This window comes from Alnus glutinosa, chromosome 3, assembly GCF_958979055.1.
Source record: "Alnus glutinosa chromosome 3, dhAlnGlut1.1, whole genome shotgun sequence".
NCBI lineage: Eukaryota > Viridiplantae > Streptophyta > Magnoliopsida > Fagales > Betulaceae > Alnus > Alnus glutinosa.
This window is the reverse complement of record NC_084888.1, coordinates 23,301,630-23,362,577: the sequence shown is the minus strand read 5'-3', so window position 1 is coordinate 23,362,577 and position 60,948 is coordinate 23,301,630. Positions and strand designations below refer to the sequence as shown.

Here is a 60,948-nt window from a genome sequence, read left to right as displayed (position 1 = left end):
ATCTCCGAGCTTAATATTGTAATCTTGTAAATAATTGTATTTATTTACTCTTCTTAGGCCTTTGGATAAGTGCCTAGATATTGGATTATTAGCAAAGAGTGAATACATATTCTTTTATAAGATTTAACAAGTTTAGATGTCTGTTAACGAAATGGCATAACACAAAAAGATGCCACCTCAGCAACGTCGTAAGAATCAAGAACCGCCTCACTATGAAAGTAGTGATAATGAACTACCACCTCCACCGTTCAACGATGGAGTGCACCTAGCCCTAGCTCAATTCATGGCCGAAACTACCACGCAATTTGCCGAAGCGATAACACGAATCCCACAACCTAATGAGCAAGCCGAATATCTAGGTTGCTCAATTTGTGGCTCCTCTAGCCACAACTTCCGAATGTTTGAAGGTATAGAAGGGCCCAATGTAGTGGAGGCGGGGCTCACAGACATCAAGGTACTATTCGACACTTTCGGCTGCACCGACAAAAAAAAGGTTCATTATATTGTACTGAAGCTAATTGGAGAAGACAGAAGATGGTGGACCTTAAGGAAGGTGTTGCTGTCAGAACCTGGAAACGAAACTGCCATTACTTAGGATCTTTTCAAAGTAGAGTACATTAGGAGATTCGTTCCTAGAGCTCAAAGGCAACTGAGAGCTATCGAATTTCAGAACCTAGTCCAAGGTAGCATGACGGTGGAACAATACTCTGCCAGATTCAGGGAGTTAGCTAGGTTTGCCGCTAACTTAATCCCGAACGAGGAGTCAAAAGCGGAACGCTTCAAGAACTGTCTTAGCCCCCGAATCAAGGAAAGGGTCATATGCCACAAGATCAATGATTACGTCAGGTTAGTGGAGGTAGCATCTCTTGGGGAGAAGAGAATCTGCAAATCAGCAGCAGCCTACAACCTGAAAAGGCAGTTAAAGCAACAGACATCGTACCCAGAAAAGAGGCTAGCAATAGAGTATGATTTTAAGCCAACCGTAAGCAAAAGTTTTCCGCTAGCACTAGGAAATCAAAAAACCCCCTATAACAAGTGTGGAAAACTGCACATGGGAGATTGTAGAATGGGAAGCCCAAACTGCTTCAAGTGTGGTAAGTTTGGTCATTTCCTGAGAAATTGCCCTATGAATCTAGTTGGAGAATCAAGGCCGCAAGGAATCAGATTTCAACAACAATACCCTACCCAAGCACGAGTATATTCACTTACCCCCGGTGGTGCTGAAGAAGATGATGGATATACAGATGTGGTGACATGTACCATATAAGGTTAGTACCCATGCGTACCTTAATCAATGAGTCAAACTAAAAAAAAAAAAAAAAAAAAAAAAAAAGATCATGGTACTATATAAAATTTTGTACCTAGATAAAACATTATTTTCTTACACCATTTTTACTCACCAACTTGGTAAGTCCACTCCCCTTAAAGGGTGAATGGTCTCATTCTTCCTTACCCATACCTTCTTGACCCTAGAAGCAGGTTTGTGGACCTTGTCCATCTAGTCCAATTTGCTCATGACACTCCGCATTATGCTTAATAACCCCTCATAAAGATGGTTATTTTTGGGCTCACGGGGCTTTGACTTGAAGCACCTGGATTTGTTGTGACCAGTCTTGCCACATTGATGGCAGGTCGAAACAAATCTCTAGGGAAATTGCTACTGATGCCACATTGTGGCCTTAGTAGCTTTAAAGTCTGATTTTGCTTTCTTTGTCTCTTGCTTCTTGACCTTGGGCTTCTGAGCATGGTTTGTGGACAATGAGGTTGGATGTGACCGCTGGTGCCACAATGATGGTAGGTAGGCAGTCTTCTTTTGTTGGAATGCTTCTTGACAAGCTCTGCAGAAATTTTGTTAGCATTTTCACAAAGAGTTTGTGATGTGAACCCGTGGGAATGAACTCCCTTGAACCCACAATCAAATTGAAACCTACCCAAGAAAGCCAATAATCAAGTCAAGAAGGTCTAGACCCGTTGAAATCTTGTTTTAAGAACCTAGACTTGGTTAGAACGCCACAAAGGGTTTGCCTTTGATAAGTTCTTAGTTCAATCAAGAACAAGTAAGGAAAACTGAAAAGTTTTCTATGAAGAACAAAAACTTCATTGACATTCAACTTGTCTAGCATATGCGGCTACAAGTCTTTTTAAAACCTCTCCATGAAACCCTAACCCTACTAAGGCCTACATCAATTAAAAGACATGGGCTGAACATCTTCAAGCCCAAAACATTCTAAACTACACTTCTATAGCTAATAAAAGAAGTCCACTTAATGAAACAAATAGGCCCAAAGGCCTACAACCATAGAAACATAAAAATAGGCTCACATGCCTATACTTAGTTAAATAAAGAATTTGCACGAAACCACTAAGCTATGCCGCCCCCATCTGTCGCTTGTATCACATGGATTAAAGTTGGTTCTTCTTCTTTCAAGCTCATCTTGAATGTTAGGGTCTTGCTCGATAAATTTGCAAACTCAGCCCAAGTGGATTGCACCAATCCTTGCATTGCTTCATTGATCTTCTTCGCTCCTGACCTTGTGATTGGCCCATCTGAAACTTATAAGAGATCTTTAAGATTCGGCTTACCATGGGGCCCATCAGTTTGTCTATATGGCCTCCTCTCATCCGACTCTTTGTGCCACGTGGCACTTTTTTAAAAAAAAAAAAAAAAATAAAGTCGGATTCTAAAACACGTAGCTCAAACTCCCCTCCATTTTTCTCACTTTTTTCCCCAAAATTTTCAAAATCTCCCTCCCAACAAATCCCTTCGCCCACTGCCGGCCCCCACCCCCCAACTTCTATTGCCAACGCCTCCCGGAGACTAGCCGACCACCACCGTCTCGATCTCTCCCTCTCTCTCTCCGCTTTTTTTTTATTATTATTTATCTGCCCACCACCGACTATTCGCGCCACCGCCTACCCTCTCTCTCTCTCCCTCTCTCTCAAACTCTTTTTTTATTTCTTTGCCCACTGTCGCCCAAAGCCGCCCACTGGCTACCGCCCGTAGCAACCGCTCACCGCCAACCAAGAGCGCCACCGCCATTCCCAAATCTCTCTACGGTCAGTATCAGTATCTCTCTCTTTCTCTTTCTCTCTCTCTCTCTCTCTCTCTCTCTCTCTCTCTCTCTCTCTGACTTATTCATCGGTTTTTATTTTATTTTATTTCTCCGTATAGACGAAAAATGAGACAAGGGTCTTTCCATGTTTGATGTGCAGGTTATCTTTTATGATAGCTTATGTTTTGCATTTTATTGCTTGTTTTGCAATTGTTCGTAGCTTCAGTGGGTTTGTTTTGATTTCCATTTTCTTGTTTGTTTTGGAAAACTTTTAGTAGACCATGGGTATCGTGAATTTATGTGAAAATCTTGGGTTTGTTTGAAGATAAAACCCAAATGAGTAGAAAAAGGTTTTCGTTTTTCTTTGTGTTACACTTACATAGTTTAAGTGTATGTTGTTTTGTCTGAGTGAATGAGTTCTTTAAGTTTTTTTTTCAGGCAATGAAAGACTCCTTGCAAATTTAGTATAATTTTAGAAGCAAATATATTATAGATTATTTAAGCACCTTTCATGTTGATGGTGAACATCGGAATGCATGTATTAGCACCCTTAGCACAAATGAATTGATGCAAGTGGAATAGAGTTCTTTTCTTTTGTGCCTTTTGTTTTTATGGAGAAATATGTGCATTTTATCTTATTGTAAGGTTCATTATCATGTCTTGGTTTCTAAGTAAATTTATTTTTATAGGAATTGTGATTGATTGACTTTGATTTATTTAACAGTCGCTTATAGTCTTATAACTTTTGCTTTTTATCTATATACAATACCTAAATTTCAATTAAGGAAACAGTTATGATCATTTTTTGATGAGAATTTATGATCTTGATTGCTCCTTTTTGTGCTTTTATGCTGCAATGTAGTGCATCATTAGATTTAATGAAAATGTTGCCATCGCAAATGATTAAACATAGAGGCATTCTTCTAGCTGGTTTTAGTTTTTTGGGTTCATTTGTATATATAGAAGTTATTGCATTTTGTTTCTACCATATGATCTATATTCACACAAGTGATTAAATATAATTGACTAATTAAACTCTCTCCTTTTTTTTTTCTTTGTTTTTGTGGAATAACTCTTAGATGGACTTGTCACAACCACGTTTGATTTCACAATGTGAAGATGATTGTTCATTGACACATGAACAGTTTAATGATGTTGTGCCCCTAGAAATGGACCCAAAAAATGGTATGTTGGGCCTTTCTTTCTTACTTCCAATTTTCGTAACATATCTTAGAGTGAATGTTATTATTCATAGTTGGGTTCTCTACATGATTTTTATTTGTCTTGATATAGATGGAAATGAAACTATAGCTGAACAATTGAAAGATAGTGTGGACAATTGTAGTTCCAAGCTCAAGCTCCTAGAGGATTTTGAAATTGTTGAGGAACCTAAGAACGGGATGGCATTTAGCTTTATAGAGGAACTTCATGCATATTATAGGATTTATGCAAAGAAAGTGGGTTTTGGTGTGGTACAGAAGAAGAAAAAAACCGATGAAAATGGATATACACATTGCATCACTCTTGGATGTGCTCGTCATGGCAACAGACAACCCAGCTCTAAGTAATAGCTTTTGCAAGCTTGGTCAAACATAAGAATGGGGTGTAAGGCTACTTTGAATGCAAAATTAGTTGATACATAGTGGTTTGTGACTATGGTAACTATTGGTCATAATCATGAATTAAGCCCAGGCAAAGCGAGATATTTTAGATGTCAGAAGAATTTGGATCCGCGTACGAAGATAAAGCTTGAGATAGATGATAGAGCTAGAATAAGGATGAATAAGATCTACAACTCCCTAGCTGTTGAAGCGGGGGGGTATGACAATCTTGCATTTGGAGAGAAAGATTGTCGCAATTATATTGCAAAGTCAAAACATCTTCGCCTTGGCACATGAGGTGCTGGAGCACTTCGCGACTATTTCAATAGAATGTGGACAGTGAATGATGATTTCTACTTTGAGATGGACACGGATGATGAATGTAGGTTGAAAAATGTGTTTTGGGCCGATGCACGAAGTATGACATCATATGTAGATTTTGGGGATGTGGTTACATTTGACACAACGTATTTGACTAATAAGTATGAAATGTTATTTGCTCCTTTTATGGGAGTAAATCATCATAGTCAATCAATCCTTTTTGGGGTGGCATTAATTTCTAGTGAGGATACAACATCTTTTGTATGGTTGTTTGAGACATGGTTGAAATGCATGAAGGGCCAAGCACCAAAGACAATTATTATAAATCAAGATAGGGCGATGAAGAGTGTAATTAGTAAGGTTTTCTCGAATATCTGACATAAATTTTGTTTATGGCACATACTGAAAAACTTCCTGAAAAATTTGGATCATATTCACAATACACTGCCATCAAGAGTGCCATACGAAGTTGTGCATATGATTCTCAGACATGTGAGGAGTTTGATGCAAGTTGGTAGAGTCTACTTGAATGTTATAATCTAGAGGATAATGCACGGCTGTGTGGTTTATACAATGAACAGACTTTCTGGGTGCCAGCATATTTGAAGGGTGTATTTTGGGCCGGCATGACTACCACACAACAGAGTTAGAGTATGAATGCATTTTTTGATGGTTATGTGCACTCGTCGACCTCATTGAAGGAATTTGTGGATCAATACGATAACGCTTTACATGCGAGGGTTGAGAAAGAAAATCTTGCTGATTTCAGTTCTTTTAATGTCACAATTTCATGTGTGAGTGAGTTTCCCTTTGAGATGCAATTTTAAAAGCTTTACGCTAATGAAAAGTATAAAGAAGTCCAGAAGGAGATTAGACATGTTATGTATTGTACTAATTCTCTTTTAAAAAGTGAAGGTGAAATTGGTATATATCAAGTAATTGAACGGGTACACATTAATGGTGCCTACATAAAAAAACTACGCTTTACTGTTTACTATAATGAACCTTCATGTGAACTGAACTACAATTGTTGCTGGTTTGAATCAATAGGAATTTTATGCAAACATGCCATATCTATACTAACCACACTTGATGATGTTACATTGTTGCCGGAAAAATATTTTTTAAACTAAAGGAGGAAGGATTTGAAGCGGCCATATAAGTTAATCAAAAGTAGTTATGATCCCCTGAGTGGTAACCCTAGTGCAGATTGATATGCTGAATTGTCCAAAGATATGCTTGCGTTAGCCGCAATCATTGCACCAAACTTGGACCATTACATGGAAGCAAAAACAAATATTGTTATGCTAACTAAGAAATTTAGTAGTCAAAGTTGTGAACAAAATCCACCTTCCCAATCACTCCCAAGTGCATCTACTACTGGTAATTTGGCCATTGATTGTATAGCAATGGAGGTGCGTAGTCTTCACGTGGCTCGAACTAAAAGGAAACAAGCAACAAAAAGAAAGGTGTCTGAAGTTGAAAAAGCGGTGGTGAAAAAATAAAAAAGAAACAACAGACAGAGTGACACAAATCCCAAACAACAGAGTAAAACAAAACAAGTGAGTATTAAATTATGTGTATTAGTTATGTGCACGAAGTTGAGTAGTATTTAATATTTTTTCTAACATGCGTGAATAATCTTCTATTTATTGAAGACTTCCCAAAGATTGTTAGTAGATGAACTGGACACAAGTGAATATATGTTGCCTTTTGTAACTAATGTTTAGCATGACCAAGTAATTGGAACTCAAAATAGTGTAATTACACAAGTATTCCATAGGTGTCTATTTGATTCGTATATATTTGTGAATAAGTTTATTTCCTATATGTCAATCCTGCGAAATTTTTGTTTCAGCCCTTCAACAATCCACAATCATCAAGTCCTGTTGAAGGAGATCTCATTTACTACTTGTAAGTGTTAGGTTATTAAGCATTACTTGTAAAGTTGATATTCCATTGTTTTTTATTGCCTAATGTAATCTTATATGTTTCAGGTGATATTATTGCTGACACTGGGTGCCTGAGTTGAATCTCCAAAATTGTCCAAGTGAGAATATGGATTCTAGGCAGCTCGCAGACTATGAAGAAGCAGAAGAAAAATGTTGTTTTGAGTTGCTATAAAATGGTTGTTTTGCTGCAAAATGCAGTTGGATTTGTGCTCTGAAGGACATTGGCCCTAAGTAGTTTATTTATATAAATTATTGAAGGACTGTTGTCAGTTTCTTTTTTTCATCTTATCCTTGTTTTAATTTAAAGTGTTCTTAATTTTGTCAATCTTTTGATCTTTTTTCAATTGTATATATATGTACCTCTACTTTTCTGTCAGCAAACATGACGTGCAAAGATAGATATATAGCTATTTAGATACATCCATGGGCACGTTGGATGTGTGCAGTTCTCTGAGAAATCTATATAATTGTTCTTTGTTGATGTCGTTCGTACTTCCTACTTATTTCAGTTTTGTTCCTCGTCACAATTTAGGATATGTTTGTTAACATGTTTTGGGGGTATTTTTATTTTTTGTTTGAAAAAGTACTATGATGTGAGATAAATGTGAAACAATTTTGAATATTTTATGGGTATTTTGTGTTTTAAGTTATTTGTTAATGTTTCTTTTTTAGAGAATATACAGCAAAAGGCAGAAAAAGAGAATTTTAACAAATGAAGCCGAAGATTTTCTCTTGTTAGACCTATGCCTACTATCAATGAGATTAACAATATGCAACCATTTTTAATGTTTTCTTTTTCTCTATATGTCTCTAGATCAGCCATTATGAGCAATCTTTACGTCTTGAATGCCTTCTCCACAAGGTTATGGTGTTGTATTTGAAATACCCTTCAAGGTTATGGTGTTGTATTTGTGCACTATTTCTTTTACAAATTAGTACACAAAGGTAAGAGACATTAGACTGCATATTTTCTTCACATTTTTACACAAAGATATGACACTAAAAATCCAACTCCGTTACATATCAACTCCCACTACACAACAAATTAACTCCATTACTTGAGTATCCACTTTCAAGTATTACATAACTTACCAAACACAATACATTAACACAAAAAATATTAAAACAGAAAACCAACTTCAAAGAAGGTATATATTTTGTTCTTTAGTCATCATCCTCAAAGAGGTACAAACAACCAAAAAAGTTACAATCTAAGATAACGCCACAACAAACTTCAAATGTTTCTCCAGTTCTACCACTGGATGGGTGTATCCATCGACCAGTAATTGTCCCCTACAAGATTGCATCATCAATTGCAAAGTTGAGCACCTTATCAACTTTGACTCCCTTTTTCTCCAGCATCTTATCAAGCAAAATAAATAAAGAAACAAGAGCATTGTTAAAGTGCAAGTATACACAAACACATTTGAACAAAAAAATATCAAGGAGTGGTAAAATTAATCAATATCTAGGTGACAATGTAATATGACACCTTCTGTGCTTGGACAAGGATGAAACCTTTATGACATGGAGGTTTCTTAAAAGCTTCATCTATGATGCTAACAACCAAGTCATCATAAACAAGATCTCCCTGCAAAATAGTTGCATAACACCATCTCAACAATAATCTACAATACAAACTAAAAAAAAAAACAAATTTGACTCTTTAAAAAGTTGTTGGATAGTTTTCAAGCCTAAACCAGCCTATCAATTTTCATGTAATATATATATTATGACTAGAATTTATTAAGGAAATCTCGTTAAAACTTAAGGAAAAAAAATTGATATTTGCAAAACCAAGAAACTAATTGGAGATCAGATCAGGCCTAGAATAAGATTGTTAGAGGACAAAACCATCTGTATAATGTAATCATGATTAGGAGTCAACATGGCAGAAACCAAAACAGAAACAATAAAAGTCCCACAACCCTACCTGCTTATCTTCTCTCAAGCCTCCCAAATATGCCAATTTTGCATTGTCCAACAGAACATGAACCTGCAAAGAGAGAACAAAAGACCAAACATCTAAACTCTTTTGCAAGGAATTATAATTTTCATTGGCCTAACTGAAACTTTCATTGTTAACTAAATAAATACAGTTCCACTCCCAAACAATCAGGAAACAAATACATCTAAAAGCAATTGCAAGCCAAAACAACAAAGCATAGAAAGAATGAATTTTTTTCCCGGTATGACTACGCATTTAATAAGCCATATTTCATACCCATTCGGCCATAGCAGAGGGAAGAAAACTCAAAACAAAAATCATCTACTCATTCGAGTTTTATCTTCAAACAAACCCAAAATTTTCACCTTAATTCACGATACCCATGGTTTTTCTATTGAAAATCTTCCCAAACAAACAAGAAAATGGAAATCAAAACAAACCCACAGAACCTACGAACAAGTGCAAAACAAACAATAAGTCGGAGAGAGAGAGAGAGAGAGAGAGAGAGAGAGAAGCAGTTTTATCACAACCTAAACCAATCTTATTAAAATAACACTTTTGCCCCATTAGCATATGAGTTAGCTTATTATCAGTGAACTTCTCTAACTGCAATTGTGCTTCAACCAGTTCATCTTTTAAGCCCTTGATCTTCTGTAGTAATGTGCTTCTCTCTATCTGCAACATTTTTAGCTCCAGCACATTCTTTTGGTTTACCTCCCTTAGTTTCATAAACTTGATGAACAAGGTTTTGTAAGCCTCCTTAAGATCTTCCTCACCACTACTCTCAGAGTAATGAGACTTGGACTTTGCAGGATCATTATATGAATTAGTCAAAGCTAGAAATTTAGGATCCTTACCTGAAGTCTGTTCGTCCTCTAAATTATCGCTAAGAGTGATGTTGAGAGCTTTTCCTTTAGGTTGCTTCAAATTCCCGCAATCTGCTCGCATGTGACCGTATCATGAACATTCATAGCATCTGGGACCTCTAGAATCGTTCTTGTCAGCATCATCTTGTTCATCATCTTTGGGGTTACCTTTCCAATTGCCAGAAAATTTGTTATTGAATTTCTTGGTCTTCATTAATTTTCTAAAATTTCTGGCAAGCATGGCTATCCCTTCCTCATCATCAATGTCTTCATCTGAAAAAAATTCTATTTTTAGCTTTTGCAGCCTCGAGTACAATGGATTTAACCTTCTTGACAGGGGGCAGAGAAAACTCATAGGTAAGAGAATCTAACAGCTTTTCAATCTTCATTGTATCCAAATATTTGCTTTCTTCAATTGTGGTCACTTTTATTCTAAACCTCTCAGGCAAAGATCTCAGAATATTTTTAATGAGTTTTGCATCCAAAATTTTCTTACCAAGACTTACCAAAGAATTTCTCAAATCATTAATCTTGGTGTAAAACTCATTAAACGATTCATCTTTTAACATCTTAATTCCTTCAAACTGGGAAATCAACATTTGAAGTTTGATAGATTTGACAATTTTTGTTCATTCATATGTGGTTTCCAGTATTTCCCATGCTTCTCGAGCAATTTTACGATATGAGATTTGTGAGAACTCAGATGGTGAAAGATGTCACGTTCCCGTTTTGGGATATAAGGGAAACGCGAACTAAAAGATAAATAAATAAGTAAATAAGACGGAGAGTTACAAGACACGAGTAGTATTACTATTTATACCAACTATGATAGCAGTATCAAAATTTTTACACTGGGGTTTGAGGTTATTTACAACTCAAAAGTGAAGTGGTAATACAAAAGCTAGCAATCAACATTGCTAGAAAACCACCACATAAGTTAAAGGACTGAAATGTGTACAGTTTCCATCACAAAATAAAACTGTACTATTATGATCTATCAGCTCTACAGTCTTTGTCCATGAAGGAGTCCCCAGGTACCAAAATTGCTACTATTTACAAAAAATCTACATCTTCAGCTAGTCCATAGAATAGTAAGTCCAGGTTGCCCATGGATGGGGCCAGATCTGTGGATCACTGACAACCAGGAGTCCTACTGGTACTCCTCCCCTCATGACTATTATATAAACCTTCATCTGAAAAAGGTTATAAGGAAAAGAGGTGAGTTTGACAACTCAATAAAGAAATATCAACACCAGAAAAATAAAACATGCTATAAAATCATTAATTATGCATAATGACAATCTATACAAAAATATCAAAATGAATAATTAAAACAGAATTTATAAGTATAATTAACAGAACTTAAAATAGATGAATAAGAAACATGAATAATAGCATGAGAAATCAAATCAATTCTTTAAATCTATTTTCTCTTTAATCCTTTAACTGTGGTTTAACCCTTCATAGACTCTAAACTGCTGTTACCCGTGAGCGGAGCACGTTGGCTTTTGTCCCAAGGACCAATGGACTCAGTCTGTCGTCACAGAGGAGAGTCGCTGGGTTGGGGATCTTCCCTAGGTGAAGGCCAACCCCGGCCGGTAGCACACACCGACTTACGGTATGCTTGCCTTGCTACCCTATGGGTACCAATTCTAACTGTAATAGTGCCTCAGGGTTAAACAATTACTGCACATGAACGTTTTCTGTAATACCGTAGGCTCTGCTATAACTGTATGCTTTATTTCAAAACTGTAAGAGCCGCTTTCATAACTGTAGTCATGTGCAGAATTTAACTTTAGATTCTCTTTTCTTTCAAAACTGTATTCATGAATAGAATCATATACCTTGGAATTCTCTGTAATCATATCTTTGAAATGCTCTTTATCATAACTTTTGAATACTCTTATGCATAATCCATAACTTTAAAATGCTCTTAATCATAATTGTAAATATGCATAAAATTGCATGAATAATAACACATGATTAAATAAAGCCTGACATTGATATAATTAAATTCACATGAGTAAATGCCTCGTAAAATTTTCCAACACTTTTCTCAAAAGATTTGTAATAAAATCTTGTTGGGGTTTTTCGGTGTTGTATCCCCTTACCTTTCTAAACCAAAGTTTGAGATGCCCTTATACCTAAACAAAACACAAGGGTAAATTTATTTAGAGGATATTCTGAGTTTTAGGAAACTGCTTATAACGAAGAGCTATAAATCCTAAAATTTAATAAATTTTTTGGCTTGCATAAAAATTCTATCTAAATTAGAGCTTATACTTACACTATCGATATATTTATACTAATTTAAAAGCCCAACTGATCCAGTACCAAATTAGCTAGTAAAACATCCATTTAAAACATATTAGTCCTCAATTAATAATATTTCCAACTACCAATCCAAAATCCATAATAATACCCAAATCATCATATGGCCCAAAACAGGAAAAATGACTAAAACAGGGGAAATCTTGTTTCTAAATTACATGAATTCGGTCAAACAGCATCACATCCAAGCATATACTCAAAATCAGTACACTAGCAAGGCCATTCACTCTACTGAGAGTCACAAAAACCCACTGTCAACCTCCATCCAACTGACCGAACCCACAAAGCCAACCAAAAACCCAAACATCAAAAGCCACCACAAAATCATCAATATATCCCACTTCACGGCACACAGCCCAGCTCAAACCAAACCAAACCAAAATTTTCTCTTAACAACTTAGAAATTTCCTACCACCCAAACGGTTTAACCCAAAGAATTCACTCCCAAAATCAATCCAAAAATCAACCCAAAAGATAAAAAGAGCTAGGATTTCACTTACTCATGGAGAAAAATGAGTGTTCTATACTATGGGTATGAAGAAAAATCGCCGGAAAAGACGACTTACAGCGTCGCCGGCATTGGTCGTGACCCACCGGCATCGGCAGCCCTCCCATCGGCGGCAAATCCGCCAGAACTCTCCCCTCCCTTCCCCCTCTCTCTTCCTTCTCCTATTTTCCTCTCTATTACGTTCTCTCATCTCCCTCTTCTCTAACTCTTTCGTATAACTCTATGAAAAAAAAAAAAAAAAAAAAAAAAGAAGGAGAAAGAAAGGTCTGGAAGGAAAGAAAATAAAGAAGGAAGCAAAGAAGGAAACCAACAATGGGTCCGGGACCCTATGCGTGATATCGAGAAAAGAGAGGATAATAAAATTCTTTTTATACATATATCATTAAAGCTAAAGAACAAAAGAAGAAAATAATAAAAAAAAACATTGTACTAAACTCAGAAATACCTGTAGGTTTTGCTCTGGATTTTGTAAGCTTTCTCAGTTCAGTGAAGAGGTGATGAAGTAGAAGAAGTAAGACTCAAGGGAATTTAATTTAGATAAAGTTGCGTACGTGTCTTGAAAGATAAGGCTTAAAAAAAAACTTGCAGATCACGGCATTTACGGACAACCATAATTAATCAAAAAAATCTCATGCTAAGAAATCTCATGTTAAATAAAAAAAAATCCCATATGTCAATCTGTACTGCCTAATTTTTTTTTTTTTTTTTTTAATCTACCAGTATCTTATTATTATTATTATTATTATTATTATTATTATTATGGGGTGTTATAAAAGAGCTTGGCAAAGGACATTAAGGCTTTATTATTCGAAAGACGAGAAGTTGTTTGAATGATAGTTTGTTCAACAGTTGTTGCATCTGGTTGGGTCCATCCAGATTCAACAATATGTCAAAAGTCTATGGATTTTAAAAAGAATCTCATTCTCGTGTTCCAATAGCCATAATTTGTGCCATCAAAGGCATGAACAAAATTAAGATTTAGAAACATGAGAAAATATAAAGGAGTCTAGGAAAACACTTAGGAAATTAATCCAAAATGAGTGAACTCACTCTGATACCAATTGAAAAATAAGGACTCCTAAATAATCAACCATAAAACATGCAACTAAAATATAAAAGCATAAAAGTAAAGAACATGGATATTTTAGTTACAAAGTGGAAACTCTTTGTACCAAAGAGAAAAACAAATCCGGGGCAGCCAAACTCAGGCAATCCACTATTCAGAAGAAAAAGCTTGTTACAAGACAGTCGTACTCACATAACTTAATGCAGTAGTCGCACCTTTAACTTTGACACATATCTATACGTGAACGCCTTTCAACTAGACCTCTTGTTTGAAGAGTTCTTCAATAGATTCCTTTAACTTAGAGCTCATCTCTAAGTTAGAATTTAAACGGTTGAACAATACAATCAAATAAAACTCTAAGAGAGTTAGCACATTTAACAAATTTTGTCTAAGCACCATCTTTTAGCACAATGAGAATTCAGCTAAGGAATTCTTAAAAATACACAGCTTATGAGCCTCTTTATATAGGCATCAGAAATCCTAATTCTACTCAAACTCGGATTTCATAGGCGACGTTCGGACTTGCAACTAAAACTTCAGGCAAAAACTGAAGCGTGTTCAAACCTGCAACCCTAGCGTCCGGATGGTTGCATAAAGTACTTCTACTGTCCGTAGTCATCACATCAGCGTCCGAACCATCTTGCAGACGGGTGCTCTTTCTGGTTCACATTTGCTGGGCCGTCCAGACTTCTTGCAGACGGATGCTCTCTGTGCCTCGTGTCTATTGCGCCGTTCAGACCTTCATAGGACTTTGAGATTCTAAGCTAGGCGTTCGGACTCTGGCATCTGAGCGTCCGGATGGGCTGTAGGGAAAACCGACTTTCTAAGCTGTAAAGTCTCTAAAATGTTTCATTTCAACAGGATCTTGCCTTGTTAAGAGATATTTTGTGCAGATACTTGTCATGATCAGTCATTTCCATAAAAGAAGATATATTCTGCAATATTTTTTTGAAAATACGGTGTCCCTGTTATGGAAGTCCCTTATATGAGTGTTTTTGTCAACCAGAATGTAGCCAATTAAAATAAACCAACAAAATCCAACCTTAACATTCTTGAGTTTTAGTTAGGACACTCTTAATCCTAGTTAGTATTTTTGGGGGGTGTTACAACTTCTGTCTCAAAAATTTTCAAATCTGCCTCTCTCTAGTACTCTTTATGACAAAGCCTTCAAGTGAATCTGAAAAGTTGTGAATTAGAAGAGCTACGAGTCTGCAACAGTGAAAGCTGCTTTTTGAAGAAATGAGAAATGAAGCATTGAAAATTTGAAACCCTAAGGAAAGGAGGTTCTAGCCTTCTACTACACTAAAACAATATCGTTTTGTTATTAAACACCGAAACGATGTCATTTTGGTATGCAAATTTATATATATTAAAGATAGGTAGAGGTGGCCAAGCCCAGCCTATCCTACCTCCACTAGCTGCCCGTTATGGGCGATGAGTGGGGAGGGCCAATTGGTGGGAGGTCCTGGTCTTATTATAAGGACCTCTAAAACAAATTTTTTTAGCATTTTTAAAACCTGGATATTTATTTAAAAGGCTTGCAAACTCCTTGTACCACAATCGTATTTAACATTTTTTGTTTTTGGTTTTTTTTTTTTTTTGGTTTCATCGTAGAGAATTGCTACTCCTCCCTCTCCTATCTATTTTCTATTTTTTTTTAAATCATCATTAAATCTAGATGAAAAAAATAGCATTTCTTTTCCTCTTGAACACCATAAGGAAAAATTACAATCAAAATATTTAAATTTCACGGAGCCGTCAGATCGACCCGCGTCCCCATCTACCGAACCACTCTCTCTTCCACCCAAGATCTCTCTCTCTCTCTCTCTCTCTCTCTCTCTCATTTTGGAACCAAAACGCCAATCTCATACCAAAATCGTTTCCAGCAGCTCGACGAAGCAGAATAGCCATGATTTGATTCTTGAATCCCGAGAGCACTCGCTGCATTCCGCCGCCCACAATCGGACCCTCCCAAAGGTTCATTCACGATTCAAGTCCCCACCGTTGATCTCCTTCTTAGATTTACCCATTTCATTACGAATCTGATCTCGCATCTTTGTCAATAAATGTTTGTGTGTATGTATGTCATCGATGTTAAGCTTTGATGACCTTTTGGATGATTTCAAAACTAAATTCCATTAATTACGAACTCTTTGGGTTTAATTTTCTATTCTTATTTATATTTTGATGTTGTTGTTGTCGTGGAATTGGATTGGGATGGGAATGCAGGGTTCTTGATGCGTTCGAATTGTCTGGTTAGAGAGGTTTGGATCGAGTTTCATTTTCTCGGTTCGTAATCAGAAGATGGCATGGTTTAGTGGGAGAGTTTCATTGGGGAACTTTCCGGATCTCGCCGGAGCGGTGAATAAGCTCCAGGAGAGCGTAAAGAACATCGAGAAGAATTTTGACTCCGCTCTCGGTTTGGAAGAGAAGTCGGAGAAGTCCGAATCCAGCAATGAAGGTACCTTTATCATTCTGTAATCTTTATAGTTGGACTAGAATTTTGATTTGCTAATCACCCAGTATAAGCTTCAGGTTATGTTGAATTGGGCATAGGAAGTGGTTGAGTGTTTTGCCATGTAGTGAGGAGTCGTTGATTGCTGCAGCTAGAGCACACATCTTTAGTTCTTTTTTCTTTTTGGAATGAAAGTACCGTGACTAATCAAGAAAGATGTGGAATCGCGAAGTGGAGTCGGTAGGCTTGTGAGTTATGTGGTTTATTAAATGCCGAAAATTGCACGAGGATGAGTCTACTTAAAAGCGGAAGTATACAAGAGAAGAAGAAAAAGATCAAGAAAATTATGAAAACTAAAAAAAATGAAAGCAATCCAGGGCAACCGTGCAGTGGTAAAGGGAAGGATGAGTCTCACTATATGATTATAGATTGAATATTATGTTGAAAATATACCTTTCCATTTCTGAATAAGTACCTTTATTCTTTCCCGCTCGTTTGGAGCCTCTTGTGTATATTGCTTGTGTACTTAGGGGCACCTTACGCTTTTTAATAAATTATTACTTACAAAAAAAAATAAGTACCTTTATTCTTGCCCTCTAGAATCCCCATACTAATAGAGGACTATTGTTCCCGCCCTCAGTTTTCTTCAATCTCTTCATTCCTTTTCTTTATTCTAAAGATTCTTTTGTCTTCACTAGATTGCCTACTTTCTTTTTTGATAAGTAAAGTATTTGGATATGTAATAAGAATTTAATTAAAAAGGAGAGTTCTCCAGTACATTGATTATGCACAAGCAAACTTCGACTGCACAAAAAGAAATCTAAAAGAGAAGGAATGTGGACACAAAGCAATCACTTTTACAATGATTCGAGGAACAATAGTTGCAAATCAAGTATAGCAAGATCCACATAATTAAAATTGCAATATTCCTCTTCCTCCAAATAGTCCACATAAGGCGAGGAGTACCATTCCCGACCATACTCTACTTTTTGTTAATAGACATCACCATTGAACCTCGAATAAGAAAAGGCTAAAGACCGTAACTCTCTTGCAATTTAGCGATGAAGCAATAAGTGGTCATTGGAGACTCCATTAAACTCGCACATACAATACTATTGCAAAGGAGTCATTTTTCTTTTAAGAAACCCCCTTCCATAGCTCTCTACTCAATAGTTAACCTAGAATCTCCATGATTAAGATGAATAGTAAAGGCGACAATGGTTTCGTAAAGACTCAAGAAAAGTACGAGCCACATCTACGCTATCACTCTAAAAGGAATAGTCAAGTTGCAATTGGAACTCCTTATAATCACACTTATAAATTCCAGTCTTACCTAGTAAGGAACTAATGTGAGACTTAGCACCCATGGGCTTCTTTTATAATCTATTCACTCTATATGGGCAATTCATCTTCTCAATGTGGGATTAACTTTCTGGGGTGTCATAATCTATCCCATTCAAATCCCTAACATCCTCGTCAAGGCCCACGACATGCAGTGCCTCAATGTTACATGGTGTTACTTAGTTGCTTTGATACCATTTGTAACAACTCAGGACAAGTGCTAGCCACATCTGTACTGTCACTCCAAAATGACCATTCAAGTTGCAATTGAAGCTTTCTAGAATCATTTAAAGCTTAGCCTCACCTAGTAAGGAACTAACATGAGACTTTACACCCATGGTCTCCTTTTATAATTCATCAATTCCATGTGAGCGATTCATCTTCCCAATATGGAACTAACTTTTTGGGGTGTCATAGGTTTGCCTTGTCTTAAACCTCTGGAATTATTAAAGAAGCCGGAAAGATAGCCATTAACCAAAACTGAAAATCATATAGTAGGACTATAAGAGAAACTTCAACTTTTTTCCACCTATTGCCAAAGGTGTACTCGTAGCACATAAATCAAACAATCCCAATTTACACGATCTTAAGCCTTCTCAATATCCAACTTACAAACGATAATAGGAGTTTGACTTCTAATTTTGATATGGGAACATTCATTAGCAATAAGGGCTGAATTCAATATATGTCTCCTGTCAATGAAAGCATTGTTGACTTTGAAACTTTTAACTTTCCCAACCTTTTACGCATACTAGCCAGTACCTTAGTTAGTAACCCATCGTAAAGGAAGTTAATACTGTCCACATACTTGCGAGAGAATCAATGGTGGTGGTATGACCCAAGCCGATATAGAACAATTGAGCTGGTGAAAGAAAAAAGGATAAACGTTCTTATCCCAACCCCACAGAAGTAAATTAAAAAAACCTTGAGATGCCTTACTGTAGACCCTCGCTGAAGTGGCGCCAAAAATTTAAATTCCAACATTTTGGGCTGCTCATACTGCCGAACTCAATATTAGTAGTGTATATTTTGGCTAAAATGGTGCCAAAAGTTTAAATTCGAACATTTTGGGATGCTCATACTGCAAAACTCAGTATTTGAATGTCAGTTGTGCCAGGTGATGGCTCAATTAGTTTTGTCACTTTTTGGGGCCATCTACTGCAGTTAACATTTGTGAATGGTAGCTCTAGTATTTTTTCTTAAGCGGAAGTGCTTTTTTTTGTGCTGTTACATGAACCCTTCAGGCATGAGTAGTTTGTCACTTGTATTGATAAAGAGAGCTGAAAATTAAGCTGGAATGGTATTTGGTTCATACGTGAACAGCATTTATGCTACTAGTTCTTATGAAAAATGTATCAAATATGGAAATAATTGGAAGATAAATGTGCTTTATCGTCAGTTTATCTAGGTGGACATGTTGAAGTTATGCTATTGTTTTAGTATATTTTTCTATGGCTGGTTCAGTACAAAGTTCTCAGAATTTGTAAGTGTGTCCATTATTTTGTATGAAAGTTCATAATTCAGGTTTTAGACATTATAGCGATGATGTTCTCTCTTTATTCTTGCCAGCATCAGGTTTATGGGCTTCTGCCACTGACAGGAAAGCCCTATTTGATCCTGTCATGGCCCTTATGGGCCAGAAAAGTGAGGAAAGTGCTTGCGAATCATCGGCAATGCAGGAATCTTCCAAGCATCTACCTACAGTTGAGAAATCATCTGGAGACCCTGGATCTCCACAGCATAAATCTAAAGTAGAGGAAAAAGAAGGAACTGAACCAGAAACTGACAGATCTCTCCATTCTGCAGCTGAAAAAGCCACTGCAGAAAATGAAAATGAAGTCCGCAAGGCAGACAAAGATGCTGAGCATCCAGAGACAGCAGGGGAAACAAATAATGTGATTTTGTACCCTGACAAAGCTGAATCTGAATTAACACTTATGCCTGTTATACAACCTGAACCCATTGGTCAGGATGTTGAGACTTTGGAATCTGTTGGCAAACTACAAGAGAAAGAGATTTCAGAAGTGGGACACACTGAAAATTCGGAGTTGGTGCAAGCAAAGTCAGGTGTCATTGAAGTAGATGAAGTTGAGAGTAGTATGATTGTGCCACACAAGCTGCATAATGTCGTTGATATGAGCGAGAGCATGGATGAACAGAAGACACAAGTAGAGAACACTGATAAACAGAAGTCACAAGCAGAAGAGCTATCAGAGACAATTGGTCTAGTTCAAACCGAGGCATCAAGTAATAGTCATGCTGGAGGTGGGACTAAGCCCTCTGGCTTACATTCTGCTAGTACTGAGGAGACCGATAGCACTGATGAATCTTCTAACTATCCCTTGCCCACTGCACTTCCTTCAGACGAAGCTTCAGCAATGGTTTCTGACTTGGTTTCTCCTGAAAATCATGCAATTGATAAAGCAGTGGAAGTGGATCAACAAGTGAATGATAATGAAACTGACATTAAAGAGCAACAGTTGAGCCCAGGATTAAACGTCTCTGATTCTTCAGATTCTATGCTTGAATTGGAAAAGGTGAAGAGAGAGATGAAAATGATGGAAACTGCATTGCAAGGTGCTGCTAGACAAGCTCAGGTATTTCATGAGGCCCAAATATTCTTGTAGTGCGAGAATTGCATCTGAGCCTCAGACTTGATGCTTGGTATCTCTTGTGTTGGAATTTGCATCTAACTTTTCTTGGAGTCAACTAGTGGTCAATAAAATATCATGCTTCCTCTGAAAGTTATTTCAAAATTCACTCTAAAGAAATAAAAGGGTGTTTTATTTTTTGTTTGATTATTCAAAAAGAAAGAAAGAAAGAATGCCTTTTAAAATTACAGGTCTCATAAATTTTTTTTTTTGGTTTACAAATTACAATAGGTCTCTAAGACATTCATAATCATTTATCAGTCCTGCTCGTCTTAGGGATTAGTCTCAGTTTTACTGAACACATGTATCCTTTGAAGTCCTCACTGGTTTATCTCCTCTGTGCATCCTGTGAAGGCATTTATTTTACTTTATCCTTGTTTCTTTCATGGGATATCTACTTTGTTTGAGATGCTGATTAATTTGATATTTTGTTTTAGGCAAAAGCTGATGAGATTGCAAAGTTGATGAATGAAAATGAGCACCTAAAAGCTGTGATTGAGGATTTGAAGGTATGTGCGATTATACCTTACGTTCCTCAAATATACTTGGTAGGAGCTGGCATGATTTTATCATGATATATATATGTTTATGTATGCATGTACGAATGAATGTATTCATGTTGAAGATATGTTATAAATCCACAGTTAACTGATTAATGCATTGGATTTCAATGCTTATTTTCATATCTCTTTGATGTACTTATGTTTTCTTTGGTCTTAAAAAGAACCGGTAATTGTACTCTGGGTTTTGTGGGTTAGTTCCTGTTGGGGTGTTTGGGTTTTCTCCCGTTTTTGGGCTTTGCAGGTTTTTTTTTCTCTCTCTCTTTCTTGTTTTGATGTCCTTTTGTATACTTCCTGTATGCTTAGAGGCGCCTTTTCGCTCTTTATATATTTTCTCTACTTACCTATCAAAAAGAAAGAAAAAAAATTATTTATAGTGGATTTGCTTCTTAGTACCTTTACCGAAATCACCTATCTTTATTTGTTGATTTTTTTTTTTTGTTTTTTGGAAGTATCTTTATTTGTTGATTGTATGCTTCAAAAAGCACAGAACTCTTAATTTGGGAAACATTCTATAATAAATTTGTTTATAGTGTTAGCATGATGTTCTGAAATTATAATTGCTTGTTTTGGCCCCAAATTTGTCGATTGCCATTGTTGTATGTTTCAAGTCTGGAGAAGCTTGTTAAGGTTTTCTTGAAAACCGTGGTGGCTCATATGCCCACCTCATGGTTGATTGTTATATATCTATCATTTCTTTTTCCATCAATTTGCTGCTTGATTGTAGGCATATTTCAATTGATCATAAACTCCATGTTAAAAAGATACTTCCTCTCATTTCAAACATCCACACTAATTGCTAAAAGTTATGGAACAGAGAAAATCCAATGATGCTGAAATTGAGTCTTTGCGGGAGGAATACCACCAGAGGGTTGCAACTATTGAGAGGAAGGTGTGTTTTCCCCTTAATTTTTTTGTTTATGTTTATGATTTTGTTCTACTAGGTATTATCCTTGTGAAAATTCAGGATTCTTGGCTGAAAATCCAATTTGAAATTTGAATCTTTATGTGCCCTTCATTTCTTCAAAATTATTGAATCATGCTCATATTTCCTATAGTACCAGACTTTTCTCATCTTGTGGTGCTATGTATGCTCTTTAAGTTTTCTTAAGACAGGGTTTGTCTTGTCTAGTTTCTAATACACTGCTAACTCTGGTGTTGTCTTGGCTGTATAGTAACTGTGTATATGCCCCTGAAGTAATTAGAGACATAGAAGTTACGTTGTCTATCTTGCAAATAACGATATCTGTAGTCGTTTTTTATAAAGTATCATAAGCATATAAAATATCCTGCATCATACGATATGAAACTTCTTTGAAAGAAATAAATATGAAAGCAAGAAAAGTTACTGAACTTTCGAACAAGTAATGTTCTTACACGTGACAAATTAAGTGTCATGTACCATTCCTTAATTGGTAACTTCAAGATTGAACTTTATTTTGTGATGCTTGGAGTAATAAGGTGCAGCCATTTTATCTTAATATATATTATGCTAAGAATTTTATGGTCTTTCACTTTATTGACTCATTTAAATTCACCAAAGCCTTAATTCCAATATGTGGTTGGCTTTGAATACTCATTCTCACTATTGAGTGCCATCCAAGTGATATTATAACCTTGTTTAGTGGTCAACGAAGAAAATCCTTTACCTATGTTTACCTTTGTAATTCCAAATTATATTATGTGACAATATGTTAGTATCTCTCTCTCTCTCTCTCTCTCTCTCTCTTTTTTCCTTTTTTTTTTTTTTTTTAATAAGTAATTCAATCTATTTAGAAAACGAAAGGGTTGTAACCCTAGTATATAGGAAATATACAAGAGAGACATCCATTTAGGGAGAAGAGCACAAACCCAAAAATTCTAGAAAATTAAAAAAGTGAGAACTTTTGTAAGCAGCCATTCAAACATAAAGAGATTTGAACAGAATAGCTTTTAATTCTATCAAGGTTCTCTTAGAATCTTCAAAGTTCAAAGTTTCTAGCATTGTATTTTCTCCAAATACACCACATAGAACACAGATGACCCATCCTCTGGACTTCTATATTGTAGTGGCTTCCAAATTGACTTCTCCAACTAGCTAACAGCTCCACCATCCGTTGGTGCATTACACACTCTATCCTAAAAAGACGGAAAATCGATACCCACAAATTTCTAGCCACTTCGCAGTGGAACAATAGATGATCAATGGTTTCCCTATTCTTCTTGTACATGCAACACCATTCCATCACTATGAAGTGCCTCTTTCTCAAGTTATTCAAAGTTATAAAATCTTCCCTAAAGCTGTCGTCTATACAAAGAACGCCACTCTTGAAGGAGCATTTTATCTCCAATTGCTCTTCCAAGGAAAGGGAGAGCCAACTCAGGGGGAACCAAAGGGACCAACTCCACCTCCTAATCATGCATTAATCTGGTAAAAGTGATATTCCACTATAAAGTGTCGTTATAAAACTGCACATGATTTGCAACCGAAGCCTCATTACAGCGAGCAATGCTAAAGAACTCTGGGAAAGCTGCCTTCAAGTTCTGACCCCCATACCACACATTATGCCAAAACTTGATCTTAGACCCATTACTCACCTCAAATCTAACAAATCCAAAGAAATCCTCTCACCCCCTCCTAGTGTTTTTCCACATCCCAACCCTAAAGGACCCAAAAACCACATTGGAATACCAAACTCCTCGCATGCTGTCATATTTAACTTCCACCGCCGATCTCCACAAAGCCTCTCCCTCTTCGTGGCAAAACGCCATAACCACTTTCCCGAGAGAGCTCGGTTAAATAGAAGTAGGTTTCTAACCTGTAAACTGCCCAAGGAAATCGAATTACAAATCTTAAACCAATTGACTAGATGGAATTTAAACTCATCACTGATTCCGCCAAACAAGAAATGTCATTGAAGTTTCTCAATTTGGTTAGCAACACGAATGAGAGTGGGGAAAAGTGACAAATAATAAGTAGGCAAATCGGAAAGAGTGCTTTTAATCAAAGTGATCCAACCACCCTTAAACAAATAAAGTCGCTTCCAACCAACCAAATGACATTCCATCTTTTCAATAATACAATTCCAGATTGTTTTTGCCTTAGACCAAACCCCTAATGGAAGACCCGAGATCTTCATAGACAGGGAGGACAACCTACAACCAAGGATACAAGCCAAGCCTCCACCATCTTTCACGGCCCCAACAGGGACTGACTCTGGTTTAGCTAAGTTAATTTTAAACTCCGAGGCAGCTTCAAAGCATAAGAAGAGCCAAAGAAAGCCATGACTATTAGAACATCTTTGGGCGATGAATGCTTTATTACAAACCTTGGAGGATTTCACAAACTCCTTCAACCCCTCCCCTTGAGTCAGAGCTTCTTCAGTAGCTAACAGCCACGCCAAGCTAACCTTACCCAAGTTAGTATACTGTTCGAGAAACACTCCTGCTCCTTTCAACAATTCGTAAAACTGAAAAATCCTTTTTCTGCCGAAAACTCAAATGACTTAGCTTTCAACGTAGAACCAACTTGAATACCCAATTGTAAAATACCAAAAAGGAAAAAAAAGAAACTAGGCTGAAGCTATTGCTGGAAAAACCAACAGACATATGAAGAACATCAGGACCCTTCTACACGCGCCTACAACAAGACCCCTGTTTAACACACTATAATAGAGGATCATATTTCCCAACAAGCTACTTGATTATGAAAACAAAAGATGAGAAAGTCATCTACATTTTCTTTTTCTTTTTGATAGATAAATAAAACTCATGCACCCTTAGTATGTCTCTTAGTTACAAGTTTCCACTTGCAGATTTCAATGTCTCATTGTTTTGTCTTTAATGGTGAAATCTCAACTTTGTTTAAATTTGACAAAACAGTGTGTTTGAATTTATTAAGATATAGTTATTAGCTAAACACTTTACAAGCAACAAAAAACAATCTCTTTTAGGAAAAAAAAGGCTTAAAATGTATTCTTTTGAGGAACTACCAAAATGTGTGAAGTCTGCTTCAAGGTGCATTTGATGTATTGTACATTGTAAGACGCAATAAAATTGTGATACTTTTGGGTGGCTCATATTCTTTTAGATATATGACTTGAACTGTAATTGTATGGGTAATCTTGGAAGATGTTGATGACTACTACTAAATCATTCAAAGAGACTTCCCATATTTTTTTTTCTTTGGCTGTTCGTGAAGTTATCAAGCTTCTATTATACGCAACTTCATTATAATGAAATGAGGAAATAAAGTGCTTATTGAAATTCCAAGTGTAGTAGAAGGGTGTTTATAAACTATTGTCAAAGGAGAAAGTAATTTTTCTAAATGATTTGAGGGACGGGAATATGTTTTTGTCACTTGAAGATACTGTTTAATTGGTCACTAATATCATCATTTAAATTCTCTGGCATGTATGGTTACAGGTTTATGCTCTTACTAAGGAAAGGGATACACTTAGGAGAGAGCAGAGTAAAAAAAGTGATGCAGCTGCTCTCCTGAAAGAAAAGGATGAAATTATTAATCAGGTTATGGCTGAAGGTATATATGTGCAACTCTTAGTGCCCCATATTTGCTGTTTCCTTTTGGACGCATTAGCTTTTTCTCTTTCAGCTTGAGTTATTGAGAGGCTTGTCTTAGATACATTGACATTTTATAGAGGGATATATCTGCTACAGTTATATGTTGTACAAAATTGAAATTTATGGCCAATGGAATGAACTCCAAATGGCACTTCCACCCCCTTAAAAATTGGTGTTTGGTGAGAGGTTGCAGGTTTTGATCCCATGGTGTGCATGAGTTAATTTCCAAGCAAAAGGGAAAAAAGAAGAAGGAAACTTATGGCCTTACGATAAATATGGGCATGGATGATGATTTGCACTAGGAGAAGAGGAAAGCTTTCATTGGGGTGGTCCTTTTGGGATCATGATACATCGTGTGGTTGTTGTCGATGCTGGAAAAGGCCTCGCGTATTCATGGGCTTGAAGATTTCGTCAAGTCTTATAGGGAGGGGTCAATGGTGACCATCGTGCGGAGAGGTGAGAATAGTTCTGGTCGTTTCTTGGAGGTGGTGGTTTACGACATGGGTGGCTGAAAAGGTTTGATTTTGTTTCCTGAAGGCCGTGATTGGCGGAATTGGAGTCGCGTTTCAGGTGAGTTGTCAAAAGTCTTGACTTTTTTTGAAGATGTTGGGAAGAAGATGGGTAAGGCAGCTGGTTCTCTGTCATTCACGGAGGTGGTGCGTGTGGCGGCTCCCTTCTCTGTCAAGGGTGCCAGGAAGCAGTGCAGTTTTGCGTTCGTTGTGACAGAGGTGGTAAAAGCGTGGTAGATAGTGGCTTGGGGTGATTTGGAGAAGTATCTTTCGGTGGATCTGGAACACTCTGCGGTGGAACGGCAGCTGATGGACTATTATGCTTGGGAGAAGTATTCGCTTTATCCTCTAGGTAATACCCTTTGTGCTTTTGATGGTTCTAGGCGTGCTTCAGTGTGTTGCAGGGTTATAGAGGGTGATGGTGACCATTCAGAGAAGGAACAGGCAAGTGTTTTCAGGAAGTTTCTCGAGCTCTTTGCGAAGTGGATCATCTGGGCAACTAGGCTTTCATCGAGTTTGGGCCTCAGGCGTTTTTGGGCCTCTAGCGTTTTTCGGCTTAGACGCAAGGTGAGTTGCTTAGCAGCCGGCTGGATGCTTTAGAGGGCTAAGGCAGTCTTAAGAAGGGCTCAGTTTCGGGGTGGGTTCAGGCGTTTGGACTACAAGTCCTCTTCCAAGCATTCTTACCTAGCTTCTGGGTCAGATGGAGATTCGGGTTTTGAGATTTCGACGGGTTTTGGAGAAGGAGATTCGGGTTCCTGAGGTCAGTCCGTTGTCTCGCTCGTGGCTTTGACCTCACTGACAGTGGTTCTGCTTTGGGTTTGACAGTGGTTTCTACTGCTTCAGTTTCGACAGTGGGTCTAGATCACACCGTCTTGGATTCGCCAACATGCTCAGATCTCAACGTTAGTGGGGCCATGTCGGTTTCAACAGTGATAGTAGCCTCTGCCTCGGTGAGGCTTGCATGTGGGGGTCAACCTCCTTTGCTGTCTGCGTTTGAGGCCAGCTTCGGATTGCTGGATTTTTGTACTGTCTGGAAGTCTGCCGAAGCTGGTCAGCCTGCCTCACTGGAGCTAGCTCCGTCTCCTGCTCTCGTTGGGTGTGGTCCAGCGTTTTCGGATTTTTTGGTGACTGCTCTTCAGGTGCAAATGCATTAGGTGAAAGGCTGCATTGTTCTCTCCTTGTGATGTTGGAGTCTGGAGCGCCTATTTATCCGTTGGAATCCAAATTTGTGTTTAGATACTCCTGAAAGCCTAATGTTAGCAGATTGGATGAGCATTTGCTTGCCGAGGCTTTGGTGGTGGTCAGTACTCCCCTGGCTCCTTCTATGCCGTTGATTGGGATATTTGCCAAGCCCATGTCAGCACCGGTGAGGGATGAGGTAGTGTCTGCGCCTGCGCCTTTTCGAGATGAGGTCAGTCAGCCTCTTCTTCGGTGTGGCTTCCTTCTCCCAAACGGCGTGGTCTTTCCTTCTTCAGAAGCGGGTGGGTCTCCTCTTTCTTCGGTCCAATCTGTGTTCGGGTGCCCTCCTTTGTTGTCTTCCTCAGAGGTGGGTGAATCTTCGAGGGGAGTCGTTTTTGAAGGGGTTGGTGGTTCTCCCGGGGTAGCGATTGATCTTAGATTCTGTTTTCAAACTATGGGGGTCTCCCACAAAGGGGATGTGAAGGGCTTTTTAGACTTAATGGCTTAAGTTGATGCAGAGCAGTGTCAAGAGGTTGCAGTCTTCACTTCTATGTTTAAAGGGAGTCGTGAGGTGAAGAACTTAGAGTGCTTGATTAATTATGATGCTAGAGATTTTGGTTCTAGCCCGGGCAAGGCAAGAGGGCCCTTGCTGTGATGTAATGATCTCTGGGTTTTGTGTGCTGGTTTTGTTGGGGTGTTTGAGTTTCCTCTTGTATTTGGGTTTTGCCGGTGTTTTTCCCCTCTATTTTTTCTTGTTTTGGTGTTCTTTTTGTATTTTCTTAGGAGCGCATTTACACTTTTTATAAATTTCTTTGCTTACCTATTAAAAAAAATTGAAATATTGTTGAGGATGACTTGAGGTTGGTTTAGTGAAGGAGCTGAACCCGACAAGATAGTGGGTGGTGAAAGAGGTTGGGGTAGATTCTCCAGGGAGCTGAGCAAGGTTTTGGCTTTTTTGGAAGCCATGAAAGGTCCTCCCTTTTCTGGCCCTAGTCTTGGGGTGGAGTTGTCTTCTGAACCTTTGCCTAAGGAGACTTCTTCACTTAATCCATTTCAACGATTGGGTGTAGAAGATGGACAGGGAGACGGTCATGCTAAAGCCACTCCAATTGTTGAGGAAGGGGGTAGGGCGGTTCAGAGCAAGAAGAAGGCACTGCTCTTTGCTATGGGCGTGGAAGGGAAAATTCAAGAAGGTTTTAGGGGAATTGGACCGGACCATGGGTTCATTTTGGGCTGGCCTAGTAAGGTTTGGCATGCAATTTGGGCTAGGTCACGCGCGTAAGCTTGTTACCATCCGCAAGCGTACTGTTTCCAAACAGACTTGTAAGCCCAATCCCTGACTGGATGGGTCTGAGCTGAAAGAGTTGTTAGAGGAGTCGCCGGAGCTTTAGATCAGGTTTCGAGAACACTAGAGATGTCGATGGAGGATTTGCTAGAGATGTCTTTGATGGTAGGTGTAGCTCCGGTAAATCTGGAGGGTACTTCAAATGGGTATGGTTGGTTAAGGTTCAATGGTGTCAATGGAGCCACCTCGTCAGCAGTTTTCATTCAGACAACGCCAGAATCTCCGAACTTGGTCTTTCCTTCCACAATGACGGCGAGACTTTCCAAACCGGCTTAAGTACTTTCCGGTGAGGCTTTTTTTTTTTTAATTCTGGGCAGCCGGTAGTTATGGGTAAAGCTCCAGGGACGACTTCTTCTCCCTCTGTCCACTCGAATGTTTTTGGGTTGGTTCCGGAAGATATGGGCCTATGCAAGACTGTAGATATGGCGTCCTCCCCATACGTAGCTAGAACTGCTAACACAGTGTAGGCATAGGCTGTGCACGCTTCGGAAGGTAAAGGGTAAATAGGAGATTCAAAACTTGGAGTGCTCCATCAACTATGATACAAAGGGTGCATCCAATTGGGAGGGTAAAGGCAAATTTCAAGTTGTTTAGTGTTGAGGGCTTTAGAGGTTTTTTTTGGGGCTTTGCTGTTTCCTGGGGTTTGGGTTTGAGGGTTTGTCGAGTTTTAGGTTTATGTGTCTTGGGTTGGAGGGTTTGGGTTTTTTGCTCGTTTTGGAGAGTCTTGTGTATATTGCTTGTGTATTTAGGGGCGCCTTTCACTTTTAATAAATTATTATTCTTAAAAAAAGAAAAGAGGCTGGTTGGCTTGAGATTAGGGTAGTATAACAGAGTGAGTTGAGAGAGACACTCGGTTACAGTTGTTAGGGTCAAACCATGGACCTAATGATTTTATGTAAGAAGCATATTTTTTTTTTTTGATAAGTAATAGGCAATTTTATTAAAAAAGCGAAAGGCGCCCCAGTACACAGGCAGTATACGAGGAGCACTTACAAACCCAAAGCCCAAGAACATGCCCAAAAACAGCAAAATGCACCAACAACACCCACAAAACCCGAAACGCCCCCCAAAAAAGACACCCACTACAACCAAAACCCAGAGGCACCCAAAGACCAAGCCTACTGAAGCCGACTGAAACCAAAAGAGACACCCCAAAACCCAAGCCGACCGAAGCCGAACTACAAAGCAAAACCAAAAAGCAACGGAAAAACAACCCACAACCCGCCAAGGCCTACTTCACGTGAGCCTTGCCTTTCCTACACCTAACGGGAATAAAATCGTCGCCATAATTGATGGAGCTATGCAGATTCAGGAGCTCTCTCTTTCCTTTGGACTTCTGGCGTGCAATCATCTTATCCTGCTGAAATTCTTCTTCAATGGCATCTCGAATTGCCATAGCCTCCTCCCCAAAGTCCCCAGCCAACGCAAAATCCTCATCCAACGCCCAATCCAAGGGTAATTCATCCCAAAATTCATCTTCCCCTTTCCAAACCACAAGCTCCCCGTTATGATCAAAACCGACAGGCCAATTCTTGGATTGGGAGAATCCATTGCCCTCAACAGAAAAAGGAATGATGCAACCACTCGGAGGGGAGGAAGGTCCTACCACCCCGACATCGATGACCTCTCGAGGCGAAGTGGAAGGGCCTGAAACAATCGGGCGAGGGTTGAGAAACCCCTTCCTAAGCATGCCCTGCTTCACTGGAGATTTTACAACCTTTATCGCAGGAGGCTCAACCATCAACACCTTATTGACAACAAGGCTAGCAGACAACTTCGAAGCTTCCAGAGAGTCCGATAATAACCCATCATTCCATTTCACTGAGTGATCTACCCTAAACTCCCTAGCCCTCCTGATATAGTGCTGAAAATGTTTAAAATGCAGCAAGTTGGGGGGGGGGGGGGCGGGGGGGGGAGAAGAACGAATCTTCACCCCCAACTTAGAAGCCCCTGAGAGAGAAGGAGCAGCAGCAGAGACGGAAGGCCCTGAACCACACGAGCTACTGGAAAAATCCGAACTCACTAACAGCCCAGCCGGAGCTGAAGGAGCAGCCGACGAAAAGGGAAGAGCCCCGCCAAACTCTGCAAGGTTTGAGCCCTTCAAAGAACCTGGGGACTGAAAAACCTCCTCCGTCGGAGCAGAAGAGGAACCTTGCACAGAAGACACCGGAGAAGCAAACACAGAAAACGCCGGGGAAAGAGAGGCCCACCCAGAAGACGCCGGAAAAGAGACCGGAGCAGAGAGTGACTGGACGGGACCTGCAGGAATTGCCGCTGACGGCCACTCAACAGAAGGCGCCGGAGACAAAGCCTCCGGGATGAGAGAGCGCTGAACGACTGGACCTGGAACCGCCGCCAAAGGCTGCTCAATGGAGATGGCCGGAAGACGACGCCTCCGGGGGGAAAGAAAGCTGAACCAAACCTAGACAAGGACTCGAGCCCGGACCCGAGACCCGCCTCGAAATCGACTCAGGACCCGATTCAGCAGCCCTCTCAAAGGGCTTAGGCACCTTAGCCCCAGCCCGAAACTGGGACCCTTTGAAGGCAGACCTGCACCTCTTAAGCATCCGGCCCGCTACAAAACCCAACCTTCTTTTAAGCCGAACAAAGGACTTCAAGCCCAATCTAAGCGAAGACCCACAAGCCCAAAACAAAGCCTTGGAAAGGCGCCCAAGGATCTCTAGAATCTGCCCAAACCCTCCAGACACGCTATCCCTTTGCAGAGAAGAGTCACCCTCAACATCGGTTGCCCCAGACACGCAAGCCGAACAACAGACGCAAACTCTGGAACTGAGACGCTCATCAACACAACGGTGCTTACCCAGGGGACCAGTCGCTTGCTTCTCCATGGTGGAGCAACCCACTGGTGGCGGCTTCTTCTCCAAATCGCACCGACCCGAAATCAGCACCGGAGACCGGCAACCCAAGACAGAGGCGGTAGCTCCCGAGCGCACCACCTCCGTGAACGACAGAGGACCTGATCCCTTTCCCTTCTTAACACCTGTCGGAGACCCATTTGTGGCTCCCTGAAAATCCAGAGCTTTGCTCAACTCCCCCCCCCTTCAGAGACCCCTCCGAAGAAGATATCCCACCACCCGGCGACTGATACGGATGGTTTGCATCAAATCAGGCTTTTACGCTCATCCGTTTGGCACGGAATTTGACGGGCATGCAGGTACAGTGGAGGCGATCATGTAGATGATTGGAACTTTCCATTTAGATATCGTTTCCCGGCCCCCAACCCCCTATGTTCACTTCACAAGCCCAAATTTTTACGGCAAGTCCGGTATGCCGAATCTGGGGCAAACAGTCATGGATCGCTTTGAAAATTTACGAGCACGTCCCCGCCAACAATGTCTACACCGTGGTAAAATTTTACGCCAATCCGAGACTGCAAAAACGCAACTGTTTTTTGACAGTGGGGTCCGATCTGGACCGTTTGCCCCAAATCAGGCTTTTACGCTCATCCGTTTTATAAGACAATTATATCGTTGATTTGCAGCACAAGGAAGTTTGGGCATTGTTGTAGACATAAGCACTGAGCCATTAGGGGCTGTAGCTGAAAAATGGGTGTTGTGTGTAGGACTTTGAAGAACCCTCCTATTTTTGAAGCCAGTGGGGCGGGCACAACTCTCAATGAGTTAAAGGCACGTGGCCTCCTCCCATAGCGTTTACATGAGGTTCTAAGCCACGTACCTAATATCACCTTAGAGATGGTGGCTATGAATTGATGACACTGACAACAATTTCATGTTTAACAACTAGCAAAATCTTTTTTTGATAAGTAATTTAATATCATTGAAAAGTGTAGAGGGGCGCAACCCTAGTACACATGAAGTATACAAGAGACTCTCCTATTCAGCAGAAAAAGAAGAACAAAGGTTCAAGAAGTTAGAAAAACTAGAAAAGCAAACTATTATGAGTTGTTATCTAGCTGTAATGGTTGTTGAATATAATATTTTTCAGCTCCACCACCCCTTTCGAATACCTGTATTTATTTCCGTCCCACAATGGTGGATGTATGGTGGATCCTCCTCTTGGTATATCTAAAGATTAGGCAGAGGTCAGAGTTCTCACCTTCATGTCTTCAACGAAACCAACAGCCACTCTGCTCACTCTTATTTGTTGCGAAGTCTCTCTAACTTCAAAGTTTCGTGCATTCAGCCCTCTCTAGATACACCACATTAAACATCAAGGAGCAAACCTCCAAACTTCCAAAATGTTTACAATGCTCCACCTGACCTCCCCAACTCATCAACTACTCTCTCATCCTTCTAGGAATAACCCAATCAACACCAAACAAATTACACGACGATTTCCATAGATCTCTTGCTACTACACAATGAAGAAGTAGGTGATCGATAGACTACTTACTCTTCTTGCACATACAACACAAATCCATCACAATTATGTTCCGCTTCCTTAGGTTATCCAATGTTAATATTTTTCTTCATGTCGCCGTTCACTCAGAAAAAGCTACTATTGAAAGAACCCTAACTCTCCAAATACTCTTCCAAGGAAATGAGGAACCCGTAAATATGGTTAACACATGATAAAACGACTTCACTTCAAACTGGTCTCTTCATGTCGGCAATGGTGGAGGTGATAAGCGGGGGGTGAAGTTCAGGGAGTTTTATAGGACTATAAGGGTTGGAAGCATGGCTTACATTGCGCAAAGGCGCACGAATAGCCATTGGTGGTACATGGCATTGGCAGAATTTGGAGGAGGGCGATGTGGCTTCATCGTTTTTCTGGAGGGTTGAGAAGGTAGAGGGTGGAGCATATTTGCTGCCGAGTTGAGAAAGGTGGTAGCATTGTTTGATTCAGTTGTAGATGTTGGGAGCAGGGGTATGGTCTCCTGGCAGGTGTACAGTGGTTCAACATGGAAGGGGTTGAGTGATATTCTGCCGGTACTGGCAGAGAAGGATACTTGAAGGTGGATCAAGGAAAGAGATCGTAAGTTGTAGCTTTGGTTGGGAAGGGGCAATCTCAGGAATTCAAGCATCCAGGCAGGGTAGAGTGGGCAATTCGGAGGTGCAAATTTTTAAGAGAGACGGAAATGGAATGAAGGAACTGAAGGCGTTACCTGGAATTCATGGTTATAAAAAAGGATATGAAAGCTTAAAGATATTTTCGGTTTATTTGGGGGAAGTTTTTTATTACGATATGTGAGGAATTTGTTGGTGTCTCTTAAAGAGGAAGTGGATCGTTGCTTGGAAATATTAGAGTTGGGATAGTTGTATTGTGGGCCTTTAAGTAATTCGCGAAGAGACGATTTGGCAGATGCAAATGTAGGAATGGGTAATATTAGTTTGGGCTCTCGTGGATTTGGGTCCAACGAGTCAAATGGAGTTAGTACTAAAACAACGAGAGAGGTGGGCTTGGGTTCTTATCAAAATAGAGGGTGTATGGGGATGAAGCCTAATGGTTTAGGGGGGAAATCAAATCACCAAGACCCGCGAACTTCCAAATATCTTCAAATTTTAGATGGGTAGGCCCAATCTTATATGTCCCGAGTGGTATTTGGAAGATATTTGGAATGCTTACATTGGAAAATTCGGAAACTTTGTTGCGGTACATTGCCAATTTTAAATATTGGAGGCAAAAGTGAAAAAGTGGTTAAACTTTGGTGGGGTACAATGTATTTTTCCCTATTATCTATTTCTTGGTGACAAGCATGGTTTGAGGTACCACATTGCAATTTATTCACCCATAGCAATTTGTGGCTTCTATACCGAAAAATGAACATGCCTTGGGATCCCCCCGCGAGAGATAGAGGAGGGGGGGGGGGGGGGGGGGGTTGGACATGTCAAGTCAAGTTGAGGTGTTGCCGTCAGTTTATGAACTAATTGCACTTAGTTTGAGATGCATTTTTTTTATTTATTTATTCTCAATCTATATATTATACAAAAATATTGTTCATATTTAAATATATTTTTATATCATTGCAGGTGAAGAGCTCTCAAAAAAGCAGGCTGCTCAAGAATCTCAGATTAGGAAATTAAGGGCTCAGGTATTGCTTGCATGTTTACTGATTGTCTTTTCAAACTTTAATCCTCTTGCTGCTAGATATTCTAATGTAACAAATCCATTGCCTTGTATTTTCTCATCCTTTTTTCTGAAAGCTAGATTAGAGAGCTTGAAGAAGAGAAGAAGGGGCTGAACACTAAACTTCAGGTAATCAAACTCTTGAAGCATTCCCTAAAAGTGTTATTTTCTGGATAATCAATTGGAACAAATACTTCATTTTTGTTTGCCATAAAGTTAGTAAATATTCAGCACTTGTCTTTTGTTTTCAAGCTTGCTTGCTTGCTGAAACTTTCCCATGTTAGATAACTGATTTAACTCCACAGAATTTGAAGGTCTACTGTAATATTTATGTCCTATGAGGACTGGAGTATGAACTTGATCATAGTTTTATCTGTTTGTAAGAAATTGGTCGATACTTTTCTGATGCCAGTTAATAGAAGAATTCTGTTACATAATACTCCAAAGTGAATATTGGGATTTTAACAGAAGGAACATTCTTTTTCCACAATTTGTTTGTTTGAAAATGGAGATACTGTTGCAAAGAATATTGTATGAATGATTTATGAATGGTATGTACTTTCTCGTCTACTTCCAGGTAGAAGAGAATAAAGTCGAGAGTATGAAGAAGGACAAGGCAGCTACAGAGAAGTTGCTGCAAGAAACAATAGAAAAACACCAAATAGAACTTACATCGCAGAAAGAGTATTATGTAAATGCTTTGAATGCTGCAAAGGAGGCTGAGGCATTAGCGGAGACACGTGTCAATAATGAAGCCAGAACTGAACTAGAGAGTCGTTTTAGAGAGGCAGAGGAACGTGAATCCATGCTAGTTCAGGCGCTTGAAGAATTAAGGCAAACTCTAAGTAGAAAGGAGCAGCAGGTTTTTGTTATATCGGTTGCATTGTTGGTTTTGTCCAGCTGACATGCCACTGGTCATGATAAACTTATTATATTTTCAATTTTGCAGGCAGTGTTTAGAGAAGATATGTTTCGCAGGGACTTTGAGGATCTTCAAAAACGTTATCAAGTGTGTCAAACTTGCTCTTTGTGATTGAACTGTTATGCTTTATTTGTTTTCATCATCTTGCAGATTATTAGTATGGCGTTTTCTTTGTCTAGGCAAGTGAGCGCCGATGCGAGGAGTTGATCACGCAAGTTCCAGAATCTACGAGGCCTCTTTTAAGACAGATCGAAGCTATGCAGGTGAATATGTACTTAAATTTGGTTTTAGCGGTCTGATGTCAATCTTTATGGAACTTGGATGCTGGTCCTTTGATTTGCTTTTGTCAGTTTCTTGATTCTTGTGTTTGAATCTTTTATTTGTAACAGGAAACAACTGCTAGAAGGGCAGAAGCTTGGGCTGCTGTTGAGAGATCCCTTAATTCTCGGCTCCAGGTGTGTAGAGTGTTTTTTTCTAGTTATATTTGAAACTTGTATTGTGATCTTATTTTATTGTTCTTATTGGACTACAGGAAGCAGAGGCCAAAGCTGCAGCTGCTGAGGATAGGGAGCGATCTGTGAATGAACGCTTATCTCAAACCTTATCTCGTATTAATGTTCTTGAGGCTCAGGTTCTGTATTTTGTTGGTTTGGCTGTTTTAAGTACCAGATCTTTTGCATAGATTTTAGCTTACACCTGTGGTACATTTCAGATTTCATGTCTTAGAGCGGAACAGACACAGTTAAATAGATCACTTGAGAAGGAAAGGCAGAGAGCAGCTGAAAATAGGCAAGAGTATCTTGCAGCCAAGGAAGAAGCTGATACTCAAGAAGGTCGTGCAAACCAGCTTGAAGAAGAAATTAAGGAACTCAGGCGGAAACACAAGCAAGAGTTACAAGATGCACTGATGCACAGGGAACTACTACAGCAGGTGGTGCTTCTGGCTTAGATAATTTAAGATTGCATTATAGTAAGAAGAGGAAGTGCATATCTGGCACCATGCTCATAGTATTAAGGGATGTTAGTCTGGCTCATTGTAGTTTTTAGCAGTTAAGTGAGACCTTTATGTATAGCTTTTGTGAAAAAATTCAAATTAGAATGCCCTAATTTTATTTATTATCTTAGTTGCATTCAACTCTCCTAAATTGAGGTCGTGGTCTTTGACAGGAGATAGAAAAGGAGAAAGCTGCTCGGTTGGATATGGAAAGGACAGTCCATTCTGTTGCTGCATCTGATCAAACTCTCAAAACACAGCACACTTCTGCTTTTGAGAATGGTATGATGGTTTTGCTTATTTTGCGTCTGTTGATGGTCCGTGATCTTTGCTATATATTTTGGAACTTTCTGCAGGAAACTTGACCCGAAAGCTTTCAAGTGCCAGCAGTGTGGGCAGCATGGAGGAAAGCTATTTTCTGCAAGCATCTTTGGACTCATCTGAAGGTTTCTCCGAGAGAAGAAATGCTGGAGAGGCAACCATAAGTCCATACTATATGAAGAGCATGACCCCTAGTGCTTTTGAAGCTGCTCTTCGTCAGAAGGAGGGTGAGCTGGCATCTTACATGTCTCGTTTGGTATGGACTATATTCTAAGCTCCTACTTAAAATTAGTTTTACATCAAATGTTAATTGTGCTGAGTGCTTTATTGCATATTCCGGATTTGAGCTATGCAGAGCTGTGTTTGTTCACATTCAGCGATTGTGAAGTTTTTAAGTGCTATACAGTTTTTTGTGCTATTTCATATACAGTTTTCATTGACTATTTGTTGTTTTTCTTTTTTCGTTTTTTAAAGGCTTCATTGGAATCTATTCGTGATTCTCTTGCTGAGGAGTTGGTCAAAATGACAGCACAAGTGAGTTTCAATCTTCTCATCCTTCTTCTTTTAAATGTCCTCTATGTTGATATACTTGAGAATTGCTTGCATCGGTCACAGTGTGAAAAGTTACGGGCAGAGGCTTCCGTGTTGCCTGGCATACGGGCAGAGCTAGATGCATTAAGGAGGAGGCACGCTGCTGCATTGGAACTAATGGGTGAACGTGATGAGGAGGTACACATATCTTTAGTTGGTTTTTTTGCTTATGGTAAAGAAATTTTCAGCTTTGGATGTGGTGGAGAGGCATGTATAATATGGATGTGATGATAGTTTTGTTTTGTTATTGAGTTCTTTGCATCATTTTCAATCATTGACCGTGTCGGCTGCCTATTTGCACCATATTAAATCATGGTAATGTGCTTACTTTCCTAGTCCCTGGAAGGTGCACTTAAAAAAAACTTAAAAGATGAGCGACTTTTGTCTATTTGAACAGTTTTTGCGAACACTATAGCAGTTATAGTTCCTGACTGATGCCCTGGATCTAGTTTCCCCCATCTGGATTAGTCATGTTTGCCTAACTTACCAGTGAAAAATGAAAAAGAAAAGAGATTAGTTATACTTCTCACCTCCCTGCTCATCAAAAATAAAAGTTAATAATGTTTATTTTTTTGGATGAATAAATACAGTAGATAGAGAAAAATAATAAAAGTTATATTACCCCTTCTATGTTACATTTGCATTTAATGATTTAACTGCCTCAATATTGAGTCAATAAGCTTCAGCTCAAATGGCACCTCCTCCCTCATGGGTTTAAAACCGATCAGGTACTTACCAATCAAAAGAAAATCAAGTCTAAAAATTGATTGAGGCAAGTATAGAATTGAGAAGCCAAGGATAAAAATGTCAGCAATTACATTTTGATAGATGAACACGGGATGTAATAGTTGGAGAAAATCATAAGAAGTTGTACTTAGAAATTTTTCCCCCTCAACACAAGCAAAAACTGAAAATGGTGCTTTGGGGTTGTGGCTGCTCCAAATTTCAGGATTTCCATCATATCTCTTGACTGTTATATTTTTTTCTACATCGGCAATTTTAATTTTATTTGTATGTCTTTAAATGAAAACATAGAAACAAGGTGATCTTTTCTCTCAAATCCTGACATTTATTATGTGGTTGCATGTCTAGCTGGAAGAACTTCGTGCAGATATTGTAGATTTGAAGGAGATGTACAGGGAGCAAGTAAACTTACTTGTGAATAAGGTATCTTTTCACCCAATTTTTTTTTTTTTTTTTTTTTTTAATAATAATAAATAATAAAAAGAAAAAAAAAGTCTTCATTTCATTCCTGCTTCTCTCGTTGTTTACAGATCCAGGTAATGGGTACTGCCTGATAAACCCACTTAGCATTGTGGTATATACCAGGTGGCCATGCATGCTCATCCCCTCTTGTCCAGTCTTTCATCATTGGTTTCACAATCTGTATCTTTTCTCCTTAATATCATATCATGTACAAAAAAAGGAAAGAAAAGAAAGAAAAAGGTAGCAGCTGGCCATGATGTTTATGGTATAGTTTATAATGAAGTAAATGGCATGATGTTTTTTTGGATATGCTATACCGGTCATTTTCGCTATGTATGCATGTTGTTCGAGTGTTGTGGGGCGCGTGGCAGCAGATGCAGATATGCAAAGAGCGTACTCGTGTTAAATTTAACATGTATTATAATTTAGGGGAATTTTTGTATAGCCTGAATGTGCCCATTGACGAGCTTTGAAAATGATTTTCACTGTTTTTTTTTTTTGGATTTGTTTAATCATAAATAAAAAAGGATTTTCATCATTTTTCTTTTTGTCATGAAGACGGAGAGAAATGACATTTGTTTGCATTCCAATGGTAACGGTAATAAAATTTATGCAGAAAAAAGAATAAAGGTGAAGTACTTGTGTTGTGTAGGAAATAAATAAAGTCCCCTTTTTCCTCTATAAAAGGAAATAAGAAAATAAAAAATGGTGGTTAAATGTGTCCTCTACCTGTAGTGAGATGCCGAGATTTGGGGTTTGTTTGATAAACAAGAAAACATTACACGGTAGTGGAGAACACTATTCCCATTATTTTTTTTCATTTTTTCATATTTTTCAATAACAATTTACATCAAAACATTTTCACTTTTTATATCACATCAATAATTTTTTTTATTATTTAAATAAAAAAAATTCACTACAATACAAATTTTTTTTACTTTTTTATACAAATTCTTTTTACTTTATATCACATCATCACTTTTACTAATTTCAAAAATAACAACCCACTACTCTGTATTGTTCTATTCTTTGTCAAACAAACCCTGAATACCACAAGTGAGACTGGGGAGTAGTTTTAGCACAACCAACCAACCCGTAGTTTGGGTTTAGGAATGAAGCTCCACGGACTCTACCCAAAAAAGAAAAGGATTGAACTCCAATTTAAAAGTATTGATATTTATTGCCACATTATCAAATTGTATAGTTGGTATATAGCAATCTATTAAATAACATTACTCGATTATAGATATATTTTTTGAGTAGCTACTGGTTTTGTACCCAGTAATTTTAAAATAATATGCCTTTTTTTTAAAAAAATAAAATAAAAAAAATTATTTTCTAAACACAATGAAATATCAATGATTTAATAACTTAATTAATAATAATAATTATAATAAAAAATTCTCTTTTCCGACTTCAAAATTTTTGGTTTCTTATATGTGCGTGAACAAACTGTGGATTGAAGATTATTTTGACTAAGAAACTGAAAAGGAGGTTTAATTTTATATCTATGATTTGCTTTGCCGTAATGTTCCTACAACATGATCATGCTTTTTTTTTTTTTTTTTTTTTTTTTTTTTTTTTTTCTTTTATCATTTTTAAATCTGTAATAATTTCTCATTTGGGCAATCTAGCTAGCGTTTCTGGTCTGTCGCGTGATGGTCACTGATTTTCCATCATTTTTCAGCAGTTTTGTATGTCAACGAGCTGTCCATTTTACCAACACATGAGGTTCTCACAATTAACGTGCATTCCTACATGTGTCCAAGGGCCCGGACACATATTTCTTTTACGAAAACTACCTTTTACCCCTATAATGTTTCATTCAAATTGTAATCTTTAACTTCAAGGTGAAAAAACTTGCAAAGCACCCCAACCAAATTTTAAAAATTTGCAATGTAGCCAATTTTTTCTAAAATATTCCTAAAAAAAAAAAAAAAAAATCCTTCCCTCAATTTTTTTTTTTGTCTTTTATTTATTTAAAAAAAATGATTTTTTAAGGGATATTTTTGGAAGAATTGGTTATATTGTAAAATTAAGAAACTTGGCTGGAGTACATTGCAAGTTTTTTTTACTTAGGAAGCAAGATTGCAATTTGCGTAAAACTTTGAGGGATAAATTGTAATTTTCCCTTCTTTTAAATTGGGTTGAAAGAAATTTTTAACATGTCTATAAAATTGTCATGTGTCTCTTAATATGTGAGAAATAAATATTTTTTTAATAGCAAATGAGAAATGAAAAGCACATGTTAAATAAAGCATGTACTTTTCACATGCTCAAAGGACAAATGATAATTTTATAGATTGAATTTAAAGAATTTGGCCTAGAGCATTCCTAATAAAGTATCCATTTTTATCTTTAGGCTAAAATAACTAGTTAATTTACTAAAAAATCCGTCCATCTGATCATACAAATCAAATGAAAAATGCATTTGTAATGTTCACGTATGTATGTATATCTTTCTTTTTTATTTTTTATTTTTTTTTTTTCATTCTTCATAATTTTGCATATAAAAATTCGTTTCTGCACTCTTTTATTTCGTGTAACTTTTCAACATCTAGACATTGTAAAAAGACAAGAATTTATATTTTAATGAAATAATATTTTTCAAATACACTGACGGATAATGGAAGGTAAATTTAATAATTAATCAACCTACCACCTATTCTAATGAGTTAAAGTCAAAGTCCAAATTAACATATCTCGAAAAGGGTCGTTATTGATTTAAAGGATTTCAGCTCTGAAACCGTACGTGAGATTTTCATCTCATATGGCTCATTGTTTTTATGTGCATAATGAAAATAATACATTGAATCTTTAAATTTTTTTTTTTGTCAACAAGTAAGCTGTCCGATTCATAAATTGAGTTTCGACGGACGATACCTGAATAATTTTATTATGTATTATCGAATTTATTTCTTTTTTAGTTTCACTCAATTCATATATTTTTTTATTGAACTTTGTAAACAGTAAATTATAGTTTAAAGAAAATACAAAATAAAATAAAATAAAAAAGTAGTTTTTGGTACGTTTGATTACGGTAGTTTTTGTACGTGTTACATTAGTGTTGTAGTATTATTATTTTAGACACTCATTTCCAAAACTGCCCCTCCGTGAAACCTTTAATATCGGAGAGCACGGAAGAGTAAACGTCAGCATCGCACCGGACCATACCCTCCCAAGAGAATAGGCGCAACTGGTGTTGCTGCTCGTACATCTCTCGAGTCTTCGTTGTTCGTTCCCTTTGCTTCTTCGCTACAAAACAACCAATTAACGAAAAAGTCACTCTGGAATGCGCACGTTAGCACTGTCCCTCTCTCTCTCTCTCTCTCTCTCTCTCTCTCACACAAAACAGAAAACGGTTGGAGGAACTGCTCGCCTAGATTTCCTAGTAGCTGACACTGACGCTTTGCACTTCAATAGTTTTTACCCTCGGCGCACGTTAGCCTCCTCCTGGCCCCTTTTGCTTCTTCTTCTTCAGGTCTCTGTCTTTCTCTCTCTCCATAGCTGTTGAATTCAATTGTCTGAAAGTTTTGATATCATAATGTAATTGAATTTCACATCTCTCTCATTCTCTTTCTCTCTCTCTCTCTCTCTCTCTCTCTCTCTCTCTCTCTCTCTCTCTCTCTCTATGTGTGTGTACGTCTACGTAATGCTTTCTATGTGGTTCCGCATTTTCATTGGAGTTTTGATGTTTGAAATTTTCGTTTCTTTCTAGTGAGGAGCTCCTGTTTTCTCTGTTTCTCATTGTCTCTGTTTCTGGTGAGTTTGTTTGTTTGCTTGCTTGTTTCATTGGTGATCTCCGAAACGGCGACGTTTCCAAGCTCAGCTATCTTGCTCATTGGTCATTGATCTGCGTGTGGTGCGCATTTCATCGCGTTTCAATGTTTTATCCTAAATTTTCTTTTCTTTCTCTTCTTTCTTTCTTTTTTTTTTTTTTTTTTTGGTTGAAAATTGTTTATTTTGAGCTACTTTTCCCAGTTCCACGTCAATTTTTCGTCTCCGTATAGATACATACATGATACATACCCATGTGTGATGTGTGCGCGTGCGCATGCATTCAACAGGAAGGTTCAGTAATACGATGAAATTAGCGCACAATTGCACACTGTTTCACAATGTGGATTTCTTTTATTGTAGATCTAAAATATGATATTTGATCTATTAAATTTTAAAATTTCATCTAGGTGTGTGTCATCTTCGTTCTCATTCACCTGAATGTACATACATACATACACATCACATATATATATATATATAAATATATATATATATATATATATATATATATATATATATATATATATATATATATATATATCTGGGTCTATTTAGCTTGAAAATAAAAATGGTGGCATGGATTTGCGCGTGTGATTGATGGGGTGTGTGTGTGAAAATGGTGTCATGGATTTGCGCGTGTGATTGATGGTGTGTGTGTGTGTGTGTGATTGATGCATGCATGTATGCCTTTATATGTATGAATCTGGGTCTGTTCAACTTGAAATTTCAGTAATAGGATCAAAGTAGTTTAAAATTTCATTAAGCATGTGAAATCCTGTTGTATCAGATCTAACATATAACTTGAACAGCGGTAAAATATATCAGAAAATCTTAGTTTTTTTTATTCTTCCGTATCTCGTTCATCACTAATTTATTACTCTGATTTGAGTGTTAATTCCTACGAATCTAGGTCTATTTGGCTTGAAAATTCTGTAACAGGATCAAATTAACTCAAAATTCCACTAAACGTGTGAAATGCTCTAGTATAAGATCTATAAGATATACTAACTTTTCATCAGTGAATTTCTACTATAATTTGAGTGTTAATTTCCGAGTGCAGTTGTTTAGTGCTATAAATTTATGATTGATTAAGGTATTGGTAGAAAACAATTAGGATTTAATTGATCGTCTGATTTATTAGAGGTTGATATGGTGTGGCAGTTGGCTGTAGAAGATCCTCTCCCAAATTTTTGATAGCTTTTCTATGAGAGGACGTTATGTTGATGGGTACTCGATGTTCAAACGCGGAGCATCGAAGGACGACATAAATGCTTATGAAAGAGAAGGAAGTACAGGTAATTTCAAATTGGTTAATCACCATTTTCATTGTTTTATTCTAAATTTCACTCGGACTGAAATACAATTTTCCCTTTTACTTTTTGGTTGGGAATAGGCTTCTGATTTTGGCTTTTCTTTTTTTCTTTTATTATACTTTTCCCATTATGTTTGGGTGTCCTTCACTCATTTTTGTCAACATTTATCCCACTATTTGTGGCTATATTATATATGCTCTGGACTTGATAGTTTTATTATGATCATTATTATGTTTAAGTGAACATACGCTGTAGTGGGTGATTTTTATTCCTCTATTGTGTTGCATGATATGATAAACTTCTTTACAATGTCGTAAAAAAACAGAAAAAGGAGAGAAAGAAAGGAATTAGAGTGTAGCAGTTGGTCTAATTATGAACCAAAACAACTATTGCTGAAGTTTATACAATTCATTAGATGAAATACGTTGCCTCACTTCATATATGAGAGCAAATGTTGGAAGAATATTATTTTTCACGAAAAATTTTATGTTATGAAGGATGAAACTAACAGTTGGCTGATTTCTCATATGGGCTTTAGTTCATTTGCTGAATGGCAAAGACATTGGAAACCCACCATGGAGGCGCTCTCTGCCACATGTACTTGTGGCAACTCTTTCTTCATTCATATTTGGCTACCATCTTGCGTATGTCCCTAATCTTTGAAACTCAGAATTGTTTATTTTTCTCCTTACTGATTTGTTTTGAGAACCAAAGTAATTTTTTTTTTGTTGTTGCTTTTTAATGCAGAGTAATCAATGAGACCCTAGAAAGCATCTCTTTAGACCTTGGCTTTAGTGGGAATACCTTGGCTGAAGGTACTTAATGTGATGAATCTTTCTGTTATATGCATTTGAATTTTTTTTTTTATCTAATATGTTCTCTTATGTCAACGAAGGTCTAGTGGTGAGTACATGTTTAGGAGGCGCCTTTATTGGATCTCTATTCAGTGGTTGGATTGCAGATGGGATTGGGCGTCGAAGGGCATTTCAACTTTGTGCTCTACCAATGATAATTGGTGCATCAATGAGGTTTGCATTGTGTGGCACATCTTAATTGTTTTTATTTAAAAGATATTACAGGGGATGGATTATTTCACAACTATAACCAACTCGTAAAACAGTTAAAACTTCCACAATTTGATTTTCTTGAACTCGCTGGGTTTTGTTTCTCCCCTCCTTCATATATTTCTTGATTAAAGGTTGCGATAAGGTCAGTAATAATTATATAGCAAATTATTTGTGCACTTATTCTATATGGTATGAAGCTTAAAAAACTATTCAAACATGATCTTGCAGCGCAACAACCAAAAGTCTCTGGGGTATGCTTCTAGGGAGGTTATTTGTCGGAACCGGGATGGGTCTTGGCCCACCTGTTGCAGCTCTCTATGTGGCAGAGGTACAGAAAATGATAATGTTGCTGGTTTCACTTTGGCTATAAGTTTTTTCTAAGCTACTTTGACTATAAGTTGATATGCTTATCGTCTGCTGCAAAAGTTTTCTTCATATTTAATTATGCTTCATCCACATGGGCATCATTTTATTTTCTTAAATACCTAGTAATGGTTCATCAACATGAGCAGGTGTCACCGACTTTTGTAAGGGGTACTTTTGGGAGCTTCACTCAAATTGCTACATGTCTAGGACTTATGGGAGCTCTTTTTATAGGGTTCCCAGCGAAGGAAATAGTTGGTTGGTAAGATATGCGTGGAGGAATGGTAATTTAGAAAAATTATGATTTTTATATAATTGTTCCAATCTAAATATCTTTTAAGCCGTTTTTGTATTTTTCCAATTGGATATCTGAAGTATTTTTCATTGATGATGTGCTCAGGTGGCGGATTTGTTTTTGGGTATCTGCTGTTCCTGCTGCTGTACTTGCTCTTTCCATGGAGTTCTGTGCAGAGAGTCCCCATTGGCTTTTCAAGGTCATATATCCTATGGAAAATATGTAAAATGTGTGTGACTTGTTTAAATGATGCTTCTGTCCATTTAATTGATTTTGAATTTAAAATTAAGTTAGATTGATCGGAACAGAATTGGAACTGAATTCTGATTGACTTGTTTGGAGCCCTATTTTCTGGAGCAATGGCCTACCTCTCTCTTTCCGTCTCTCCTTAGCCTCTCCACCCTCTCAAAACTGACTGCTTTGTGGGTAGCAATATTTGACAGTAATATAAACCTTTATATCCAAATCACCCTCTTATATTTTGAATAAGTAAAATTTCTATGGTGGATGGTCTTCTATGAAGGTCCAAGATATGAATAGAATACACTCGTAAAGAAGGATACAGTTGGATGGATACATGCCAATGTTTTGCCTTCGTATTATTATGATTTTGCTCTCTTCAACCTCCATTATGCTCATAAATAGGCTAATGTCTGTTCCTTAGTAGATACGTACGTACATACATAATAAATGCATTAATATCTTGGTTTAGAGAGGAAGAGCTGAGCAACTGTATACAATTGTTTTTGAACCATTGAGCCATTGGAGGTGATTTGACAATGTGGATACTCATAATTGTTTCTGAACTTGTTTTAGAGAGGAAGAGGTATTGAAGCTGAAGCTGAATTTGAGAAGCTTCTAGGAGGATCACATGTCAAATCTGCCATGGCAGAATTGTCAAGGACAGAAAGAGGAGATGAGGCAGAAACGGTAAAGCTCTCTGAGTTGTTCTATGGCCGCTATTTCAAAGGTACATATAGCAGTTCATTTATTCATAGTTTTAGTTCATGGTATCTATATGTTTTGTTCTAAATGATTTCCTTATAACTTACATATTTTGCAGTGGTGTTCATTGGCTCTACCCTTTTTGCTTTACAACAGCTATCTGGCATAAATGCTATATTCTATTTCTCTTCTACTGTCTTTAAGAGCCTCGGTGTGCCTTCAGATCTCGCAAACATATGTGTGGGAATCGCAAATTTGTTGGGTACCAGTGGCTTCCAAGTATCTTACTTGCAGATGTTGAGAGTATTGTCAAACATCTTATTTACCATATTTTTTATACTACTTTAGGGTCATTAATTGCAACAATCTTGATGGATAAACTTGGAAGAAAGGTGCTTCTTCTTGGAAGTTTTTCAGGCATGGTAAGTACAGAGATATAAACTCCTTTTGTTTAATAACTCTTCCTATCATCTGAAAACTGGTGGTAGATATTTTTGGCTGGAAGGATTAATGTCAAAAATATATTATAGTTTTTCAAGGACATGCAAGTGGTGTAAAGGTCCATATATGACTTTCCAAATAGAAAAATCTTCTGGAGATAACCTTTTGTTTTTTTGATAAGTAATTTTTGATTGCAAGGGGAGGGGGAATGTGAGATTTGAACTAGCGACCTTCTCTTCATGAGGCATGGTCTCCAACCGATTGAATTATCCTTTAGGATAACCTTATTTGATTGAGTTGTAGAATCTTGTCAGGACAGATGTTTGTGATGGCCAAAATACTACTCATTCAGGCCCAACATGTAGTTTTGTTCTGACTCGTGATATCTGGGCGACACCCTCAATATTGCTCTACCACTTTTGGATTTTTTTGGAGTACATAGTTATTACTAACTCCAAATTTCTGGTATTTGTAGAATTTTCTAGAATATTATTTGATGTGTACTGCTGTTTATTTGCAAGAGTTACCAAATATATGTTTTCTGTTTATCAGGTTCACCCCTCTGTTTTGCATTAAGGTAGTCCATGAACCTTCATGTTATCTGACCTGTGTTTTACATATTTTGTTGGTTTAGGTAGTATCAATGGGACTTCAAGTAATTGCAGCAAGTTCTTTCACATCAGGCTCTGTGGCATTGTATCTTTCAGTTGGTGGCATGCTGCTGTGAGTTATCAATTAGTTGCAACTTGGATGAACAATTAAAAACAAGGAAACAGAAAAGGGAAAAATAAAAATGAAAACAGCTAAATCTGCTAAGGCTTCTTGATGAATACATTTTGGATCTCTAAAGTGTGTCTTCAAGTTATTCTGTGATGATTGGCGCATTTAATTGAATGCATTCGAATAGGGGCAATGTTTTATAATAGATCCAATCTCGTACTAGCCAGTCGAGATTGGAGCATGATGTGAGGCATGTACAGTATGACATGCTTGAGAGACCAAACTTCTTGAACCTTACCTTACAGTAAATCTAGTAAATCTAAGGGTACTAGTATCAGTTTCTCTTAGATTTTCTTTAAATGTAAGGAACCAAACTACTTTTTGCTTCTATATTCAAATAAACTCCACAATAGCTTTCCTAATTCTTTTCCTATACCATTTAAATATTCTTTAAATTAAATGTTAGGGGAAAGAGAGAGGAAAGAGAAACCATTTAAATAATGTTTCAAATAAATGCTAGATGAAAGAGAAAGCTTTTTTTTTTTTTTTTTTTTTTTTTTTTTTTAAATTTTTTTTTTTAATATATTAAATTAATATTAAGGGAACCACTTTTGCTTCCCTAAATTTAGGATACACCTTTTGGTGTCCTTAGTTTAGGGAACAACAAGGGAATCTGTTTCAAATAATTTTTTAAGAGATTTCCCTATATATAGAAAAAATAATGAGTTTTAGGAAAGCTGTTGCTAGTGCTCTAAGGAGGTCCCAAACATAAGTTGCTGGAGTCGGTGAATATACATCTAAAAAGTACTCCATTTTTTGATGATGCAAATTTTATACAGATTAAACATATACATTTAGAAGACATTGATTTGTCAATATCATGGTAGGCTCTGCAAATTCTGATAAACAGATTGAAAATGCAGATTTGTCTTGATGTTTGCTCTTGGCGCTGGTCCAGTCCCTGGTCTCCTCCTTTCAGAAATACTTCCTGGCCGGATTAGGGCTAAAGCAATGGCAGTTTGTATGGCTGTGCACTGGGTAATTGTTTTCTGCGGTTCTTCCTGTCATGGTTTTTGTAGGCAGATAACTTTTATCCGTTTTGATTGAAATGAAATTCAAACTCAAGCTCGTCATACTCTTGCACATTCTTTTGAAGTGGAGATCCACTTAATAATTTCTTTTGTTGAGCATTTTTCAAAGCATTAACACAAGGACTTTCTAGTGGGGAATATCCCTATGGCCAGTCCTCAATAGACTAGCTTATTGTTGTGTGTGTTGAATAGAGTCCGAGGATGGGCAAAAAAAAAAAAAAAAAAGAAAGAAAAAAAAGAAGGAAAAAACAATGACTTTAAGACTGACCCCCTGAGAATGGGAACCTGCTGTTTGTATACTGAGATTTTTCATGGTTCGCTGTAACATATGCACCTGCAATGTGGTTGAAGCAGGTAACCACACTATAAGAGAAAAAAAAGGGAAAAAGTGAGAAACAAAAATACTTTTCGTGTACCATAGTAGTTTTGAGTTTTGCTGTCATCTGAATCATTTTCACATGTTGGAGCTCATGAACTTGAGGCGTCATCTTGTTAATTGACTTCAGTGTCCCCTACAGGTGGTAAATTTCTTTGTTGGTCTATTGTTTTTGCCCTTGCTGGAGCAACTAGGGGCAGTAGTACTGTATACGATCTTTGCTGCCTTTTGTTTGGTGGCTGCGTTTTTTGTGAAGATCAATGTTTTGGAAACAAAAGGAAAATCACTCCAAGAAATTGAAATTGCACTTCTTCCATCCGACTAGAGGTACCCTGATCCCTTTCTTTTTTCTTGTTATTTGCTCAGTTACGTCGTCAATACCAATTCTAAAATGAATACGTATTTGGTTGGAGAGGAAATAAAATTTGCTGAAACATGGTAGCCTTTAATTCCGATTGATGCTAACTTTGTCCACTAAAATCGTTTTGATCTGCAGACAGATATATAAATGGACATTTATATTCTTATACCATTTACATCCGTTTCTGTCCAAGTTGTTGTTCCGCATTCATCGGGTGCTCAGTCGGGAAGATGTAATATGTAGCTATTAAGTTTCCAATTAATTTTTTTTGTGAGCACGATGATGATATTCCCTACTGAAATTATTGAGGAAATGTAGTATACCACCTGATAGACCTGAATTGTGTGTATTAAAATGCATAGGATTTGAAAAATAAGAAAATCATGTTTTGATTTTGTTAACATCCCCTTGGTTGGTCTACCGCATTTATTTTGATACTTCCCTTGACCATTTTTCCCAGTAACTACCAACACACCAACTTTGAGAGGATCCGTAGCAGATTTTGGTGGACAATACTAGTAAACTCCAGGGACGCACTGTGTCGGCCAAAGTAAGTAGCATGTGTTGAATTAAATTATTGAATAACGTATCAAAAATTATCAATGCAAGAAATAAGAAATTTAGACTTCGAGGTTGGATCGCAATGATGATATCTTAGAATTTATTTTTCCTCTTTCTGAAGTGCTAAAGAATTTTTGACAAAACGTACCCAGGATACAATGAAGCCCTATAGTCACTCTACAATTAACACTTTCTAGAGTGAAATGAAACACCCTTAGAATGAGAATTGCACAAAAGAAATTTGTAGGAGACAAAAAAAAAAAAAAAAAAAAAAAAAAAAAAAAAAAAAAAAAAAAAAAGAAAAAAGAAAAAAGAAAAAAGAAAAAAGAAAAAATCTATTTTATAATGTATCCTTGCATATGACCCATGTGTCCTATTTATAATGATTTTTGGACATATCCAATGGTCCAAAATCATTTGATCCAATGGTCACAATTTGTAACCAACAAATCCAACTTAATGGACACCTTAAATAGCATATTGATATCTTTTGTAACCACCAAATCCTTAAAAGAGTAATGTTATAAACACTCCGCTCCTACGTTCTTACTCTCACACTCCCTGACGTAACTTTTAAAATTATCATTGGATTTGTGATTGATCACTATTGAATTTTGATCTAATGATAATTTTAAAATGTCATATCAAGGAGTGCGAGAGTGAAAGTGTATGTTAGCATTTCTCATCCTTAAACAGCATATTAATCTCTTCCAAAATTGAAAGACGTTAATCTTTCAATTAAATGCGCATTAAACTTTTAAATATTTGAAATAAATCTAACAATCCCTCACTATTTCAAATAATTTTGAAAATTAGTAAAAGAAATTTTTTTTTTTTTTTTTTCTTTTTTTGCATTTTTGCGAAAAGAAGTCGGAGTCATTGAATTTGAACCTTCACGTAATGTAAATATATCATGACCATGTCAAGGTAATCAGTAACAAATCTTGACCTAATGACCCTATTTGACTAGTCATATATATCTCACACATTTATATTCTAATTCTCCACGTGTTTCACTTAGCCTGCACTTTTATGGCCTTGTGTAATATTCCAGTTTCACGAGAACTCTAGGCATTGTCAATACCATAAGAAGCGGCCACTACTAGGGTTGTACAAGCGGGATGATTAATAACCGTTAATAACCGTTACCCGCATAACCGCTAATAACTGCAACTGCATAACCGACTAACTTGATATATAATATATCTAATATACTTTGCCTTAATTAACTAGAATGGAGGCGCTCCACTTAATTCCCATTGGACCACACCAGTAGCCCAGAGAATGGGGGACCATTGGAATGGAGGCCATGGAACAACCTAGGCCCAACATAGCATTAAAGGTTCTCCATTGGACTCTTAGCCCAAGCGCCTCACCAAGGCTGCAGAGGCACAAGTCTTCAGATAATATTGCCTAAAACAAGTCTCAATTTCTAAACGGAAAGGATCCCGCCTAAAAAGGATGGAATCACAAGAAGAAATACAGAATTGGAAAAATATAAAGAAATTATATTTTTACATTCCTTGTACATCTCTTTCTTAAATCAACTATTGGATTTGTAGGACCCACATGTGGATCCTATCAATCTAATGGTTGATTTAAAAAAAAGATGTATGAGAGATGTATATGTAACATGTCTTAAAAATATATCCTCAACATAGAATGGAGCTTCGCTAGGAAAGCCCCATAGGGTAAGGATTGAAGGAAAACGACAACAGCTCCTAGAATCAAGGAGGCAAACCAAATATGGAAGAATCGAGAATACTCCCTCTAGTCACAGCCAACAAATCAGTCTAGAAATGGCTCTCTCGACCCTAGAAAGGAGAGAAACCAACTATAAAACCCCAGAGAAACACAACCCTTCTTTGGCATATTTTTGATCCTTTTTCTCTATCACTAGTTTAGGCATCGGAGGTGGAGCCACTGCCATCGCCCATTAGTGCGGCACACCTCTCCTGACTTCTTGATTGATTTGTAGGACTCTGGGTTGCTGGCATGACAACTGCATTAACAATAACATAAGTGATTTATACTTATGTTTGTTATATTTTTGTAGGTTACCAAGGCTGCAAAGGCTTTCCTTGTACTGTGCATGGAGAATCACTAGCAGAGGATTTTCACAGGCAATACGCAATTGGAAACCAATTGAAGAGATCTCATTGGGTCAGCTGGAGTTTCATTACCATGCTCATATCATAATAGAAGTCGGCATACAACGCAAGGAATTGAAAGTCCTATACTTGTGCAGTTTCGACTTCAAGTGTATATGTTGCAAGAATTGAGAGAAGTGTGGTAAAAGAGTTTATTTCTCAATGATTTACAGCATTAGAGGCATAACATATATATACAGAATATGCTAGACTTCAAGACAATTCCACAGAATGTGGGATTGTCAATTACACGTTATTATAGGAGATTGGATTATGGGGTGTAATGACGAAAACAGCAGGCATAGTTTCCTTAGGGGATACTTGACAAATTAAGCAGAGATCTTTCCTTGAGAGGTGCTGCAGGTCTTGCCTTTTTCAATATTGAAGAGTGATGGTGATTGGCCTTTCTTATTGTCGTTGGAAGATCACATTGAATGGTTGTATATTTTCCTTTTTCTGAGTATGCAGGATATGTGGCATGATCTGTGATGATCCCAGCATTAGTGGCATTGGATTCTACATCATGGTTTGCGGTGATTGCTTAGGTGTCTTTGGCTGAGTGTGCATGATTTGCAGCATAGGTGTCATGTTGAGAGGCTGCATGATTTTCTGCATGATCTTTGGGAATTACCTTGGTGATACGTGTGATAGCTAGGCTCGTATCACTAACACCCCCCGCAAGCTAATGGGAGGAGGCTCAATCATTAGCTTGGATTTTAGGAAATGAAACCGAGCAGTGGATAGACCTTTAGTAAAAATGTCAGCAATCTGATCATTGGTAGAGATGAACTTGATGAGGATATCTCCATTGACAACCTTTTCTCGCACAAAGTGGTAGTCTACCTCAATATACTTAGTTCGGGCGTGAAAAACAAGGTTAGATGCAAGTGCTAATGCACTAATGTTGTCACACCAGATCACTGGAGCAACAGGAAGAGGGACATTAAGCTCCTTAAAGAGTATATGCAACCAAAATAGTATAACGTGACAAAACAGGTATAAGTTTCAGATTTGGCATGGATGGGGTATATCCAAGTATAACGTGAGAAGTCATCCACAAACAAGACATAATATTTGCAGCCACTCTTAGAAAGGACAGGGGAGGTCCAAAGATCAGTGTGAATAAGTTCTAAAGGATGAGAACTTATTCGATCTTAGGGATGAAAGGGTAACCGTTTGCTTTTGCCCAATTGACAAGAATCACAGAATGCTGTTTTATTAATAGCACTTGTAATAGGCAAATGGCTTTTATTGAGTACATGAGTCATGGTTACAGAAGAGCTGTGACCTAGTCTAAAGTGCCACATAGAAGGTGTGGTCTTTAATCCTAAGGTCGCAGTGAAGCTGCATTTATTGTTGGAAAAAGCTCTTTTGAACCGCAAGGGATACAAGCCGTCCTTACTCTTGCTTGCCAGAAGAATTACCCTGGTCCGAATGTCCTTCACAAAGAAATGTGTGGAAGTTAGTTTAAAATAACAGTGATTATCATGGCAAAATTTCTGGATGGACAATAGGTTGGCAGATGCCTTAGGGCAGTGTAGAATATCATTAAGACGAAAATCAGTTTGAAATTTAGAGTTTGAGGGTATGAGAGAGGAAGAACTAGTGTTTTCAATTGCAAGTCTTGCTCCATTTCCAACAGCTACAGAATCTCGGCCCTGGAAAGGTTGTTGAATGTTCAAATAGTTCAGCTCGTTGGTGACATGAGTGTTGGCTCCACTGTCAGCCATTCCTGTTCTTTTAGAGTGTTGTTGGTTTGTGCTACCATTGTAGCAAGCTGAGTTGGAGGATGCCTTCCTTGATAAGAATAATCCATCCTATAGAAGCAGTCTAGGGCCTGATGACTTGTCTTGCCACAAATTTCGCAAGGGGTTCTGTTGCTGAGGTTGGAGCCTGAGGAGAAAGGCACATTGTTGGGCTGAGGTCCAGATGAGGGAGACTGGGGACCAGCAGGTTTGGAGCCATAGGAAGGACTGCCAGTGTGCTTCTGGAATGGAGGTCCAGATCGATTTCTCTGGAAGGGCTTGCGGTTGAAATTGGATGGACTGGATCCTTGACGCTGCACATGGAAGGCAAAGTTGCTGGTGGTATCAGCAGAGACAATAGATTGTTGTTTTAACAGCATTTCATGGTTCAAGACATCATCTTGAAAGTTTGCAAAGGTAGGTGAGTGGTCTTGGGTAGTGACAGAATAGGAGGTGATAAAGGAGTTGAATGAGGGGTTGAGGCCACTGATTATGAAGGATATTAGATCCTCATCATCTGCAGGTTTACCAACTGCAGCTAGTTGATCAGCAATGGACTTGGCAAGGTTGAGATATTCAGTGCAGGATTTGGATCCTTGTTGGAGACCTTGAAGTTGTCTCTTCAAATGGGAGACATGAGACCTGGATTGTGATGCAAATCTGGTTGATAGGGCAGACCGTACCTGCCTTGAGGTGTGCAATCCATAAACAGTGGAAAGCACAGATGGAGAGAGGGACATGTTGATCCAACTGAGTAGATATTGGTCCTTTTTTATCCAAGTGGAGAACTCGGGATTAGGCAACTTTTCACCATTCTCATTGGTGAGGAATTGCTTTGGGCATGTCTCAGAACCATCTACAATACCCAGGACTTCATGGGCTTTTAGTATAGGCACAACAACAGAAAGCCATAAAAGATAGGTGGTGGTATCCTCAAGTTTGAGAGAACCTTGAGGGAAATTGGGTAGTTGGAGAGTGACAAAGAGGGTACTGGATGATGAGGCCATTTGAGGTAGTGGAAGGTTGGAGATGAAAAATGAGGTGAGGGCCTATAGAGGCTCTGATACCATGCAAGAATTGAGAGAAGTGTGCTAAAAGAGTTTACTTCTCAATGATTTACAGCATTACAGGCATAACATATATATACAGAATATGCTAGACTTCAAGACAATTCCACAGAATGTGGGATTGTCAATTACACGTGATTACAGGAGGTCAGATTATAGGGTGTAATGACGAATACAGCAGGCATAGTTTCCTTAGGGGATACTTGACAAATTAAGCAGAGATCTTTCCTTGAGAGGTGCTGCAGGTCTTGCCTTTTTCAATATTGAAGAGTGATGGTGATTGGCCTTTCTTATTGTTGTTGGAAGATCACATTGAATGGTTGTATATTTTCCTTTTTTTGAGTATGCAGGATATGTGGCATGATCTGTGACGATCCCAGCATTATTGGCATTGGATTCTACAGCATGATTTGCGGTGATTGCATAGGTGTCTTTGGCTAAGTGTGCATGATTTGCAGCGTAGGTGTCATGTTGTGAGGTTGCATGATTTTCTGCATGATCTTTGGGAATTACCTTGGTAATACGTGTGATAGCTAGGCTAGTATCACTAACATATGTTGCTATGTAAGCATGAATAATATTATTACTAAACAATATGAACAATATTATCATGCTAATAACAACATTATAACAGCGGAAAATTAAAAGGAGGATTTAGCCTTACCTCAAACCATTATTGCTCAAGCGTTTCCCAAGAACTTCTGAAGAATAAAATTATAAGGTGCCTTCTAACCTATGCCTAACTGTATTTCCGTACTGATAGTGTACAAATGCTATCTATTTATAGGCTAGGTTTAGGGACCCTTATATTTGGTAAACATTGTATTGTTCCTCCCATCAGGAAACAATATTTAAATTGATTTCAAATCAATTTAATGATTCTATTACAATTTAATACATTTAAATTACCTAACCGTAATAACGTATATGCTATTTATTTATTAAATATAATAAATATTGTATATGTGGCATCTAGGCCATTTATGGAGATAATATCTTACATTCTCCCACTTGGCCTTTATGACACATGTCCTTATGGTATTAGGTTCTAAAGAGTTTGACCAATTACTTATGGAATCCTCCTAGTCAGATAAGAAATTTTTCACATGAATCATGGCGGTAAAACCATTATATAATAGGTCGTCCCTTTCATGTATTACAATGTGAAATACTCCTTATATGAGTACCTTATGGATAGTCAAGTTTTATGAAAGAACTATATATAAGTCATTCAGGTCCAACTTTATTTATCATCATAGATAAAAGAAATGTGCACAATAAACCTTTATTATAATAACTTTATGTTTATAGATCAAAACTGAGTACAAAATGAATCAACAAGTCCTATATGGTCCACATGACCTTTAAACTGTTTTACCAGTAAACATATAGTCCATCTACATGTGCGCACGATTGTAAAATAAAAGCAAACAAGTTTTAAACTTAACTTTATACTAAATAATAAGTTATAACTGTATACAAAAGCATTAAGATCCGTTCTAACGGTCTATTTAAAAGTGTATCATTATCAACCTCTGAATGACTCGCATTTTTTTTTCTTAAAGAATAAATCGATTGTTTTTGGTCTGCTCGTGTAAGAAAAATTTATAAATTAATAAATTAACCAAAAAATACCTAGAAATATAAGATCTTTGTTAGAAGTTTTTACTTGTAATAGTTCTTATTAGCATTAACAAGCAAAAAAGCAATGAATAATTACCAAATCAAATCCATCAAATTAGAGAAAAAAATAAAAAAAAAAATCCAATAATCAAAGTAATTATTAAAATTCTTAATCTAGCCAAAATAGCAAACACAAAAAAATATAAACTACTTGACAAATAAACTAAGCACAGTTAACAGGGTTTAAGAAAAATGAGTACTTTTCAGTGAATCAACGTTATTTTGAGCTTAAGGGATTTCTTGAAAACAAACCAAAGACAATAATGTGCTGGCTGAATGCTGCAAACCAATAAAAATAAATAATAAATTATAAGAAGAAATCATGGAACACAATTAAAAAAAAGAAAAAAAAAATGTTATCTTCCAAATTGTCTTCTAAATTGATTACTTATTTTGAAGACAAATATTAATTTAATAGAATAATTAAAAAAAAGTTCAATCTAATTTGGATGAGTTTTTTTCATTTAAAATCAAAGTGTTGAATTTTAATTAATACTTCTGCTGAAAAAGACATACCTAGTTTCCCTTTTCTTTTTTTCTTTTTCTTTTTTTTGCATTTATTTTGTAAGCTTCTTGATAATTTTATCCAGACTAAATACTAAAAATAATAAAAATAAAAAATTCTATCAATCAAAAACAAATATAGCAATACATATTTGATTAATTGGACAAATCAAAGACAAATGAAATATAGCAACACAAACATAAAAAATTATATCAATAAAAACAAATATAGCAACACAAATCAAAGACAAATATCCAAGTGGCCATGTCGGCCATCTTCAGATCTTCTCGAATCTTTATATATATATAAGAAAACAACAAAACAAGGAATACACTAGAATCTCAACTCTTAAGAGACATATGGTCCCACCACTCCTACGCCTGACGCCCCTCAGCCTTTCATTTTTTTTTTTTTTTTTCTTTCATTTTAAAAGGTGTTCGGTGACTTATCTTCTTCAGACGAATCAGACTTTTCCTATTCTAATTTCTCTCTTCAACCTCAAACCTCACACCTCATGAGTCACGCCAATTCTCTCTCTTCAATCTTCATTGTCTTCACTTTTCAACCTCATGCCATCACAAAAGAAATCACATAATCAAAGATAGAACACCTACGGATTTTTCTTTTAGAAAAGCCCCAAATTTCAAAGCAAAACAGAGAAGTAAGAGCAAATAACTCACGGTGTGAGTGTTAACTGGTGGTGGTGGTGCATGTATCAGTGGATGGACAGCCGACGGTGGATGTATAGCCAGATCGTGGACCTCGTGGTGTTTCCAAAGCCGTTCTTCTCAGAGACTCAGACTCAGTTCTCTCGCCTTTTTTTTTTTTTTTTTTTTTTTATTTCTATCTAGTTTAATATCTGCTGCTTAAAAAAAAAAAAAAAAAACCTACTTGTTGCTGGGTTTTTAATAATTTTTTTTTTTTTTTTAGGGGGGCCTGAATTCCATTTTGGGGGAGCCATGGACCCCCAACCTCTAACTTGCCTCCGCCCCTGTCCGCAACCAGGATATAGCCCTTCCAACAAGAAGAAAGATATATCATGAAATAGATTTTCTGCTATCTACACACCCAGCAAAGTCTGAATCTGTATACCCAAAGACCTCCAAACAATTGGTATATTTGAAAGTCAAATTGTAACCCTTGGTTCCTTGCAAGTATCTCATGACCCTCTTGGCAGCTTTCCAATGCTCTAATCCTAGATTACTTTGGTGTAATACCTCGTATTTTAAGATATTGAATAAATATCTTAAAATATGATTTAAGGCCTAATAAACTAAATATGAATATTTATTCATAAATATTCATCAATTTAGGTTTAAAGGAATCAAATACTTAGTGACAATATATTTGGAGTTTAAAATGGATTGGAATTCTAGCCGAGTGTAATCGATCAAACGATTATATATTAACTTAGAATCGATCATGCGAGGTTAGAATCGACCAATTGATAGAATTAGAAATCGATCAATCGATTAAATAATCGATCGAGCGATTTAGTTATATAAGTGCTGAAATGGATGGAAATTTGACCAAGTATAATCGATCGATCGATTATAGAATGGATCGATCGATTGTTCTTCAGTGTAAAAATGCGATCAATCGACTTTCTGCAGAAATGCAAAATCTCGTCCGAATCAGCTGTCCCTTGACTTTTATCAAATTCTCATCATTTCTTTTGATGAGTCATGGTACAACTCGACATCTTCATGGCCATTGATCAGTTTGTGATCAATCTTAGCCATCCAAACCCTATCATCTTGCTTAGTTAAGATAGGATTGAAGATAAAATAAAAAGATATTATGAAATGTAATGATTGTTTGATGAATCATCATACTTTCCCTTCAAGTTGGTCTTCTAGCCATTAGATTAGATCCAAATGGAGAGATCTAGGCCGTTCAAATCAGTATAAATAGAGGACAACCTCCTTCATAACTCTCTTTAAGAATTCTCAAAACTCTCTCGGTTCTCTCTTTCTTTCTTCTGTTTTTGGAACAGAAAACATAACATAGAAGCTCTGATCTTCCCTCAAATCAGTAGCTTTCTTCCTTTCTTTGTTGTGCATGATTAGAATCTAAAAGAAGGAAATCAAAGAAGAAGAATTGCATCTTCTTCTCCTTTGGACAACATCCTTTGGTAAGTTCTCTCTTCTCTTCTCTTGATTTCTCTAGTTCTTTCATGCCTCTCTGCATCACTTTCTCCATGGATGCAGTAGCATGAAGAGCTTTTGCTATTTCTCTTTTAGTTTTGGTTCAAAAGAAGAACTCTCTTTTCTTCTTCATGAACATATATAGATATCTCTAACTCTCTCTTTACCTCTCGGATTGGCACAAGAAGGAAATCAAGAAACTGAATCCTCTCCATCACTCTCTCTTGGCCGAATCTAAGGTGTGGGAGTATTGTGTATCACACAAGATATCCTAAGGGTATTTGGAGTGAACGCTTGCTCGTAAATACTTTTTGAAGGAAAAACTATGAGTATTTCTTACTCACTGAGGGTGATGCTGAATTTCCATAATGTTGTGGTTTCTGCTTTATTTAATTGTTTGCGCATGTGGATTTTGCATATTTTGTTATTTTATTAATGAATTTAATTATAAAGAAGTTGGGAGTGACGTTTGCCAACTGATAAGGGAGTGACGTCTGCCTGAGTCAAAGATCTTAATAAATAAAAGAGTAAGGAGTTACGTCTGCCTACGGAACAGGGAGTGACGTCTGTCTGTGCCAAAGAGATAACAAATTATTAGAGGAGTGATGTCTCCTTAGACAAATTGTTAGAGGAGTGATGTCTTCTTAGAACTCGCTAAACAGGAGTTACGTCTCCTATAACACGTTAGACATAAGTTATGTCTCCTAGTGTCCATTGAGTGGGGTTACGTCTCCTAGATTCTATTAAATGGAATTATGTTTCCTTGAATCTATTTGTTAGAGTTACGTCTCTATAGAATTGAATGCAAGATGATCATGATTACTTGAATAAATATGACTGTGCATATAAAACTGCCATTACTTTATATTATTACATTGTGTTGCATTTACTTAACAAAATCAGTAATCATATCATTATTGAAAATAGTGGACTCACTTACGTATTTTTGTATTATTGCTTTTCTTTGTATTATATATTAATAGAGGTTATGAGGAGGAGAAGTATTAAGATTATCCAGACTCTTAGGTGATCTTGATGACAGTGTCTGAGGCTAGGTCGCCTCTCATTTTGTGGACTACTGTGTTTAGTCCATTATCATAATATTTGGAGAATAATATTTATGTTTTTATTGGTATGTAATAATGATGCTACGGAAATAATGTTTGTAAATTATTTGTGCCATATGTGGCATAAATCTATCATTATGTGTAATTATTCAATAACACTCTTCCTATATTTTGAAGTATTTTTGTTAGAAGCTCTGATGCATTATTCATGGCAAATCCGTTGCTAATTTATAACTCTGATGAGGTTATAACGGCATGTGTAAAAATTGAAAATTTTCACTTACTCCTTTTTTGTAAAAGGCGAGTCGTTATAGTACCGTCCTAGCATTCCAACTGCTAATGCAATGTTAGGTCTAGTGCAACTTGAGCATACATCAGGGTCCCTACTGTAGATGCATATGGGATACTTTTCATATGCTATTGTTCTAATGCATTTTTGGGACACTGGTCTTTACTGAATTTTCTTCCTTTAGTGATAGGTGCAACACTAGACTTACAGTCACTCATTCTGAATCTCTCTAAAACCTTTTCAATGTAGGCCCTCTGAGACAGTCTTAATATTTTCTGTTGTCTGTCTCTGTGAATCTTTATGCCAATGACATAAGACGCTTCACCCAAATCCTTCATTTCAAAGCTTTGAGAGAGTAACTGCTTAGTTCATGCAGCAAACCTAAATCATTGTTTGCAAGTAAAATATCATCTACATATAAGACTAGAAGTATTACTTTACTCCCACTAACCTTAAGGTATATACATTGATCAACAAGGTTCTTGATAAATCCGAATGAGGTAATTACCTTGTGAAACTTAATATACCATTGACGAGAGGCTTGTTTTAGTCCATATATAGATTTCCTTAACTTGCAAGCTCTCTTACTATCATCATCAAAACCTTCAGGTTGTTTCATATAAACCTCATTCAAGATCCCTATTTAGGAAGGCT

General features: G+C 37.4%; 2 protein-coding genes across 6 annotated transcripts; both read left to right on the top strand.

The window, feature by feature from the left end:
- Window positions 1-15,351: 15,351 nt before the first annotated feature.
- On the top strand, window positions 15,352-38,866 carry LOC133862801 (golgin candidate 5). 2 transcript variants are annotated; one of them, XM_062298675.1, is made up of 20 exons: window positions 15,352-15,623; window positions 15,876-16,107; window positions 19,018-20,039; window positions 20,531-20,602; window positions 21,471-21,545; window positions 25,058-25,172; window positions 34,198-34,259; window positions 34,376-34,423; window positions 34,872-35,156; window positions 35,244-35,303; window positions 35,396-35,479; window positions 35,606-35,671; window positions 35,749-35,847; window positions 35,929-36,147; window positions 36,384-36,492; window positions 36,567-36,787; window positions 37,006-37,065; window positions 37,147-37,260; window positions 38,215-38,289; window positions 38,397-38,866. In XM_062298675.1, the coding sequence occupies exons 2-20, from the start codon at window positions 15,951-15,953 to the stop codon at window positions 38,418-38,420; spliced, it is 2,967 nt and encodes a 988-aa protein (XP_062154659.1). In that variant the 5' UTR covers window positions 15,352-15,623; window positions 15,876-15,950; the 3' UTR covers window positions 38,421-38,866. The 2 variants fall into 2 exon arrangements, with proteins under 2 accessions (XP_062154659.1, XP_062154658.1); XM_062298674.1 differs by having other exon boundaries at window positions 15,359-15,623; window positions 19,012-20,039.
- A 2,643-nt stretch (window positions 38,867-41,509) lies between these two features.
- LOC133864409 (probable plastidic glucose transporter 3) lies at window positions 41,510-52,179 on the top strand. 4 transcript variants are annotated; one of them, XR_009899505.1, is made up of 16 exons: window positions 41,510-41,809; window positions 43,270-43,403; window positions 43,960-44,065; window positions 44,169-44,236; window positions 44,317-44,449; window positions 44,717-44,816; window positions 45,001-45,113; window positions 45,252-45,345; window positions 45,963-46,116; window positions 46,210-46,353; window positions 46,440-46,513; window positions 47,167-47,255; window positions 48,176-48,290; window positions 48,862-49,046; window positions 49,541-49,630; window positions 51,698-52,179. XR_009899505.1 is itself a non-coding variant. In XM_062300737.1 (15 exons), exons 2-14 carry the CDS (start codon window positions 43,313-43,315, stop codon window positions 49,042-49,044), a joined length of 1,464 nt encoding a protein of 487 aa, XP_062156721.1. In that variant the 5' UTR covers window positions 41,510-41,809; window positions 43,270-43,312; the 3' UTR covers window positions 49,045-49,046; window positions 49,216-49,471. The 4 variants fall into 4 exon arrangements, 3 of the variants coding, with proteins under 3 accessions (XP_062156721.1, XP_062156722.1, XP_062156723.1); XM_062300737.1 differs by lacking the exons at window positions 49,541-49,630; window positions 51,698-52,179 and adding an exon at window positions 49,216-49,471; XM_062300739.1 differs by lacking the exons at window positions 41,510-41,809; window positions 49,541-49,630; window positions 51,698-52,179 and adding exons at window positions 42,037-42,190; window positions 49,216-49,471.
- Window positions 52,180-60,948: the final 8,769 nt, after the last annotated feature.

Bases quoted from the DNA above. Each gene is read 5' to 3' on its own strand.
- LOC133862801 (XM_062298674.1), top strand. From the start codon at position 15,951: ATGGCATGGTTTAGTGGGAGAGTTTCATTGGGGAACTTTCCGGATCTC. The intron at 35,304-35,395 runs GTGTGTCAAACT...TTCTTTGTCTAG, and splicing joins ATCTTCAAAAACGTTATCAA to GCAAGTGAGCGCCGATGCGA. The intron at 35,480-35,605 runs GTGAATATGTAC...TATTTGTAACAG, and splicing joins GACAGATCGAAGCTATGCAG to GAAACAACTGCTAGAAGGGC.
- LOC133864409 (XM_062300737.1), top strand. From the start codon at position 43,313: ATGAGAGGACGTTATGTTGATGGGTACTCGATGTTCAAACGCGGAGCA. The intron at 43,404-43,959 runs GTAATTTCAAAT...TATGGGCTTTAG, and splicing joins TGAAAGAGAAGGAAGTACAG to TTCATTTGCTGAATGGCAAA. The intron at 44,450-44,716 runs GTTTGCATTGTG...ATGATCTTGCAG, and splicing joins ATAATTGGTGCATCAATGAG to CGCAACAACCAAAAGTCTCT.